At 33.0% G+C, this 72,089-nt stretch overlaps 1 protein-coding gene across 1 annotated transcript; it reads left to right on the forward strand.

Moving 5' to 3' along the window:
- Nucleotides 1-17,583: 17,583 nt before the first annotated feature.
- On the forward strand, nucleotides 17,584-38,770 carry LOC125825513 (uncharacterized). The gene is made up of 9 exons (XM_049504837.1): nucleotides 17,584-17,652; nucleotides 17,916-21,211; nucleotides 21,313-21,392; nucleotides 23,376-23,535; nucleotides 23,643-23,806; nucleotides 23,891-24,038; nucleotides 26,390-26,512; nucleotides 26,628-26,715; nucleotides 38,244-38,770. Exons 2-9 carry the CDS (start codon nucleotides 18,359-18,361, stop codon nucleotides 38,453-38,455), a joined length of 3,828 nt encoding a protein of 1,275 aa, XP_049360794.1. The 5' UTR covers nucleotides 17,584-17,652; nucleotides 17,916-18,358; the 3' UTR covers nucleotides 38,456-38,770.
- The last annotated feature ends 33,319 nt before the right edge of the window (nucleotides 38,771-72,089 follow it).

The raw sequence follows: 72,089 nt of genomic DNA on the forward strand, positions 1-72,089 counted from the left end.
TTGTCGGTTAGAGAAACTCCCACAGCAGTTATTGTATTTTTCATACACAGAGATTATTGTATTTTTTATATACATCAGTTCATTGTATTTTTATACACATTTCAGGCTTATTGTATCCTTGTATACACACAGAGTTCATAGCATGTTTTAAGCAATCTTTCTTTATATCGCACTTGTTTTAAATTGTCTTATATTGAAAGAAGTCAGTCAGGTTGAGTTAAGTTGAGCCAGGTAAGCTATTCAGTTTCTTCCAGTTTTCCTTCTAGCCTTTGTTGCTTAGTTTTCCAGCTTGCATACTCGTACATTCCATGTACTGATGCCAGTTGGCCTGCATCGTTTGATGATGCAGATTCAGGTACCCCGGATCAGCATCCTGCACGTCGTTGATCCAGCTGAGCACTCCAGAGTCAGTGGTGAGCCTCCTTGCATTCCGGAGGACTCAATTATTTTGTGTTCTTAGTTTTTGTTTTATTAGGATGTTGCGGGGTCTGTCCCAACATCCATCTCAGTATTTTAGAGGCTTCATAGACAGACAGTCAGTCAGTTAGTTTTGAGTCTCTCATCTATATATATATGTAAATATTCTATTTTGAGATTCGAGTTGCCTTTATGGCCATATTTTATAAGTTAAGTTGTTTTGTAATATTGCATTGCATTGAGTTATTCTGTTGAGGTTTCCGCTGAGTTAAGAAAGCCAGGCCAAGGGTTCGCTTGGGGCTAGAAATGGTCTCCGGGTGCCGGTCCCGCCCAGGGTGTAGGCTCGGGGCGTGACAAAGTTGTTGGAGAACTAAGTTTTAGAATAGAATATTTTTTACATTTTTGGAGACATTGTTCTGTAGCCTTGAAGATTCAAAGAGTTTCAACTCCAAGAAATTGGAAGTGGGTTTTCAATAATCTTCATCCTTGACGTGTTTAAAGACTTTATTTATCATACCTATTTGATGGTAACACCTTTTGGTATCGATTTTTATCCCTTTTTCATGTCTAGCTAAAACTCCAATTCTTGGGGTGTGATTTTGTGAATATGGGTTAAATTATCTATTGGGTCCTTCTTGTTGATGGTTTATTTGTTGTTTAAATGTGATTTCGTTTAGTAGTTGTGTATGAACTTAATGGAGTTGTAGTAGCAAATATGATTTCATTTTAGTGTTTTCGGCTTGCTCAAGAGAGAGGTCGTAAAACTAAGACTACTAAATTGATAGCCGATGGTATTGGGTCGACATGGGTTCAGCTCGAGAGAGTGAATCCTAGTCCTTCTCCCACACATTCAGCTCAAGAGAGTGAATCCTAGTCCTTATCCCACACATTCAGTTCAAGAGAGTGAATGGGCTAAGGAGGAGGTTGTGCTTAAAGCGACAACTCGGTGTTCGAGAGAAATCGAGTCGATTCGGGGTAAGTTCTTGAGAGAGAATTTACCCCCACTATAGTCTAGCTTAGTCACAAATACTCAACAATTTACTATCAAAAGCATGTACCCGACATTTTAGTTTATCCCATATTCCTATCACATCCCAAGAATCCCGTCTCTCTATCTAGTTTTCATATATTTTCGATGTTTGTAGTTGTTAATTAATACAAAATCCCCCATTGATAATTGACGCTTGTGTCACCCCCTTTAGATTTAATATGTTTATATTCGATAATGTTTATAGCTATGACTAATTAGAACTTACTTTTATTTTTTTATTAATTCTCAACACCACTCCCTTGGGACTCGACCCCAAGCCATTCAGTTGAGTTATATTACTATTGTACGATCATAGACACTCAAATTGAAAGTTGTGTCTTGATTACACAAACATCACAGGCTCATGTTTTCAAGTGTTCTTGACAAGTAATCCATCACTAAACCAAAGAGTAAATGAGTGAAGGTCTCCTTTCCTAATCCATCTCCTCCCAGCAAAGTACCCATGGTTTTCCCCATTCACTTTCATGAGAACATAGTTGTAGTTATACACAACATAATTCATCTAATGAACTTGCCAGGGAAACCAAATCCAGCTAGCACTTCTTCTTGAAAATCCCAGCTTACCATATCTTAAGCTTTCTTTAGAACATATTGATACGTTTTATATTTTCTTTTGATATAATTTGTAGCATGCAACCAAAGAAAATAATAAGGAAGCATCAAAATCTGAAATATTTATTGCAACTAGTACAAAGACGGGAAAGGAAATTCAGGCCGATTCTCAAGTTGCAATTGTAAGTTTTTTAAGTGGATTAGTAATGAATTTAATTCAGGTTTAAAAGTTATATATTGTTGGGAGGGTGATAATTTTATTTTAATATGCTTGAGTCACTGGACAATTTGCTTGGAAGGGATGTCAATTAAAGTTAACTTAATGAATCATAAACTCATTTAAGCTGGAAAGAAAGCAGTACTTACATTTAATATGGATGCCAATTTTATTCAATAGGCTGAACTTCAGAATCACCAAAATTCTGGGGAAACTTCAAATGATGCTTTTAGGACAATGTTTGGAAAGGAGCAATGTAATGACCCGGAAAATCATTTTTGGGAATTTTGAACTATTTGTTGACTTTAGTTAATTAGTTGAGGTGGAATTGTGGATAATTAACTTAAGTGATAGTTAATGGGCTAAAGTGATCATATATTTAAGACCCTATACCATTTATTCCATATAATTAGATTAAGTTAGTGTAATTTGCCACTTTGAATACCTAATTATTTTGTTTAGGATTTAGGAAAAGAAAAGAAAGGAAGGGAGAAACTACCTGTGCAGAGCGTCGTGGAACCTCGACAGTTCGCGTCAAGGTAAGAGGCTTAGCTCTATATCCATAAGAAATAAATTCTAGTGCATAATATATGTGAATATAGAATACTATTATAGTAATGGGAATTAGATGCACATGAATTGTGATAGGAGTGGCGACAATTATTTTGGGGTTGGAGGAGACAATTCTGACAACCATCATTAATTGAGTAAGAATGGATTACATGAAAATAGCGGCATGACATTATAAGAATTTGGCAAATTTGTTTGCTGCTGTGCAGCGTCACTTTTATCCATTGTTAGGAGTTAATTATTATTATTATTATTATTTGTTATTTTGGTGGCCAGTGAGGGTTTCTAATTTTTCAATGATGGGGAGTGATTATGTATATATATAAATTGAGTGATGTTATGAAAATTTTGATTGGAAAAATTTGGAACAAGCAATTATGACCAGTAACTATACGTTAAAGTTGGAATTGGGTCCTAGGTGTTCTAATTATTTGGAATATTTTAGGGTGCATGGAATCTGGGTATTATTGACTATAGTAAGTTGACGTGTTATTGTTTCATTAGTTCTTAATAATTTTCTTATGATATTTGGAGAAATTGGAATTTAACTCTACGCTTGAAATTTAGAAAATATGAGAGTTGACATGTTAATTGGCACCAAGATATAAGAACTTGATTTTAGGTTTGGGTGAGCTCTTGGGTCTAGTTGGACATAGAGTAATATGAATGTTGTTAGTTTCGAAATCTTATTGTGACTATGTACTTGAATAGATTACATTGATTTGGAAGCTCAACGAAAAGAGAAGACTCAAGTCCTGGAGTGAATTCTTGATTGATTGAGGCAAGTGGATTTCTAAACCCTTGTTAAGCGTATGAAATTCATGTATTTCCTTGTGGTATATGTTTGGGAGTAATGTGATCAATTGTTTGTGTGATGTGTTGAGAATTGTTTGAAAGACTTGTTGAATCATTGTTGAGGTTGTATCATGATTCTGTTAGGTCATGAATCAAAGATCTAAGTTGGAAATAACTTACCCAATGAATTCCTTGCGAAAACCCACTTGAAATCACCTATTTTCGAGCTTTCAAAGTCTAAAAATGTATCTGTTAACAAGTGTGTATCATTAGGTCAGACATGCATCACTATATATACTTGACATTGCATTTCATTGCATTGCACATTTTTATTATTGATGAACTTGATCTTGTGTGTTGCTGATCTTGTAAGTGCCTTTCTGTGAAACTTGTTATTGATGAATATTGAGAATATATGATCTGTTAGAGTGTTGTTGTTGAGCTGTATGCTTTGTAAACTGTGAATTGTTAGGTTAGGCTGGTTTTATGCAGGTTGTAGTTATGGAGGTTAGGATGGGGTGTAAGGAGTACCCGTATTCTGTACCTTAGCTTGTGTTTAGAGGTTTGCTTATTGAGTACCGTGTGGTTTGGTACTCACCCCTTGCTTCTACAATCTTTTGTAGGTTACGAGCCCGGATCTTCGTGATACCTTCCATTCTCTTCATTTCCGAGGTTTTCTGTGGAGATCTGAGAGGTAGTTGTTTGTCATCTCAGCGAACTTTCTTACTCTTGTTTATGAATTTGTTTTTACTTGAAAGACAACGTCATTTGAGACTTGCGTATTTTATTTAAATTCTAGTATTTACATTAGAGGCTTCTGCCCGTGACAACCAGGTTTTGGGGATTGAATTAAGTTGACTTGTTTTCGTAATAGTAATTGTTATTGAACTTTGCTTTATTTTCGCACTTTATAGAAATGATTGGGTTTTAGACTGACTTGTCTTGGTGGGATACGACGAGTGCTATTACATCCATTTTTGGGTCGTGACAAGCAACCTGGTCGACTTAGGTGCTATGGTAGATCAGTGACAACAAGTTCTTTGAAGAAAGATGAGGAAACTAACAAGCTAAAGCAAAATCATGCCAATGAAATCACTTCTCTAAAAGAAGAAATAAATGAAATAAGAGAAGAAATGCGACATTTCTTTAGTTAGTTGTTGTAAAACAACCCTGGATTGAATATTCAATATATACCAGGGTGTGTTGGATCTAACATTGCTTCACCTATTGATGCGAGTAGTGCACAAGTTGTAAAAGGCCAAAATCTTCCACATTTTTCCGGGTCAACTCATGATCCGGTTCTTCAAAAGGTATTTTGTATTTTTTTCAAATGTTCTTTTTTTAGAACAATAAGTTAGCAAATTAGTATCCTAAAGAATTATATCCTATGTGATTGTAAATTTGTGAAAGTTGACTAATTAGTCCTCGTAGTTTCTCTGAAAGTCTTCTTTGTGGTAGTTGGCTTATTGATGCAGTTAATTTGCAAGCTTTCTAACTTCATGTTTGAATCATTCAAAGTAGCTCTAGTTTTGGCATGACTGAACTGTAATTTATATTGAGAAACCTCTGAAGGTTTTCACTTGCCATGGGTTGTGGTGTTGTTGGTTCCTTAAGGTTTTTCTCTCTCTTTCTCTCTTCTGAACCTCTCAACTGTATTTTTCTCAACTTTTTCTAGTTGTTCTTCATTCAAATCATCTTTTGTTTTGTTTGTTGATGTATTTCCTTTATTGATGTATCAAATTATGAAGAAGGTTTTCTTGTTCTTCTTGTCTGTTGGTTTGTTCCTGCACAACAAGATCATTATAGTTATTATGAGTAGAAATAGTAGAGTTAAGTGTCTTACCTGACTGTGCCTTAAGCTGATATTGTTGGTCTTGCCTTGTCTTCTCTTGTGGTGAACCAGGTATTCCCATAGTGTGTTGGTTCTGCCTATAGTTCTTCGTCTTTTGAACCTGCCACTGCTCATCTGATATCTCATTTGCCTTCTCCTGATTTGGTTGCTGATTTGTGTGTGTAGTTGTGGCTCCAGTCGGCAGTCCTTGCTTGGTAGTGATAATAGGAGTTGCAAGGTCAATAGGAATATCATTTTTAGCCCGATTTTGTCTTAATCGAGCAACAAACGATTGGATAATAGTGTAGGGAGCTAGTTCAGAAAATATATATATCCTTATTAGCATTTTTCTGGGGATTTGGAGTAGTTCGATCAATGCGAGTAGGCACCTGATTTAGAGTGTCTTTGGATTTTTAGTCAATGATTGTTGTAGAATCACTTATTGATGTAGTTAACTCCATTGTTACAGAGATACACTGTCTGCTTATCACATTATGATGAGTTTCTTGCCCCAGAAATGCGATGATGAATATTTGCAGGTCTTAGACAATGTTTGGAAATTTCATAATGTGATGTAGCACATGACCAACTTGCATATAAGTATCGTTCAAGGATCTATAAGCTTCCTACTTCTACTTCTCTACACATTCAATTCCTTTTATCTCATGTGGCTAGTGTAAATTCATACTTCTTGGTTCTTTGTGTCTAGGGATGGCAAGCAGGGTGGGGTTTAACCTACAAAAATTTCCACCCTCTTTTGCCTGTGAGCATTTTTTAAAGTAATACAGCCTCATGGAGCCTAACCTCATACTAATTTAATACAACTTCTACTACAATATACTAACATAAAATTGGCAATCAAACACAATCCTACAACAAGGACAACACTAAGACATTTAGCTGAAGCAGGTGATGGCTAATCTTTGGAGTCTACGAGCAATTTGTACTTTTCACTTTGTTGTTGAGATCTGTCACTAACAACAACCTGTTTTCCTTTGTTACTATGATCATTTTTGTTAGCTGTAGCATTTTGAACCTGTTTCTGATTCTGTCTCAAAGGAATAACATTTTGGCTGACTTGCTCATTTACAACCTGAGTTTCAGAATTAGTGTTACCAACTTGACTAGAAGCATAGTTATGAGACTTACATGTCTGCAGTAGAGTGACTTGGTGTTGTTGGAGTTGAGTTTTCTCTTTTTGCATGCTTTGTTTGGTGCGACTGTTATCTTGATATACATGTCTGCATTAGAGTATCTTTGGATATTTCTCTTGCTGCCCTTATTCTTTGGCATAAAGTGGACTTGGAGTTAGATATAGCTACTGCAATCTGCTATAAATCTGCAATCTGTTGCAATATGGAAAGAGTTGAGCTCTTCTATAACTGCCTAAACTCGAAAAATTATGGCCAGTTAATTTGAGAATTGTTGCAGCAGAACTTCTTGCCTTTACACTCCAATAGAACTTCTTGCCTCTTCTATAACTGTTGCAATCTGATTTGTTGTACATAATTTGTTTTGATTTTTAATTTTATTTTAAATGTGTAGGGAAATGGAGGTGATCAAATTTAAAGGGTCGCCACAAGTCAATTTGATCTCATTGAAGTGGATGATGAAGAGTTTTTGAACTATTGTAAAAGTTTGAATACATTATATTTGATTTTGTGAAATATATTCATTGCTAGAATATATTGAACTATTGTAAGATTATTTTTTGAACTATTGTGTACACATATTTAGAATATTGCTTTATAAGTATGTGTATGTACAGAAGACATACTATTTTTTGAAGTTTATTGCAAATCTATATATTTGAATTACTTATTAGCTAATTTGATACTTGAGATTATTTATTGCAAAACAATATTGGTGTTTTTTAATTAGAAATTAATGTGGCATATAAATATTTTATAGCCAAAATAATATTACCACACTTAAAAGTGTAGCCATAGGACTGTAAATTGTGGTATGCACATGGGCAAGGACTACACTTCAAAGTGTTGTCATACATAAGATAGAAAAGGCAACACTTAAAATCGTGGGCAATATGGAAGAAAAGGCCACACTTGAAAGTGTAGCTAATAAGGCAACACTTTTAAGCGTAGTTGCAAAGCGTGGCCTCTTTGCCTTTTAGGCTACGCTTGAAAGTGTAGCTGATAAGGCAACACTTTTAAGCGTAGCTGCAAAACATGGCCTTTTTGCCTTTTAGGCTATGCTTTTAAGCGTAGCTGACAAGGCAACACTTGAAAAGTGTCGCCTAAACTCTAAGGTTACGCTTCTTTCGACCACCCCTAGAAAAGTGTGGCTTAAAGTCAAAAAGTGTGGCCTTTTATCAAAGGCCACACACTTTTTCATAGTTTAGGCCACATTTTTCTAGGGTGGCCGTAGGCCTAAAATGTTATAGTGAGTGTATATTATTTTGGCTATTATATCTTATTACTACGTTAATGACAACTTACTTGAAACTAATTTATAGGCACTTTTCATTTGTAGACTTCACAAAACTACCAATTGCATAGGAATAAGTAATAAGGGACATTTCCTTTTTGTCTTCATTAGTTGATCGACTTTTTCGTTAAGATTTCTATCAAAAAATTGATGCAAGAACTTATTTTTTTACCAAGTTTCTTCTATGTACATTAGTACTTTCATTGTATAGGGTTCAATTATGCTCAATGCCATGACATGATTGAGAACTACGATAAGTTCAGATTGACTAATAAATATTAAAGGAGCCTGAAAAAATGTAATAAGTTGTTACTCTAAAAATATATACATAAAATAAAATCAGGTGATAACAGTTATAGTATAGACGAAGTTCACATAGGTCTAATAATATTAATTCACAACTTTTATTAAAACTAGAAGGTTAGTATAGTGTAGCACTAATGAATTGTTTGGTAGCTAATTAGGAAATAAGTTATTAATGTTAAATTTTACATAAATAATATGTATCATATTTGATAGTTAATTAGGACTATCTACAAAATTAATACAGTGTTGATTTGCAATTTAAAAATCCACATAAGTTGTATATGTATAAGTTATGAGGAAATATATGTAAGCTAGAAGATGAAATAACTAAGGAGTCGTTTGGTGTGATGTATAAGAGAAAGTTATCCTGGGATAAAAATTTAGTGTCTCTTAATCTGTTGTTTGGTTGGACAGGATGGATAACTTATCCCAGGATTAACAAATAGTACTAAGATAAGTTATCCCTCCCTGAGGGTGGAATAGTAATCCCAGGATAACCTATCCTGGGATAAAGTATGTAAATTAACAAAATTACCCCTTAAACTCTCTTTTATACACCACTTATACATAGTAATATTAATATAATTTTAAACAACTATAATAACATTCACAACCTTACTTAATCGTTGTTTTTATCATAATATATTTTTCTATTAAAAAAGTTACATTTTATAAATACAATTTTTATTTATGAATATATTATAAGTTGATTTTTTTGCCTAATTTTATATTTATTTATACTTTGATTTCACTTAAAATATTCACTCCACTACTAAATTACATATTTTGAATTACATATTTTATTACTCACTTAAAAATTATATTCTATGTATCCATTAAAATGTAGATAACTTTAATAACAAAATTTCTTTTACTTTGATAAACTTAAAATGAAAGTTTTATTTTTATGCTAAATAAGATCAAAAGTTTTATTTTTAAGCTAAATAAGATGAAAGTTTAATTTTTAAGCTAAATAAGATGAAACTTTAATTTTAAGCTAAATAAGATGAAAATTTATTTTTAAGCTAAATAAGATGAAAATTTTATTTTTAAGTTAAATAAGATGGAAGTTTTATTTTAAAGTTAAATAAGATGAAAGTTTAATTTTAAAAACACACGGCACAATCATGGAAATGCACATATAAAAATATTTAAGCTAAATAACATGAAAGTTTGATTTTTGAGAATGAATAACTAGAGTTTGCAAAGAAAATGTAAAAAAAAAATACAAAATAAGGTGGATGGTATTTTTGTAAACAAACAACTTATTATTAAAAATTATGCAATGGATATAAGTTTGAATATGATAAACCAAACAAGCAATAAAAACTACTCTCAGCATAACTAATCCCAGTATAACTTATCTCATCATAACTTATCCCAAAATAACTAATCCAGGGGCGGCTCTGCCTTGTAAAAACTAAGGCATATGCCTTAGGCCCCCAATTTTGGAAGGCCTTAAATTTTTACCAAGAACAAATTATGTGTTATTTTTTTATTTAAAAAAAATATTATTTATAATAAAAAGTATATAGTATATATTTTTTATTACATTTCTTTGTTAATATTCACATTATTTATTTTTTAAAACTCATTTTTGCTTAAAGTTTATCAACTTATTACTTATAGAATTGTGTTAACAATTCATATAATGATTGCTTCAATAAGATAATATTTTTCAACGTTGAATTGATAAAATCTTACCTAAAACTAATAATTATAAATAAAAAGAAATACTCGAAAAAATCATCTATAAAAAAATTAAGTAATAATTTGCATCTAAATAGTTAGAAAAATAAAATCTAAAATAATTATGTACGAAATTTGTTAAGCGTCAATTGAAATTTCGCTTTAGGCCCTCAATTACGTTGAGCCGCACCTGAACTAATCTCAGGATAACTTGTATTCAAACCAAACGATCCCTAATAGTAATACATAAATAAGTAAATTCTACATTAAAATATATTTATTTATCTTTTCCCTCAACGAATTTTTATATTATTACTACCTACATAACACAATCCCATAAAAATTATGACTTCCGACTTAAAAAGGATGTTTGCCTCCTAGTTATTGGTGCTGGTAATAATAATTTCAAAAAACCCAGTTGGGGCAATGAACCTGCCCATCACGATTCACGCTAATAAAGGCAATGGGGCCTGCTTTCCAACACCAATATTGCAAGTTATTTTACTATATACTCCCTTTGGTTCTAATTATCTATTCACTTTTTGAATTGACACACTTATTAAGAAAATAATTATTGACATAGTAAATTTATTATTTTACCCCTTTTAATTATGAAGTGGATGAATTAAAAATTTATGATTTTCAAGAAGTTTTATTTTTTTCAAAGTTATTAATTGAGGTATAATGGGTAAAAAAATTGTTCTTTCTTGATTTGTCAAAATGAACAAGTAATTAGAGACAACCAACAAAGAAAAATTGAAGCAGTAATTAGGGACATAGAAAGTATATGTAAGACCAACAAACGTTTAAATATAATATTTTACTTTAGTATCTTTGTACATTATTTTTACATAATGTAAACTTATTATTAAGATATATATTACATTACAGTAATTAAAATATTATTCACATTCCGTACGTGCTTATGCCAAACTTTTAAGTAAAACTACAAAACATATCTTACATAGAAGTTTTAATGTGATCAAGTGATCGATACAAGATGTTTACCCTAATCATTAATGAGCTAATCAATACAATATAAATGTGATTTACTGATGTATGCTATTTACTGAGGATTTCAATTAAAAGGTTAAACTATAGAGAAACACTATAGTGAGTAAGAATTTCAAGATAAGTAGAAGTCAGATTGTACATATGTATTTTATGTTTAATCAACATGAGAAGAGAACGGTTGAGCTGAGACTAGATAGGATGCGTCACAGTGGTGCCTAAATGCAAACAACACAGATATATCTTGATTCGCCTATTTTAAGAAAATCAAATAATAGATAAAAATGTCAAATATATGATTGAAACCTGGTGTTGAAATAGAGAAGTTCTACTAAGGTGTTGTGTGGTAATTAGAAGTATGTTTATCAAAGTGAAAGGTATGTTTTATATAGCTACTATAAGACTCGATTGTATTGATATATGAATGAATATTGGATTGCTAAAGTCCAATATATCCATAAAATGAGTGTTGCATATACTTGGATACAAAAGTGGATGAACAATCAAACCAGATTAGATAAAATTAATTATACATATTCGTCAGAAGGTGCAAATAACACATATTTTGTTGGAAAATTGGAATGTATTTCAAAAGAATTTAAAGCATTTACTAAATCAAATTTTTCCTCTCTTGTCAGCACACATGTCATGTGTCCTTTTGCATGTGAAAGCTTGGACAAGTGGCAATATTCCATTCACCTTATAAATTCTACTCCTCACCATTGGAAATTTACAGAAGAAAAATAACATTTTGTCCTCTTTCTCAAGCTCCTGTCTCCGTCTTCTTTGATTAATATTTATATACTCCATTCCTCCACTTTTATTTATAATATTACGTTTTTCGAAAGTCAATTTAGCTAATTTATAAAGTTAAATTAAATTTCATTAATTTGATATTTTAAACAAAAAATTTAGATATTCAAAAACTATGCGAGAAATACTATCAATTACAATTTTTTACATATCAATATGGTGAAAAAATATATTGTAAAATGTTAGTCAAAGTTCTCATCATTTGACTCTAAAAATGAAAATCATGACAATTAAAAGTGAACGAGGGAGTATTAACTTTCATTCTCTTGATTTAACTTGCTGGTACTAATATTAATTTGTTGATTCCAGTAAACTCTATTTAATAAGAAAAGACTTGTTTAATTCTAGGGAAATATTTCATACTGCATAAATAGTTTTTTAAGACAGTGTTCAACACATTCACGTTTTAGTTGTGCCTATTTAAAATATTATAGTAGTAATATCTATATAACTTTTAGTAATATTATTTTGCTAAATAATAAGTTGTTATTATTATTATTGTAATATTTAAATTATTACCCAACAATATTTGAAGATAAAATGCGAGAAAGTTGTTTGAGATAGATTGGGCATGTTCAGTGTTTACCAATAGATGCAACTCGTTCATAGGTGTAATACTATGAAAAGTATAAAACTAAAATTACATGGAAGAAGTAGGGTGTGTTTGGTACGAAGGAAAATGTTTTTCTAGAAAATCTTTTCTTGGAAAACAAGTGAATTTCTAACTTATTTTATCATGTTTGGTTGGTGATTGAAAAATATTTTCTAGAAAATATCTTTTATTTTTGGCTTGAAACTAGAAAATACTCTTTAGAAAAATAAGTTCTAATCTGAAAATCAACCCCGATAATCGATCTAGGACCCGACCCTGACACCCAAACTAGGACACAACACTGACTTCCATACCAAAATCCTACCCTGAGATCTAACCCAGGACCTGACCCATCACTTCCGATCCTGAAATATTTTTTTAAAAAAAAATTGACGGGGTGGAGGGGGGCAGAGGGGGTGGCTGGGGTAGGAGTGACGTAAAAAATGAAACTTTAAAAATTTGAAATATTTTTCAAAAATAACTTTTTTTTAAAATAAAAAACTTTTGATGGGGTGAGATTTTTTTTAAATTTGAAATATTTCTCCAAAACATTTTTTTGTGGGGGTAGGGGTGGTAGGGGTTGGGTGAGGTAAAAATAATCTTTTTTTTTTGTTTGGGGGAGGGGGCGCTGGTTTGGAGTAGGGGGTTGGGGCTAGGGGTAAACAAATATTTGTAATTTAAAAAATAAGAAAATTTAATAAATTTAATTTTTTTTTGAATGGGAAGAGTTAGGTATAGGGTACGAGGTAGAGTAAGAAAAAAAATTATAATTTAAGGATGAAATAGAGTTTTGGAAAATGTTTTCCTTAATTTTTTAAGGGAAGTCATTTTTTTTAAATTTGAGAAAAACAAGTTGATTTAGAAAACATTTTCCAAAACATTTAAGCCAACCAAACATGAAAAATTTGAAAAACATTTTTCTCATACCAAACACACCTTAGTCTCAAAAGACCTTTGATATCAATACAAATTTAACTAAACATAGGACACGATAAAAGAAAAAGATCCATAAAAATGACAGCTATGCGACATGATTGGTCAGTCTCAAAATCTATAGCCCAAAGGCATGCCACGATCCTCCAAGTAGATGGTATGAGTTGGCCTAGACATAGCTTGAAGGTCTGGTAGACAAAATGATCATCATCTATTGTGGGATGGTTGAATTTGGGGGTGAACGGGTAAGTGCATATAAACAAGTAATTGGATTTCGAGAAATTGATACCTTAGAAATTTCTAGGGCATTCACTCAAACTTATTTACAAAATCGAGAAGTTGCCCAAATATGATGAAGAATGGGTAAGTGTATATAATCGCTAGACGCTTTATCACAGTCTCTAACATGACATCATAATCAGACTTTAAAACCGTCCTTGAAACAAAGGCTCTAGGGACAATGATATTGACACTGGGTTCAGAAGATTTGTCATTTCTCTTTTTACCTTTCTTTGGGCAACCATGAGAGGGGGATATCTGACAAAACATGGAAGAAGGTGAAGACATGATGAATCAAGTTTGGAGGAAGAAAATATAATAATGTATGAAGTTCAAGAGATGTAGAGATTAAAGGTTCTAGAATGAATGAAGAAAGAATTCAAGAGAAATGAAGAGAGTTTGGAGAAATTGTGAACGGATGAATCGTGAAACATTGGAATGAAACGAAAGTCGCAATTTATATGCAAAAAGAGATAAGTCATGATTGCCTTGAATAATGAGCCATTTTTTATCCAATAATAATTCCATATGTGGATGGTACATTTAATGTGGAGGGGTCAGACCATCTCCAACTCATCTCTATTTTACTCTCCATTCTCTATATTTGGAGAGTAAAATAGAGAATGGGTTCTCCAACCACTCTCTATTTCACTCTCTATTCTTCAATTATAGAGAGGTGAATAGTAGTTCTCCAAATTTGGAGAACTACTATTCACCTCTCTATTTTACTTTTTGATTATTATAATATTATTTATATTATATTACTATCATTTGTAATTATTTTCTAATGTAACATAACATTTAAAAATATATTATCAACAAGTTATTACTTCTGCCCAAATTAATAATTTTTCTATTTTATTTTTTAAAAGAAATGGTCACTTTAAATATGTAATTTAAAGTTATTTTAATATTATTTATATTAATTATGTCTCTAATATTTGTAATTATTTTCTAAGTAATATAACATCTAAAACATTATTGATAAGTATACTACTTCCATCCCGAATTAACAATTTTTCTAATTTAATTTTTAATATTTTTTTTTGTCATTTAAATATGTAATTTAGATTATAATTATTTTTCATTATGAAGTATGCACAAAAATTACATGATAATTCAAACAATCTACTTTTATGTTATAATGATAAATTATTAAACTACACTTTTTAAAGAGCATACAAATATTTGATGCAATAGTCCAAAATGGAATAGGGGAAGTAAATTAATACACGAAATAATTGGACACAAGATGAAATTGTTAATTTAAATAATTTTTAGCTACACATAAAAAATAAGGACAAAAAATGCTTATTTTGAACTCCGTAATACATTAATAGAACATTCATGAGTAGGGGTGTGCAAAAATCGAACCAATCGATAAAAGTGTTATTGGTTTATTGTTATTGGGTTATTGGGTTAACGGTTTTTTAATGGTTTTATAAAAAAATTTATTGGGCTATCGGTTCGGTATTGATTTTTAATATTGAGTTATTGGGTAAATCGATAACCCATTAAGACTAGTAATTTACTACTTTTACTTGTACATAAATATTATATATTAATCTTAATACCTTATTAGTTACTATCTTTGTCCTTTAGCCTTCAATTCACACTTTACAATGACTTTGAGTTCACAATTTCACATTATAAAAAACGTTAAAATCTAAAGTAAGAACCATATGCCTCTTAATTTCTCTTTGTGTTACGCTTGTATAGTTCTTTTCATCTTTGTTATTATTGTTTCTATTTTATGAGTATTTGTAAAGTTACATTATTGTGTTTTCGCATCAAATTTATTAGAAAAGTCATATATTTGTTTTATAAATATTTTCTTATTGGTTAAACCAAAAACCGAACCGTTAAGGACCAAAACCGATTAAAAAATATATTATGATTTGGTTATTGGTTTAACATATTTAAAAACCAAAAACCGATAAACCGAACTGATAATACATAAAACTGAACCGAACCGAACCAACCGATGCACACCCCTATTCATGAGAGTAACCTAATAGTCTTAAAAGTTGAGTATTTATGTAAAATTTAAAATAAATTTTATGATAATACAATATTTATGATGCAATTATATTTCATCAATGAATTCATTTTTATTTGAATTGTTCGTTAATATGTATTATATATAATATTTATTGCAATTTATGTTATTTAGAAATTTAGAATAAAATATAATTTTATATTAATGAAGAATTTGAAAATAAAATAAAATTTTGTATTACGTAAAGATTACAGAGTGATTATTTGCAAAAAGAAGAAATGATTTATATTATGAAATAAGAAAATAAGAATGAAATATAAATAATAATATAATATTGAAGAGAGAGAAAAAGATTCCTTTTTAGAAGAGAATTGAGTTGGAGTTGATTGTCTGAAAAAATAGAGAACTCTATATTTGGAGAGTAAAATAGAGGATTGGGTTGGAGATGCCCTCAACGTCTTTTGCATTATTGAAGGTATTCTTAGGATGGACTTCTCATTCCGCTTTTCAAACATGCACGACATCATGTTCGAGAACGATGAACTATGTATTGGGAAAAAAATAACTTGTACCCGTGGAAGAATAAATACAAATATGAACACACAGGATTAACATAGGATGCTCAAGAATATTAGTTCGGTAAAGTGACCTAGTCTCAAAGATGAGTTCAGAAAAGATTAGTCTCTGAAATCACTATATAATCATCATCATAAAAAAAGGCGAAAACTCGTATCCCGATGATAAGAAATGACTCGTGTCCCAATGACATGACAAAAAAGGATAAAAATGACGTATATGTTAGATATGATTGTACAATATTGTGACCACAACAGAGAAATATTAGCTGACACTACTAACGACATTTCAACATGGACAACAATCATTGGTTGTAGTACTTTAGGGCTCGAGTGGAGTTTTTCTATTTGTAGACGAATTACATTTATAACATATAGATAGTAGTTTTAATATGATTGTAAGGGTATGAGATTCTAAACATCACAATTACAAGATACTATTATTCTTGTGCTATAAGTTTTTCATATTTCATTAAGTCTTTGCTTCATAATATTTATTTACATAAATTGATCTCAGATCTATGACCAATATCACTCTATCATAACTGGATTAAGTACAAACACTTGTGTCTCCAAAGCTCTATCACTTCATACGACTTTATTTACTTACTTATTTTCATTTATTTCTTTAACAAACATATATTTAATCACTAATAACCAAATCTAACGAGTTAAATCAATCCACGTGTTCTTGACCTCACTACAAATTTAATTGTATTGTTTTCTAGTAAACATGAATACGTTGTTGTATAGACATATATTATCAAATATTAACATTTATTTTGATAATTTAAAAGATCTAATAGTGTATTTACACTTTATCAATCAAATTAAATTTGTAATTTTGTTATAATTATATTGTGACAAACAAAAATATAATATAAATATCATCCAAATAATTACGCCAAATTCAATTTAGAGGTGACTTTCCTACCGAACTTATATATAAAAAATGAATATCTTCGATCATAGTAGATAGTTTATTTTGAGCGATCATCGTTGATTCACTTGTAAAGAACATGGGGTCCACAATGTAGCTGATTGGCCCTTATGGCTGTCAACTTGTGACCTCAAACCATACAAGTCCACGTAATAACACAAGAGACGCGCCAAAAGAAATACTCCATCCGTTCACTTTTACTTATTGCAGTTTGACTTGATACGTCATTAAAAAAAGAATTATTGTATGTGTATTTTATTAAATTATTCCCTATTAAATGATGTCTTAGAAAATGAATTGAAAAATAAATTTTAATTATCAGGTAAAACATGAAAAAATATTATTGTCTATTTTTTTTGATAGGTCTAAAATGACAAGTAAAAATAAAAATTTATTTTAAGAACAAGTGATAAGTAAAAATGAACAGAAAGGAAATAATGTTAATTTATTCCATTTTTAACCTTAATTAATGGACCAGTAAAAGCACTTTTCAGGTTAATCAACAATGGTTAATGAATAATCCCTTCATTAGCCATATGTGTACATACAAACAAATAAGTAGAGTTCCCTTCATTGATGCCGCTTATTTCTTTACAAAAATGTCTCTCTCCGTCGCCGCAGATTTAGAACTTCCGGCGTACGCCACTCTCTCTCTCACTTCCCTGAATTTTCTCATTGATCTGTTAAATTCATGTATTTGTAGTTGATTATTAAAACTCTGGTTCATTTCTCCGGCTTGTATGTGACTTTTTCCATTTATTGGTTATAATAATTTGATTGTTGAATTTCGATCGCATAGTTAAATTATACTTCTTTGATGCTTTCATTTTTCTTATCGGTCTGTTAGTTTAGGTTTTATCTTTAAATTTTTTGATATGTTGCTGGAACTTTAATTTTCAGATCGATTGATTGATGATCGGGAGAAGAATTGATGAAGGGCAAGACAAATTTGTCAGATTGTTTTACTGTTAATATATATATTTTTTCATTTTTCAAGCGTTTTTTGTGTGCATATACTGTAGAGGGATTGTGTAGTTGAGAAGTATGTATATTATTTTTTTGTCTATATTAGTGTGAAATACATCATAAATCAGTAGAAAAAAAAAAGGAGATAGAAGGATCTCAGTGGAAGTAGGGTAGTAGGAAGGCCAATTTTGCTATTTTGTTTGATAAGGTGGTAGTTGTTGTTGGTGTGAAAAATCTGTAGTTGGTATTTCAGTTTAGTCCAGTGAACAAGTTAATGGAATCTTGTTAGTTTGCCGTAGGGACTGTAGGGGAGTTATTGCATGTTCATGTACTGGTGACGTCTGAATGGTTTATTGAACTGCCAAGATACGGGGTATATGCAGCTAGATTCATCCAAAGGTTTAGCTCAAACTATGATCACTGGGGTGCCTGACCCTTCTGGTCAATGGATCCAGCAAGAATCATCTCAGCCAGTTATCTTGAGTGATGGCATATCTTTACACAATAATGTAAATAACCGTGTACCTGTTCAGACTGGTGAGGTCTTTTCTATGGAATTTCTTCAGGATCCTTCTTCAAGAATAATTCCTACTCTGTCTGGGTTTACTGAAAAGCATGATAAGAGAGCTTTACCTCAAAGTAAGCAAAGTCAATATCCGGGTTATGAAGATCTCACAAGACTTCTTGGGTTGACTAGAATGGATTCTGAATGTGCTTCTGACATAACTGAATATGCTTCTGCAAGAGGGTCTAGTACCGAAATTGAAAATGGTATTTATGTAGAGAATGAGCTTACATTTAATCAGAAAGTTGGATCTTGTGGGCATGTCCATGGGGGAGCTACTACAGATTTATTCTATAATCAAGCTACTTCAGGGTCAAGTGCTCCGCTTTTAACTAAATCTGAATCTTCACTGTCATTAAAATCTTCTGGATTAGGAACTTCAGACTGTTCTCAGACAGGAAAAATAAAATTCCTGTGCAGTTTTGGTGGTAGAATACTGCCTCGACCTAGTGATGGAAAACTCAGATATGTTGGTGGAGATACACGTATCATTTCCATAGAGAAGAGTATTTCATGGGATGAACTTATGAAGAAAACATTAGCCATCTGTAACCAGCCTCACACTTTCAAATACCAGCTTCCAGGAGAGGATCTTGACGCTCTTATATCCGTCTCTTCTGATGAAGATCTTCAGAATATGATAGAGGAATATTATGGACTCGAGAAGCTTGGGGGTTCCCAAAGGCTCCGAATATTTTTGGTTCCCTTGACTGAATCTGAAAACTCATACCCTGAAGATGCTTCTACTGTTCAACCGAGTGACCCTGATTATCAATATGTTGTTGCTGTTAATGGCATTGTTCAAGTGGATTCTTCTGCTAAGGAGAATTATTATGAGCAGTGTGTGCGAGATGAAGCCAGCAAGGTGATACCTAAAGTGGACTGCAGTAATGGTATTTATGTCCCACCTCCTTCTCAATTGGTTGGTGAATCTCAGAGTCAGGTTAAGTCTCCCAATCAATCTACTTCTCTTTCTCCTGTGTTTATTCAACAGGGAGATTGCAAGAACGACTCAAGGAATGCATACACAAACAAGTTGCCACATGGTAATGACGCATGTCCAGTGTCGGTTAGCAGCACCCAATCATTACCTGAAAACCCGAATGGATGTACTAATATTGGTTATTATGCCCCGCAAATGAACCTGATAAATTTGCAGAGTCCAAACAAAAAAGATGATATCCCTCAGCCAAGCCAATCGAGTGAATTGCTTTCACATCACTATGGTCTCAGCAGAGACTTTGTTGCTCCAACATCAGAACAATCTGATGGAAGCTGTCAACAGTACTCCTTTGAAAGAACAGAACCCAAGGAAAGGACTGTTCACTCTGAAAAGCGGAATGATGAAATGGATGTATTACTGGGATACACTTCCACTGTTACTCTAAATGGAATTCCCCATGCCTTTTCGGATTCAAAACTTCAGGAACATGGAAAAAGATCAGCTTACTGCTCACAAGAGGGAATAAGCTCATTTTCCTCTTTGAACTTTTTACCAGCTCAGTTATCTTCACACGGTGTGTCTGCTGCTCTGCAAGAAAACCTAGGGTCTCTGCATCAGAATACATACCCAGTCAGTTCTCAGCATCATATTAGGGTACTTAATGGGGAATCAACTGTGGCCACTGACTTGATGGATTTTCCAAAGTTGCCTTTTGACTCAAATTCAGTGAGTAAATGTGGGCCCGTGCAAATAAATATTAATGGAACAGACACTAGATGCAACGGAGCTAAAGCAAAGTTGGAAAATTACCATCCTGGTTCGAAAAACTTTATGGAGAAAAATTTAAATTGTGAGATGGTGAATGCATGTGATACCAATAATGCACTTCTCTATCATGAGGGTAAATTTCCTGATAACAAGTCATCCAAAACAGCTGTGGGTTCAGAGAAAAAACTACCTGATGTTAACTCTGCTATGATGTCTAATAATGGAGGTGATATACCTGGTGAAGAAACACAATTTTTTGACATGAACATCCTTGCATCAACACCTTTAATTAATACAGTAAATGAGCGGTCCCAAAGAAATCAATTTGAGTATGCCTCAGGGGGGATAAAAAAGGCTGAACCTGAGAACAATACATCCTGGGTGAAGAGTTCTGAAGTTGCTGGGAGGATTTCTAATTCTGAAACACAGTCTCATGGTGCAGAAACTCTGAGTGATCTACTCCCTGAGTTGTCTGATGGCCTGATTTCCCACCATTCCCCCATGCCAGCAGTTGCTGCATGTCCTCAAGATACTTTTGCCAAAGAACCCTTGCTAATATTCTCTGAGGAATTGTCACCATCATCAGTTGTTGATGATGGAGGCCAGTTGGTGTCCTTGCATTACTCAGCTTTCAGGCAAAACCCAACCAAGGATGCTGTTTTTAGGAGAGAAGTTTCTCTAATTGATGAAGAATTTACTAGTTACAGTGACCAGAAAGTTGTGACTTCTGGTGTTGGTGAATTTTCTAGTGAAAAGCAAAAGATAGAAGATGCTCCAGTTAGTAGGAGTATCAAGGAAAGTCAGCAGGTTCTGAAAGCAAATGGAAGAGATGTTAGATCACCCAGTGGTGACTTATATGCTGCAAGTCTCCTAGATTTGGATACCATCGGTGGTGAAGTCATATCTCCTAGTGCAGCAGAAGGGGCGGCATTTGCTCCTGACTTGGGGTTGGAGGTGAATTTCTATTTCACTTTGATGGGTTGGTGTATGATTTAGGTTACTAAAAGCTCTCTTATGCTCATATAGTTTTTCGTTGTTTATCTGGCTTGGCGCAGGATGCCAACCCCCCCGACGGAGATAAGGATAATTTAATTTCTGATGCTATGATAGCTGAACTGGAAGCTGATTTGTATGGCTTGCAGGTAAAGGATCATTTCCTTTTGTATTCTAAACCTTGTTGGAAGTGCTCATCATAATATTTCATTTCTCCCCTTTTCAACTATAACGTCTTACACTCTAATCTTGGGTATGAGTCTGAAAGACTTAAAAGGTCATTGCCTTCTTACAAGTACTGTACCAGCAGAACGCTTCTAATATATCCTAAGGAGAACTCAAATGTACAAGGCTTTGTCCTTCACTATATACCCCCCTCCTCCTGCAATACCTTGATCCTCTTATCATAGGGTGTGTTACATGACAAATATCTTTGATTTATTTTCATCGTTAAAGATTGTGGTTCAGTTCTTGGAAATAATAATGGTCTGCTATTTCTAGTCCTGGAATGTGCCTCAAAGGTTATGTAATGGTTTTATTGCTTATCAACTATGTTTCTCTACTGGTTGACAACAACATACCTAGTGTAATCCCACAAATGGGCCTTGGGGAGGGTGGCGTGTACGCAAACCTTATCCTTACCTTGTGAAGGTAGAGAGGTTGTTTCCTATAGACCCTCGACTTGAGTAAAGCATTTCAAAATAGGTTTGAAAAGGAAATACAATAGTAATGAAGCCATGTCGAAAAAAATGGAGAAAAAAACAGTAGCAACAACAAATAATATGAAAATCATAGCAAAAGATATAACATATAATAATAAAAATCGAAGAATAAGATAATAGAAGAGCTATAATAATAATACTGATAAGGAGAACTAGACAACACTGGACTACCTACTAACCTTCTACCCTAATCTACGGCCTCCATATCCTTCTATCTAGGGTCATGCCTTCGGTAAGCTGCAGGTGTGTCATGTCTTGTTTAATCATCTCTCGTCAATACTTCTTCGGCCTCTACTTCTCCCTAGACCCACCATAATCACCCTCTCACATCTACTTAATTGGACATCTGTTCATCTCCACTTCACATGACCAAACCATCCCAACCTCACCTCCTCATTTTGTCCACCACGAAGGCCTCTCCCACATTGTCTCAAATATCTTTTTTCCTAATCGTTCCCTCCTAATATGCCCACACATCCATCTCAGCATCCTCATTTCCTCTACTTTCAAGTTTCATCTTCTGGATGTGTGAGTTTTTAACCGGACAATCCTCTTTCCCGTACAACATAGCTAGTCTAACAACCACTCTATAATACTTACCTTTAAGTTTTGGTGACACATTCTTTTCAACAAGACACCAAATGCGATCCTCCATTTCATCCACCCGTTTCAATACAATGTGTAACATCATGAGTGGACAGTGTTCTGAGTCTCCATCCACTGTCCTCACCCGAGTCTTGGCTGCATCATACATATACCTTAATCGCCTTAATATATGCTACAGGTACTCCTTTAGCTTTCAAACATCTCCATAGAATTCCTTCCCCCCCCTCTTGTGGAAAGTTAATTTTGTAACTTATCTTGTTTTACCCTTCTTTCTTCATTTTAAGAGAAGATGCTAACTTATATCTTTTTTCTTAGAGTTTAAAGATGCTTGCTTTCTTTAACAACAACAACAAAATTTACCTCAATCCCGGACAAGTTTGCTTTTTTTTTTTTTTGATTAACAACCAACTTTATTAATCAAAAGTAATCGTTACAAAATCAAGTAGATGCAGACCAACTACCTCTAAAATAACAAACTCTGAAATAAAATCCTCCTACAAACTATTGCAGGAAGCAGCCTATACATTCCTAAGGAAAACAATTTAACTGAGCTAATGAATCACGCCATCCAATATTGTTCCTCCCTTGAATGTGTATATGCATTACTATCTCCCGGCATGTTTGTGTTATATGCACCCGCACCCTTCCATTTTGAAATCTCCTGATGTTCCTATCCCTCCAAATGCAGTAAACTACCATTGCAAAAGTGCAGCAAATGATCTCAGCCATTCCATTTCTCTGCTTTATTTTAAGAGTTCCTTAATTCATTCTTAAGCAGTAGCTACAACTGATGTTACATTGCAGATCATAAAAAATGCTGACCTTGAAGAATTGAGGGAGTTGGGCTCTGGGACGTATGGTACTGTTTATCATGGAAAATGGAGAGGAACAGATGTTGCTATAAAGAGAATTAAGCGGGCATGTTTTTCTGGGAGATCATCACAGGAAGAAAGGCTGGTGTGTTTCCTTTAACATATTTCCCAAGCATATCATTTCTTCCTGGATTATCAGCAGTGTTTATGATCCTTATTGTGAAATTCATAATAAAACTGTCCTTTTTCCAGATCAAGGACTTCTGGAGAGAGGCACAGATCCTTTCAAACCTTCATCATCCTAACGTGCTTGCATTTTATGGAGTGGTACCTGATGGGGCTGGGGGAACTTTGGCAACTGTGACTGAATTCATGACTAATGGATCACTTCGAAACGTTCTTATTAAAAAGGACAGGTGACATTGCTTTTGCTATGTTAATTAGTTCTACATGCTTCTCTCATTCATAACTTAATGGGATTTGCTAAATTCCTTGTGCAGGTCACTTGATAGTTATAAGAAACTTCTTATTGCCATGGATGCAGCTTTTGGGATGGAGTATTTGCACTCGAAAAACATTGTCCACTTTGATCTGAAATGTGACAATTTGTTAGTCAGTCTGAGGGATCCACAACGGCCCATATGCAAGGTATCTTTTTTCCAATTACGGCAAGGATATATGCACTCTTGAGTGTACAAGAATAAATCTGTTAGGAACCCAGACTCTCCTAACAACAAATCTGTAAACTTTCAAATGCAATACAGATATAGGAACAACACTTCAACTGTAATTTACTAACACCAACAAATAGAATAAGTCTTACAAATAGCAAATAGAGAATACTTCTAACAACCAAGGTATTTCGAGGAACCTTAACCTCCAAATCTGCCAGAGAAAATCCTACCCAAAAGACTGACTGTCTTTTCTTCTTCCTAGTACTATTTATTACAAAATAACTACCTAAACTGCTCGGTAATTGCTAGGTAACTACCAGAAATACATACACATAATAATTAATAAATAAAACAGATACATTTAGGCCTTATTTTCACCCTTCTTCCTGCGGCTATAGACCCTATTAAATTAACACCTCTTGGGAGCCATTCAAGAGTGTACGACAGTCTACTACACTTTCAGGTTGCACTTGCATTTCAAGCTCTTCAGATAAGAATAGAGGGATCTGCTGAATTGGAGTAGAATCCTTTACTGCACGCTCTGATACCAAAATTGTTAGGAACCCAGACTCTCCTAACAACAAATCTGTAAACTTTCAAATGCAATACAGAAATATGAACAACACTTCAACTGTAATTTACTAACACCAACAAATAGATTAAGTCTTACAAATAGCAAATAGAGAATACTTCTAACAACCAAGGTATTTCGAGGAATCTTAACCTCCAAATCTGCCAGAGAAAATCCTACCCAAAAGACTGACTGTCTTTTCTTCTTCCTAGTACTATTTATTATAAAATAACTACCAAACTGCTCGGTAACTGCTAGGTAACTACTAGAAATACATACACATAATAATTAATAAATAAAACAGATACATTTAGGCCTTATTTTCACCCTTCTTCCCTGCAGCTATAGACCCTATTAATAGCAGATCTAACAAAATCCAGAATGAATCATGAGAGAGCATATCTCGACTTCAGGGGCTCAATAACATGGTGACCCAAAGAAAAACTTCAACGAGAGGCCTTAAACTTCTTGTTAAAACAAACAAAAACATTTTATTTGAAGTCTATTTTTCTAGATTTTGACGTGCAAAGTTATTAAAATAATTATGATCGATCTCTAGTAATTCCTTTCAATTTCTAATATATCTAATCCATTATTTAGGGATTTTGGTAAATTTTTTACCTAGGGCTCCTTTTTGAGATTGTGTCAAAGTTTCAATCCTTCTCTTTTATTTTTTGAGTTTGGAATAACTGAATTCCTGTATCCTAATTGACATATTTAAATTCTAATAAATATCTAAAAAAGACATTATAAACCTAAGAAGCAAAGATATCAAAATTAACAAATTTCAGAAGTAAAATAATAGAAAGAATAATGGAACCAGATTCAACCAAGTTGATAACTTGATTTCACTTTTCACTGCTTCAATATGCTTGACGCAATGCTTGAAAATTTGAGAAAGAAACAAAAAAAGAGTTGGCAATCTGCTTTGGGCTCTCTTATTTTTACATATTTGTTTCTGAGAGTTGGAGAATGGCCAAGGGAATATATTAAAAGATTAATGCATGCTATTTGAAGAGAACGGTAAGAAGCAATAAAACTATGTGGGCCAATTGATGATGTTGAATGTATCAACAAATGAGGCAAGAAAATATTACCTACACGTATAGTCTATGGAGGGATTCCTTAAAAGACTATTTTGTTTCCTAATTTATTGTCTATGGTTTCATCTTTCCATTTTTATTATGAAAACATGCATTATCTACTTTAAACACAATAATTCTTTTTTAAAAAAAAATTATACACTTATTAGGGAAATTTTGGGCCCCAAAATTATGGGGCCAAAAGAAGCTGCCTTAGCAGCTACACCCTTCGCCTAGCCCTATCTGACTTATAAGCACAAGTTCCTATGATTCAGCTGTTATTGATATTGGAATTGTATTGGACTGACTTCTGGTCAGATAGCCTTTCTGTTTCCAGAAGCACATTACTTGCATCTACAAAGCCAAAAGCTTTTAGCCAAGTTTGAATAAATGATGAATAATATAGGAGCAAAGTGTACTTTCACACCAAATAAGATTTCTTCAGCACAGTTAAGACCAATGAAGACTCTTTATGATGAAACAAAGATTACCACACCACTGTATAGGAGACCTACTATAAGGAAACAACACATTCTTGTATGCTTATTTTGTAGGGTGAATCCAGCTAGATCTACTGATACATTTTCATAGGATAATTTAATCCCATTTGTATTTTAGTAAAAAACTTACCTTGCCATAGTAATTGAGTTATTTGTAAGATATGTAATGCAGGTTGGAGATTTTGGACTGTCTAGGATTAAACGCAATACTCTCGTATCTGGAGGTGTAAGAGGTACTCTTCCCTGGATGGCACCTGAACTGTTAAATGGTAGCAGTAACCGAGTATCTGAGAAGGTTAGGTTGATTACTGTAATTTACTATAATCAGATATGTCATAACGCAATAACATCTGATATTAGTTGTTAAGTATGTCATTAAGCAATAAACTGGATGGTTTGGTTTCTGACAGGTTGATGTTTTTTCATTTGGCATAACAATGTGGGAGATTTTGACTGGGGAAGAACCCTATGCAAACATGCATTGTGGGGCAATCATTGGTAAGGCTCTGATTACCTGTTAGACCAAGTGAATAGTTTCTGCTTCATAACAGTAATGGGAGGTAGAGGGAATAGTATGTTGCTTAGGGAATGGATTCCACTCGATTATAAGGGTTTGCAAAGGAACTTTTGAAAATGCTCCCAAGCACTTTTCCCAATGTATTCACCTGAAGACTTCTCTGGGTCTTTAGGATCCCTTTTTCCGGTGGTAATCGACCATCGGAATCCTGCACTACTTTCTCTTTCTTCACATCTCTTTCCTCTTTCTCCTTTTCTCCATGGAGAATCATATTATTTTAGGCAAGGGGGTAAATATTACTCCCTCCGTCCCATTTTATGTGGCACCATTTGACTTGACACGGTGTTTTATGAAAAAAAAAAAAAAGAAGACTTTTGAAACTTGTGGTCTAAAACAACCCTTAGACATTTGTGTGGTTGTAAATCATTTCATTAAGGGTAAAAGAGGAATTTTAAAGTTAAATTGTTCCTAATTAAGTAAGGTGACACCCTTTTTAAGGCGGATTAAAAAACAAAGGGTGCCATCTAAGTTACTCGGACTCTCCAAAAATGTTGCCGCACCCGTGTCGGATCCTTCAAATATACACTATTTTTGGAGGATCCGACACACACCCGTCGATATTTTTGAAGAGTCCGAGCAACATAGGGTGCCACATAAAATGGGACGGAGAGAGTATGATATAACAGTCAAAGTCTCCCTCTGAGTCATATGGGACACTTTTCTGGCTCTGCAGAAGGCTAAGGGAGGCTACAAAGCTAATGAGGAAAAAACTTTAAATCATGGAAGAGCAGAGATTTCTCGACTTATACTTATTGTGCATTAAAGTACAATAAATATGGGAGATTCATATCAGTAATCAGTTATCACAGTTAATGGCCAAGCCAGAGCAGTGATTACTATACCAGAGAACAAGTTTAATGAAGGATGGGAAACACTTGTTGCCAAAATAGAACATTTTCATTCTCAGAGAACCAGGGGTACAAGGGGAAGCTGGTTCCACTGGACAAGACAAGTTTCAGTACATCAAGGAGGAAGGGAGCTTCAAGGATTCTAGAACCAAAAAGCACATGAATACATCTGTGCCTTCAGGGGAAAATGACCTCCTTGATATGTTTGGTGGGCAGTTTCCCTGAAACTGATGATATCCCTACATACAACGATGTAAGAAGATGGGCTCAGCAGATGTGGAAAGGAGTCCAGAATCTTCAGGTGTATGATATGAATGGGATCCAGTTTCTGTTTGAGTTCCAAATTAAGAAAGTTGCAGAACGTATTTTTATGGGAGATCGGATTAGACAAGGGAAGTGGCTGATGTTTGAATGGTGGTCTCCAAAATCTGGAGTTGCCCCAAAACACAAAGAATTCAATTGGTTCTGGATTTGAGTTCTTGGATTACCTCTCCATCTCTGGTCTTCTAAGGTGATGAAGGATATCGGCAACAAATGCGGCAGCTGGCTAGAGAATGAGTTGGAAACAAAGTTAAAAAACCACCTTAGAGGGGCTCACATTCGAGTCAAAGGGCCAAGGGAACAAATTCCATCGTCTGTGGAGGTTGCAGATAGAGAATGCATTTTTTCACTACCGGTCTGGTGTGAATCACTACAAGATATAGAAGTAGGGGGATGAGTGATTACGACAGTCGAGGAAACAACTATGAGCCCGAGATAGACCCTGACAACTTATGAAGAAAAGGAAAGGAGATAGAGACATGGTATGCAATGGACCAAAGATACAAAGAATGCTTTGCTGAGAATAACACTAGTTTTGTATTGTCTGGGGTGTGAAGTACTCGAGGGATGAGGTGGCAAGTGGAAGTGGGCACTTTTTCTTTTTAAAGAAAAGTTTTCCTAATAATTATAGGAGACTACATAGAAGGCAAACATGTGCTATGTATTTACGATACACATCTATAGTTTAAAAGTATTATATTACATAGCTATACTTAGGGTTTTATAGAAAATCTCTCCTCTCTCTCAAACTCTCGCTCGCCTCTCTCCTCTCTCCTCTCTCCTCCCTCGCTCGCCTCACTCCTCCCTTGATCGCCTCTCTCCCTTTATCTTCCCCTCCTCTGTCTCTCGCCTGATACAAATGGGGGATACTACTGATACAAATCACTTGAGAGATTTGTATTAGGCGATAGATGGTGTAGACCTCTCTTCTTCTTGTTCTCCTCTTTGATTTCATACTCAGACTCTCAGTATACTTGAACAAGGGAGAGATACAATATTGTATTAGTCGAATTCTGAAAGAGTACAACACATGATACAAATGTATAACAAGGACAGTTGACTACATTGATACAAATCTATAGCTAGTTGTAGATACACTCAAATACATTGATACAAAGTGAATACACAAGGAATCGATACAGGTGATACAATTGATATAATTGTATTCGTTGATACACCTGATATAAAGTGAATACGCAAGGAACATATACATTTGATACAATTATATTCGATGATACAACCTGATACAACTTGATACAATTTTATTCGTTGATACAAATCAATTGTATTTGTGATACAGCCTGATACAACGAATACAACATGTATTCATCCTCTCTCTCCCAAATCCCGCTCGCCTCTCCTCCCTCAACCATTCTCTCTCGCCTCTCTCCTCCCTCCTCCTGACATGTAGTTATGAATCGTAATTAAGTAAACTATAGCTATTTATCTCTAATTAAGCCCAAACTATAGTCATTTTTGAAGGTTCCTCATAATTATAACAGCCCGGGCCCTTTCCTGATTTTTTGAAATGGGCCCTTACAAGTTGGGCCTTTGTTTTCTTCTAAAGATACAACAACTAAGAAAAAGGTCCAGTCGCTGAATTTTTTCACAAAAGGAGTCGATCTATTTGACAAAGTCGATGACCCTCCCCCAAGTTCTCCACAGATCAAGAGCGAATTAGAAGAACTCATGCGACTGGAGCAACCTAAGGAAAATGATGATTCCAACAGACAACAATCACCCATCCGTGAAGATGGTCAGAACTGTCACATGCAAGCAAATAGTTACAGCAATGAAGGGAGGAGGTACAAAGTTTTTGCTCTAAAGTGGGGTGGAGTTTAAGGGGATTCTGAAGGAAATCAGTTGGTAATATATGGAAACCCACTTCCTCTACAAATTAATGAAGCATGTGGATATGATGAATTAGACATGACAACTCTATCGGTCCATTCCAATGTTTTCAAATTGAGCAAACATTTTGGGGCATGCTTCACAGGCTGTGAAAGGTTGGCATTGGATATGTTCATGAAGATAGATCAGAAGAGGTTCTTGTTGAATCAAATTTATAAGAGGGGAAAACCAAATGATGATGGAGGAGAGAATTCCAATGAGGCTAGAAACATGATCCTCCAGATGAACATAGAAGAAGGGGATGCAAGGATCAGGGGGAGCAACAACCTTTTATGTCATCAATGAAAGTTAAAATACTATCATGGAGTGTGAGAGGGCTAAATAGGGAGAACAAGAGAAGTCTTGTAAGAAATCTAATACAACAGTGGGGGTTGATATTCATGTTCTTGTGGAAACAAAACTCAAGGAGTTAGAGACAGATGCATTCAGACAACTTTGGAATAACAGATGGTCAGGAGAGGTGCACCTGGAGGCTATAGGAAGGAGTTGGGGTATAGTAGTGTTATGTGATAGAAGATATTGAAAGGGAGAACTGGTGGAAAGTGGAGACCAGATGATCACTTGCAAGTTTACAGGTAGCACTCAAAACGTAACTTGGTGTCTGAGTGTTGTATATGCTAATTGCGAGAGGAAGGAATTATGGCGGGAACTAGCTGCTGTTAGGAGCCTGTGTGAGGGCCCCTGGGTTGTGTGTGGTGACTTTAATGTCATTAGGTACCCCATAGAGAGGACAAAATGCTAAATAATTTCAGGAGCCATGGCTGATTTTTCAGAATGGATTGAGGACATGGAGCTTCTCAATCCTCCTCTATTTGGAGGGCCATATACATGGTGGAGGGGACACAATTATAGAACTGCCTCTAGGATTGACAGATTTTTATATTCTTTCCAATGTGAGGAGCAATTCCTCCAAATTAGAAAGAACTTACTCTCCATGGTGGGTTCAGACCACAACGCAATTATGTTAATGTGTAGGAATTTGGACTTCCAAAAATCTCTTCAAGTTTGAACAGTGGTGGATGGGAGTAGCAGGGTTTCAGAGGGAAAATTCAAAGCTGGTGGACTTCTTTTCAGGACATTGGGACTTCTGCTTACCTATTAGCCACCAAACTGAAAATGCTGAAAGAAGAACTGAAGGTATAGAAATCTCACATTCAAGATTTCTACCTCAAGCTGTACAAAGTGCCTGAAGCTTGGAGGCCTGATTTCACTATGCAGGAGGCTCCAACCATCAGCAATGAGGATCAACAGTGGCTACAAAGGGAATTTGAGGAAGAGGAAGTCCTTAACGCAGTCAAATTATGTGCAAGTGATAAGGCTCCTGGGCTAGTGGGCCTAATGGCTTTTCTTACTAGCTTTTACCAATCTTGTTGGGAGTTTCTGAAAGATGACATTGTTAGCACAATGCATCACTTCCATTCTCATCAAGTATTTGAGAAAAGCTTTAATGCTACTTATGTTGCACTCATACCTAAGAATGGAGCAGTGGAACTCAGAGATTACAGACCAATTAGGCTAATTAGTGGGGTATATAAAACTATAGCCAAAACTTTAACAGAGAGAGTGAAGAGGGTTGTTGATTCTCTAGTTAACAATCATCAAATGACTTTCATATAAGGAAGACAAATCATGGATGCACTCTCATTGCCAGTGTGTGTGGACACCAGGTTGACAGGGGATGATCCAGGTATCATGTGCAAACTAGACATATAGAAGGCATATGATCATGTCAACTGGGATTATCTACTGGCCATTTTCAGACAGATGGGGTTTGGTGAAACGTGACTGAAATGGATTTGTTTTTGTATTGAAACTATTAGGTTCTCCATATTTGTTCATGGAGAACATGTGTTTTTTTTCCCATCAGAAAGAGGTCTTAGACAAGGGGACCCCCTCTCCCTTTCCCTTTCCATCCTAGCCATGGAATTCTTTAACAGCATGATGAGAAAGGCCATCAGCAACAACTGGATTAAGGAATTCAAAATCAGCAACGGAATAGGAGAAGACACTGTAGTCTGTCACCTGCTCTATGCAGATGACGCACTGATCTTTTGTGAAGCAAAGGCAGAGAAAAATAGGTATATTATCTGGAGAAAGAGTAGTCTTTTCCCTGTCACAGAAGTGGAGCAGATTCAGACTTTGGCCTATATCCAATGATACAGGGTAGAAAGCCTACCAACTAAATACCTGAGTATGCCACTAGGAAATGGGCACAAGGATTTGGAGATATGGGATGTAATTGTGGAGAAAATGGAGAAGAATTTAGCAAATTTAAAGGTATAGTATCTATCACTTGGTGTCAGGGTCATCCTATGCGAGACTCCTTACCTATCTATGTTATGTTTCTCTTTCCTATTCCAACCAAAGTGGTTAACAAATTGGATAAATATCGGAGAGATTTATGTGGTTAGTAAACAAGGAGGGTAAGGGCTTTTACCTAGTGGGCTGAGAAACTGTTCAGCTAAGCAAGTGCTCTGGAGGACTGGGAATCAGGGATCTAAGGAGAAAAAACAACTCACTACTTAGAAAATGGTTGTGGAGATTTAATGGGGAACAACAGGCTTTGTGGAAAGATGTGGTCATAACGTGGTGCACAAATATAGTTACTACTTACTAGTACGTATAACATCAGTGTGGAGAATCATTAGGAATCTATGGCCCAAATTAGCAGAAAACATATTGTACAAAGTGGGAGATGGGAGCAAAATCTTGTTCTAGAAAGACCTCTAGATTGGTCAAGCAACTCTGATGCAGACCTTCCCAGATTTATTCAACATTTCATCTACAAATGTTACAGTAGCTGATAGCTGGTCTCAACAGGGATGGGACATCACTCTTAGAGACACCTTAATAATTGGAGAGTAGACAGATTTGTGGACCTGATGGCTGTTCTTGAAGGGTTCAGTGGCACTAATACAGAGTCTGATACAATCAAATGGAAACACAACAATGATGGGATCTTATCAGTAAGCAGAAGCTATAAAAAGGAAGCAGAGACACAGCCTCAGATCAAACCAGGCCTTTGAAGCCGGTATGGAAAAGTAAGGCACCAAAAAATGTTAAGTGCTTTACTTGGTTGGTTGTTTGAAAAGCTTGCCTCTCTAATGGGAGACTACAAAGGTGGAAGTTCCATATTGCATCTAGGTGTTCCCTGTGCCGTGAGAAGGGAGAGACAAACAACTATCTCTACCTTCACTGCAACTTCACCTACCAGCTATGGTCTCTATTCTTTAGTCTAACAGAGACCAAATGGACTATGCCTGAGCATACAACAGACATTCTAAGTTGCTGGATTAGGAGAGGGGGCAACAAATCTCAAAAGAAATGGTAGAGACTAATCTCAGAATGTATTTGATGGACAAACGGAGGTAAGAGGAATGGAAGATGGTTTGACAACAAAGCCAACAACATTCTGGAAGTTAAAGGAAGATGCATTGTAACATTTCACTTTTGGTGTAAAGAAAATTATATAGAAGAGGTTAAACAGTTCGTAGATCTTTTAGGTTCATTGTAATTACTTTAAGATGGTTCCTAACAACTTTTTGGAGGTGTCCAGCATGCCCTTAATGCTGAGGAATACAACTTTACCAATTAAAAAATAAAACAATAATGGGAGTTATACTTGCATGATCAAGTCTGTGCTTACATCCATTTGAGGTTCATAAACAATTCAAAGGATATGATATCATTTAAGAAATCAGACCATATGGCATTAACATTTTCTGTGCTATAAATCAATGAGTTGACAACATGTCAGCTTAATTATATTTTAAATCATATTTTTTCTGAAAAATATCATATGATTTATACATATTTCCCCTTCAGCCTTGTTTCTAATACATTTTCTCTAGTCTTGTTAATTGTTGATAATCAAACTGTTATAATACCAAAAGTGACACATTACAAAACTAAACAGGGCTGACCACCTGTTTCTCAAATTTAAAGAAAAAATAATAGAAGAGGAAAACAGAAGTAGACCATCTGTACGTAACGCCTGACTACAAATCACTCTCATCAGTCTCAGCTATTACCAATACTTCTATCTATTTATTATCGTGAAACAATTTCTAGTGCAACCAAGTCCATCAGGGGAAGGAGGTGAGACTATCTAGGGTAGCCTGCCAGATTTTGATGTTGGTACCTCTGATATGGATGTAGATGGCCATCTCTTTGCATATTCTGTCTGCTTGGTATCTACTAGCCTAGAATCTAATCTGATTGTGTTCCCTCCAAATAGGGCAAACTAACATTGCATGTAAGCTGCTTATTATAGCACCTCTACCAGACTTCTTCTTTGCACAAGAACTTATCCACCGAGTCTCCACCTGCCAATTCCAATGGTTCTTTGTATGTTCAGCCAACTCAGGATCCTCTGCCATAAGGCCCTTGTGATAGGGCATGTGAAAAGTAAGTGATCCATTGTTTCATCAGCATTACCACAGAATGCATACAGCGGGGGTACCTGCACCCCAAATTTTAGCAGTCTCTCAACTGTGGGCAAACTTTTTATAAGTTGCTCGGACTCTTCACTTTTGGTGCTGCACCCGTGTCGACACGACATGGGTGTGGGTGTGGGAGTGGGATCCGTGTCCAATTTGTTCAACCAATGTTGGGTACTTTGACCAAAATCGATGGGGAAAGTCTGGACAGTTTTAATGATTTCTATAATCAATACAAAAGCTAAGATGAAATTGAAGAAATTTCTATGTCACTCCTTTTCCTTTAGGGCCTGTTTGGAAGGACACCCTGGTAATTGGATTTGGTGTAATTGGTGTAATTACACTATCTTGACCTGTTTGGAAGGACAGGTAATTACTTGGTCAGCAGGTAATTGGTGTAATTGGCAGGGGGGTAATTACACTCTACAATTCACAGGCAGAGGCTGTGAATTGCTGGTCACCTGATTACTTTTTAATTTCTTTTTTTTTATTTCTATTTTTATTTTCTTGTTTTAATTTTTTTTTACTTCTATTATTTAAGTTCTTTTTTTATTTTTATTATTCTAAAAATTTGTAAAAGTTTATTTTTTCTTTTATATTATTATATTTCATTTTCTTCTTGTTCTCAACCTTACTTTACGTGATTCTATGTAATTTTCTCGTATTATCTATTTCTTTATGCCATGCTTATTTTCTCATTAGCATAGTTTTATTAGTATTCTAATTTTTAAATTAAAATAGAATTTATTGTTAAGTAAGGTTATAGACTTACGTTTTCTTTATTAAGAAAAAATAAAAATAAATCATATTTATTGCTATGTTGAAATTTGTTAGAAGAGTATTATGTTAAATTTTTTGTTTTGAATTTATAACCTATGTTATATTTTTAGTTTCATTTGTTTTAGTAATATTGAATTTACATTGCACGTCATTTTTTAATTAGACTTGATAGATTATATTTTTTGCAAACATTTAATAATTTATGACATTTTATTTATATATTATTCTTTTTTATCAAACATGCATTTCACGATGTTCGTAGAAACTTCATACTTTTAGTTGTTACGATCAATTCAATTGAAATATATTAATTTGAAAAAATATAAATCAATTATTTTTTCATAATATTAGTTACATAAAATATGTTTATTAATTAATATATTTTCAAAAAAGAATATATATCTTAAATATTTAATTTAATGTCATTTATAAAGTTTCTTATTTGTCTAGTATAAATTTTAAATAATTAATTTTTTTGTTTTTAAAATTTATTATAATTTTATGATTGCAATTCTGCATCCAAACAGAACATGTGTAATTACACTGTAGCATCCAAACGGGACATGTGTAATTACAGTGTAATTACACTGTGGCAACCAAACATGTCAGTGTAATTACTAGACAGTGTGATTACTAGGCTGGTAATTACTGCCCTAGTAATTACATCAATTCCAATTACCAAGTGGCTTTCCAAACAGACCCTTAATCTCCTTTCAAGATTCTCGTCAAGTTCTCCACAAAATATCTCGTAATTTAGGTTTTATAACCCTAACTTTAGATATTTTAATTAATTTTAGGCGAATCCCCGCACCCGTATCCATACATGGATCCATATACTCGAATCTTAAAAATTAGATCATGAAGGATCCGACCTACAAATCCGCACCCGTATCGGACACCTGCACCCGAGTCCGAACAACTTAGGCTCAGACTCTTCAAAAATGTCAAGGGGTGCGTGTCAGATTCGCCAAAAGTAGTGTATTTTTGGAGAATCCAACACGAGTGCAACATTGAAAGTGAAGAGTCCCCGCAACTTAGATTTTTTTTTGCACTGCTAGCCAGAGGATAAACTTGTGCCTTGGGTGAATGTTTTTTTGCATGGACAGACTTTTCCATGGAACCATGGGGTGAATAGGGAACAAGCATGTATATGTCCTCCTGCTCGAGAACGTCTGCTTTACCACGAGAAAACGACCAAAATGGTCCTTGATATATAAGGGTTGGAGATTTTTAGTCCTCTATATATATCATGTTATTGAAATAGTCCTTAATGTATAGAAAAAGATGACTATTTTGATCCTTAACCTAAAACTAACCATAGAAGTAAAAATTTCTGTTAAACTTAACAGATGACTATTTTGGTCTTCTTTCTTTCACCACCATTAGACGCCATGCTCCATTTTCAGTTCACCCACTTGTCATATTCTTGTAAAAAATATATATATACACACTACACTCATTTGTTAGTTCCCCTCTGTAATAATAATCCCCAGCAACTCCCATTTTTAGACCAAAAAAAAAAACGATCCATTAAAATAAATATGAACTAAGTAAATTAGATAAAACACTCCATTTCTCTTTTACGAGATCTCCATAAGTAAACTATTTTCAAGTTTAAAACAAGTATTCTTTCTTGTTGAAGGGATCTATGAGAAGAATGTAACTTTTTTCTTATTTTGTCATTTTTAAGATGTATTAATTTTTTATTCCGTTGTTGACATTAAAGGGTGAAAACGTAATGGATAAAAGGTGGAAAATAGAATCTTAAAATATTCTTTGAAATTTGAAGAGATTTTTGTGTGTTAGTTTTTTTTTTCTGGTAAAATTTGGTTTAGAAAAGGAGGTAATGGAGAGAAGAATAAATCAATTGAAAGTTGCAGCAGAAGAGAGATGATTGAGAGAGAAGGGGTTTGCCATGTGGCAATTTTGTGGGACGCACAGTTAAGTTTAACAAAAAATATCACTCGTAGAGTTAGTTTTAGGGTTAAAGACCAAAATGATCATATTTTTATATACATTAAGGACTATTTTAGTAAGGTAATATATATAAAGGACCAAGAATGTTCAAGCCCCATACATCAAGGACCATTTTGGTCATTTTCTCGCTTTACCACCATAGCCATGAGCCTAGTTTTCAAGTCCCCCTGTAGTCCAGCTGCCTGCATCATTAATTTCCTTGCCTCCAAATTTTTCCTCACAACCCATCTAGCATTTCCAGGAGTAGTGCATTTGTCCAGGATTTCATTTGTCACATAGTAGATATGGATCCACTTGATCCAGAGATGGTTATTCTCCTCAGCTATAGCCCATAAATGCTTTAATATTGCTGCTCTGTTCCAAGTGACAAGATTCAAGATTCACATGCCACTAGAGCCCTTTTAGTAACGTAGGCATCCCCTCTCGGTAGGAAAGATATGCAGATACAGCTTTTATGAGCTGCAAGCTGCCAGCATATGAAAGTAACTTTGCAGACCAGCATCTCACTCTTGTTAATTGTTGCTACTGCTAATGTGCTTGAGAATTCTCCATTCTCTTAATACATGTGAAACTTGGAACATGAGGCAAAAGCCAAAATGTCTGGCCATGACCAAGCTTAGTCTTTTGAAATTTTAACAAATTGACTCTGTCCTTGTTATTGGAAGTGTCAGTGCTAATAAATGATCCCTATATTGGTCGTCCAAAAAATATACCCATGCATCGAAACTGAGCTATTTTTAATCAGTATCCCGATATGCTCTGCAAGTTCAAGGGTCTAGCCTCAAAGCATAATTCCAGATAAAAGCATTACTCTTGCTCTCTGTGAGTTCAAGAAGTATAACCACTTGACTGTGCAACATTTGTAGGTGATCATGTCATTTCTGAGATTGTCATGTATTCGTAGTCTGAGGTAGATAAGACTGCTAGTACATGTATTTCGTTTGGTTTGATCATATCAATGCTCAACAATGCTGAATGTGTAGGCCAATTCACACCTAATTGGGCCAGAAAGATATAAGAACGGCCAGCTTACTTGCTATTTCTGATAAGTTTTCTTTATTGATGAAGAGCAACTTAAAACTAATGGTCGTTTGAGGCAATGAAAAGAAAAGAATTGTGTCTTAATGATTTCCCAACCCTTTCCAATTTGACCTTGTTTGATAATTGTTGTAGGGGGGATTTTGAAGAATACTCTTCGGCCTCCAATGCCAGAAAGGTGTGATCCCGAGTGGAGGAAGCTGATGGAACAATGCTGGTCTGCTGATCCTGAAGCTCGGCCATCATTCACGGAGATTAGAAACAGGTTGAGGTCTATGTCTGATGTACTCGAGGCAAAAGGTAATATCAGTTCAGCAGGACGTGCCAATGCAAACATCCCCGTGTAAGTCATCAGGAGATGCTTTTAGCATTTGGAAATAGTTGTTTTCTTTATTTGCTAATAGAGAGAGCACTCTGGTTCTCTCTGTCATATTATGTGATTATAAGTTTTGTATCATTTTATTAATTCTTTATAATGGAACCCTTAGAAATTAGAATTAGGTGTAAACTGTGATGAGGTTACTGAGTTTGAATTTTCTTGGAAAACAGGTGTATATATAGACGTATACACAAGGAAAATATTGTTTCTTTTTGTTCATGTCCCAGACTGGGAATCTATATATATATGTCAATATTCAAAGAAAAAATGATAAATAATAAAAGGACATGTAACCTACACATTGACAATTTATTTCATTTATATTTTCTTCATAAAAAAATCATCACAAAATTTTATGGGACTATTGAAAATATATCTCAAACTTAATTACATAAATTTTAAATATAAAATAAGTACTAGCAAATTTCTTCTATAAGTTAACTTAATTCTTTGGTTAAAATAAAAGTAAAATTTAAACTACGGTGATAATGTATTTTTTAAAGATAAAAATCTTACACTCTCATTGTTAATGCGTATAACTTCAAATTAAAGAATAAATTGTACTAATATGACGTGATTAACATATAATTTCATCTTATTTCCTGTGATTCTTCACATTCAAATTGGCAGAGATTAGGAGTCATCACAATGATGTAGTTACAAATTTCGATAAGTATATTTAAATTTTGAAGTTGTAAATAATTAGAAAAAAATGATGAGAGAACACACGATTTTTAAAAAATTAACTAGGTAATAATTAGTAAGTCTAAAATAACCTGTAATGGAAAGAGAAATGATTTCAATCAACTAAGATAAATAAGTAAAAAAAAAAATCATCTACTTAATGGTGTTTCCTAATTTAAGTGCTATAGATAAAACTTAGAGAGGCAGCCGAATTTTTATTTTTTTTTAAAAATATTTGAATTGTTAATTATTGTCACTTATAGTATCGTTTTAATTTTAAATAATATATTATTTCCCTATATCTCAATTTATGTGACACAAATAAAATTTGAAGAGTCGATCAAAGTTTTTATATGATTTTCAAATATTCTAAATTGTGATTTATAATATTTTATATTTATTATTCTATCATTTTAAGGTCTTTTTAGAATTCCTAATGAAATAATGCACAATAATTCCTCTCATTTTTAAAGATCATGATCAATTAAAAACCATCACATAAATATGAATAAGTAGAATAATATTTATGGTGTTCATTTACAAGTTGATTACCACAAGATACTATTTTACTCGCTTCGTTTATTTTTATTTGTCTACCAAATTAATAATTATTTATTCAATTTAAATATCAAAAGATAATTTATTATTTATTTTTAATCTATTCTTATTATTAACTATAATTATTTTAAATTAATTTTTCAAAAGACTTAATTTATTATAGTTAAGAAAGTAAGTTGTATGATAATGTAACTCATCTTTGTAAAACGATTGCAAAGGCAGCGCGTGCGGAAACATATTCAAAGTAGGGTCCATATCTTTTACCTATTTTGTGAAGAGAAATAATTAAAAAGACTCCAGTATGTGCGTGAAATCAAAATACAAATGGGGTCCACCATTCTTCACAAACTTTAAGTTAATTGAAGATACAAAAAGAAATAATAAGAGATAGCTTGGTTTTTTTGTCCAAAGAAGAACAAGTACAAGCCTTCAAACACTTAAGTATCATTGCTAGAAATAACATAATTTGAAAATTCTGAAATTGCACCCTGGCTGGCAAGAAGCAGGCATGTCGTCCATTAGCTACCTGCTTCTAGCCACTTATATATAGTAGATAGAAATAAAATAAAATGTGTTGCCATTTGGGATATAAATGTGTTGGCTTTAGGGTAGAAGCCAACTAATGGTAATGGCAAGCAAATTCTGACACGTCAAATACAGAAGCTTAAGGCAATAATGTGCATCTTAAATAGAAGTTGCAAATGACTGAATCACCCTTAAATTTTATTGGCATATAGCATACATGTTGATACCTCCTACTCTACTCACACTTCTATAATAGTAGAATATTTTTATATAGACTTTTATATATATGAATACTATGAAATTGCTTAAAATTTCATTATCCAAGTCAGTCTTGAATAACTTTATCAACTAATTTAATCCAAATAGATACCCCTTTCTGACATCATAAACTCATCTTCTCCATTATTAGTGGTAGGAAATAAACCAAGGATATGATTTCTTATTAGTTTAGGATTTGTTATTTGTAGTAATTCAATTATAAGATTTCTAAGTAGTTTAAGATTTGTTATTAATGGTATTTACTGAATTATGTTTAAATAAGATTTGTTAGTTAAGAAGGTTTCTAGTCCTAGTTTAATTTGATTTGTTAGTCTTATAAATAGCAGTGTCTTATTATATATTTTCAATGTAGAGAGATACAATATGTAATATGATATAAGGGATAAGAGTCTGAAAAATACTCCAACTTTGGTCGAATTTGCTATTACGATACTAAACTTTCATAAGGACATATTACCTCCATAGACTATTTAATATCGTATTTTAAACATATATATTTGCCGACGTGGACATAAAAAATAATGCAAAATTATAAATAGTAATGTGTCCACGTGGACACATATATACCTTTAAAATACACTATTAAATAGTTCAGGGGGTAAAAAATACGGTATTAAATAGTCTAGGGAGGTAATAGGTCTTCATGAAAGTTTAGTATCGTAACATCAAATTCGACCAAAGTTGAGATATTTTTCAGACCATTATCCGTTGACTTATTGAATAAAGTCTCCTATCTCTTCTAAGTAGATTACTAAATTTTTTATATATAACCATCATTGGATCTTTTACTTGTGCATATATTATTAATTTGAGTAATTTATTTCTTTGAATTGGTATTAGAATAAGGTTTGTTTGTTCCTCCATCACTTGTATCTCCAAACAAATACTGTCGAGCCATTCCAATCTTCACAGATTGTGACTTTTTCAGTATTTCTTTCATATCCTTTTCCTTAATTAACTGACGTAGATTTCTTCTTACCAATCGTCTGAATCAACAACACTACTTCCACCTAAAATCAAATCAATAGTCTTAGTCTTCACTTGTGATCCCCAAATTCTCTTTGATAATTTAAATAACTTCTCTTCATGAGGTTTGAAAAAACTCGTTTTGTCAACGTTTTTCTTATATTTCTTTTCAACCTTTTCAGTTTAACTTATAATTGAGTTTTGATCGTCTCTACCTTCAATGTATCCTTCACAGAAGTAAGGAATGCATCATAAACTTATTAATAATTGAGTTGAGCTTCAAAGATACTTATCTCATCCTCTACGTTCTATACTCACTAAAACTCTACATCTGAAGGGTTCTGAAGGGTAATTAGGGCATCATGCGGAAACTTACAATTTGCAAATCATATAGTTGATAAATCAGATAACAAAAAACTTATACTAAAAATCAAAATATCATTATATCAAAACTAATATAAAGAAAAACATTGAAACTTTAGAGAGAATAAATCTCCCCATAAACAAGACTCTTAAACGACTACATTGTGGATGTTATTGTGTTAGAAGAAACAAACCTATATTTATAGAGTCCTAAAACCTTTCCTACTAGAAAGAACTAGCTACTCCAAAACTTTTTCCTAAAAGGAAAAAATAAACCAAATATGAAAGAATATTATATTTTCCTTTCAGGAAACTAAAAACATTTATGGTAATGTTTTGTCTTTTCTTTAAGGAAAAATAAATCTTAAATTATGGTAAGAAAATCAGGGCAAAACCCTAACAAATCTCCCCTTTTGGCTGGATTTTCTTGACAAAGCTTGATCTGTCTTCTTCATTGCATGATAATCTTGTTCGTCACAAAATCTTCATCACTGTTGCTTGCCATGGTTAAAAATAAAGTTTAAAATATATGGGTTAAAAATATTTTGTTTTTATTCTTAAAAATTGCAGCAACAAGAATGTTGAAAATATGGTTGAAACTTCTTCTCCACATGTAGCTTGACAAAAAATCTTCATTATCATCAACACAAATTGATTTGAAACCGCCTTGAACATGTCTTCAATTTTGTTCCATTGGATCGTTGAACCATGTGCTTTGATACCACTTGTAGGGAAATAAAGGTGAATAGGGCGTCATGCGGAAGTTTACAAGTGCAAATCATATGGTTGACAAATCAGATGACAAAATATTATACTAAAAATCAAAATATTATTATTTGGAATTTGGCCAATTGGCCTACATATTGAAAACTAATAAAAAAACATTAAAATTGTAGAGAGAAAATCTCCCCGTAAACAAAACTCTTAAATGTCTATATTGTGGATGTTCTTGTGTTCAGCTTTGAGAATAGAGATCTTCAATTTATAGATCTCCAAATTTTTCCTCTAAGGAAAGAATAAACCAAATATGGAAGAAAATTATATTTTCCTTTCAGAAAAAAGTAAAAACACTTATGGTAATGTTTTGTCTTTTCTTTTAGGAAAAAATAAACTTCAAATAAGGTAAGAAAATCATAGCAAAACCCAAACACTTCAAAGATACTTATCTCATCCTCTACGTTCTATACTCACAAAAACTCTACATCTGAATTTTTTTCCATCTTCACTTTTTTTTGATAACTTGTTATTACAATCATTACACCCACTTGAAGACCTCCACTTTCATCATGATTGTAGACACATAATTTTTGACCGAACTTAAGTGTTACGCCCTTTTTAGAGCTTAAATATTTTACAAAAATATAAATTAAATATTTGACTTTTACCTTATTTTACTAACTTTATTTTAAAAGATTTGAAAACAACAAAAATAGAATCGCGATTTTAGATAAAATTTTATTTTTCCAGTGGTTTAAAAAGAAATGAAAATTTACAAAAAATTATGTGTTCTTTTAATTTAGATTAATAAATAAACTAGTATTATCTCTTTCAAATTGGTTATTTAACTTTTTAGTTCAAACTAATTAATTTGAATTTTATATATATTTAATTTATAAAATAAAATTAAAAATAACCTAAACTACCCATATCCCACCCCTTAAACCTCTCTTCCGCTCTCCACTCCTCCATATCCCACACCTCTCGACACTACCCCACTACCCCATTTCATCCCATTTCCCCCTAATCTGCACCTACAACTACAGACACTACTCACAAACATCAACACTACATATATACCTACACACAGACCCAAGAAAAACATACACAAAACGTACAAAGGAGAAAAAAATAAGAAAAATACATAAAACAAACGCACAACAACGAAAAAGGACAGTCCCATTTTATCTTTTTTTTCTTTAAAAAATTCACCATCACATTCACATCTTTTCTTCCTTTCTCATATTATCATATCAACACAAATACATACAACATACAAAAGATTTGTGGGCGTTCTAATCGAGGTTCGATCCAGACTTTGCGGTATTCAACTTTACCTTACTCTTAATTTATTTATGGAATTTGATATAACTATTTGATATGTTTTCATATAGTTTTGTTTCCTTCATAATATGATTGAAATGAGTATTGACATCATTAGTTTATTTTGAGAGTTAAAATAAATTGTTCGCAATCCTGAGTTATATATTTATGTTATTACTTAGTTGAAATCTTTAAAGATGAATACAATCTCATCATTATGTAAGAGTTTATTTTGTTGTTATTCAATTATGTTGTGCCTAAGCTATTGTTTTTATGACATTGTGGTAATTTAATGTTGATGTGAGTTGCCTATTACTATTCACATAGTTTTAAATAAATGTGTCATTATCCAATAAACAAACAAATATGTTGTGTTGTTAAACTGGAATTTACTCTATTTCAGATTTGTTGAATTTTTTGTTATGAAGACTATTTAATTAAATATATCATCGATTAATAAAATAATGAAATAAAAGATTAGTTGTCTAGAATTCACAAAAAATAAGAGTAAGCATCTTTAATACTAGATGAACTTTAGGCATGTTAAAAATATTTGTTTCAATTAAGAATGTGGTTACACATCTTTTTTGAGACATTAAAAAATAAACTCAAGGATACGGTGACGTACCTTGTCCAATAATATAACTAACTTCATTAATTTAAAGTAGAGACTCAGAGACAACATTATTAAGTGTGATGGGAAGAAGACAGTTATGCCTCTAAATGTCAAGACCAAGAATGCGGTTAGCATCTAGGTTGAAACCAAGTAAAAGTTTCACAAATAAAAATGCGAGCAAATCATGGCCTATAAAAATATATCCAAAAGATAGTTAAAATAAGTATAAGTCAATAAAAGCGACCGTGTTAGAATCACGACACTCGAGGGATGCCTAATACCTTCCCCTCGGTCAACAGACCCGAATTTCTGGTTCGCAGACCAAAACTAAAGAGTCATTTCTTATTGATTAAGGATACAAAAAAGTGACTTGGAACACCATAACTCAATTCCAAGTGGCGACTCTGAAAATTAAAAATAATCCCTAAATCAATACCGTCACTTAAATTGGAAAAACTCTTCCGCCGCCGTGCGCAAAAAGGGGTGTGACAGTGATCTTCTTTATCTTCATGGGACATTTCAAGTATTTTTGATTTTTGGATAAGTTTACACCAGCTATTTCACCAATATTTTTATTTTCAATTGGAATACCTTTAATATAAGAGTTATTGGTAATAAGACATAATCATATAAAAAATTACAATATGCTTGACTAAATCACACAAACTTAATATAAACAATTTAATTCAAAATATAAAAGAATATGATTCATTATTTTAGGATTACATTGCAAAATGTAAAAAAAAAAAAACCTAAAGAGATGATGACAAACAATAATGGAAGCAATGCTAGTTGTATTCACAAATCCGCATAGAAAAAAAAAAGTCTTTCTTTTCTATTTTAAAGTATTTTTTATCTCTTTTTTTTTTGTTAGAAGACTTTTGTACTCTCTATTCTTGTAATTTTTTCATTCTTTCTAATTTCTCTTATTGTTGTTTTTTTTGTCATCCTTTTCAAATTAAAGAAGAATGAGGTTTTAAATAGATAGAGAATATGAAGCACCCTACTCTTCTTGGCAAACTAAGAGTCAAATGAATGCAATAAATTATTTACCTTCCGAATGTGCCACACAACGTAATCAATGAAATTTCTTTCTTTTTTTCTTTTTTCAAGAGAAGATTAATTAGAAAAAGACTGCATTTCCCTTATAGAGGGTCAAATTCTTTTATTCATTAATTGAATAATAGATAAATGAATCATTTGAAAATTTAAAATAGGCCCAATATGTAGATTCATTTGATTAAGATCCAAAATTTAAAAAATGAACAAGCCCACTAACACAAAATTTCAACCATATAACCTATCTTGAAGATTAGATACAATAAATAAAGATAAAAAAACTAAAAATAAAAATTCAAGCAAACCTCAACATGGTAAATCTTAAGGAGCACTAATAAAAATATATATAACCCGACACCAATGACCTATGTGATTAAAAAATTTTTGATAGTGACAAATTCAGATGGAGGGTGAGAGGGAAAAATATTGATATATGTTTTAAGGTAATGGGGGTCGACGAAAAAAATAATCGAAAATTTTTTCGATAAATTTTTGACACAAAATTTATATCAAAAGATAGCTCTTGAAGAGCTCTATACATTAATGTAAAGGGTATATGATGAGGATAACTGAAACTTCATAAGTCTAACAAAAAAGTGATGATTCTTTTTGGTTATTTTAGATCTATGAAGTTTGGCTACGGTTAAAGATAAATAGTTTGTAAATTTGTGTAGAGGAAGGTGGAAGGAAGAAGTGATAAATTTTTTGAGTGATTTTTCCGATGGAGTGGTGGTCTGCGGCGGTAGTGATGGTGGTTAGCCGGCGGCAATGGTGATTGGTGGAAAGAAAGGGGAGAAGAAAATATAAATAAAAAATAAGGCTAAAATTCTTATTTTCTGAAGTTTTTTTGTATATTTGATAGGGTCACATAAGAACCCTTAGATCAAATGGTCAATGATGACTGAGATTAAATCTTGACAATTGTCATTAGATCAAGTTTAAAATTGATTGGGCTATCAGGATTGTATTTAAATCTATGGAATTTAATCAAAATTGAGTCCTTTGAAAAATGTAAAAGATAATCAAAATAAATAATGACAAACAAAAAATACAAAATTAAATTATGAGTAAAGACTATACAATATATATTATAGGAGTAATTTTAATATGCCAAAAAATAGGTGTTCACATAACCATTGTTGGAACTTTTACTTTTACATGTATTATTAGTTTGAGTAATTTTAGTTCATTCAAATTGGTATCAGAGCCAGGCAGTGGCAAATCCAAAGCTTTTGTTGAGAAATTTCGAAGTATAAAGAAGCATGTAAAAATTACAAGATGAAAAATCGAGTGAGATGGGAGAAAAATATTAATTTTAATCCGTTAATTTTAACTTATATTGCCATGTTCTGTTTAGGTTCTTCCTACTCTTACTCTGCTCCATCGAGCTTTTAAAATTTCTAGTGTATTTTTCCTTTTATTTTGCAGTATATCTACTTTTTTGAATCTTTTTCAAATTTTCAATTAGTGCACATTCAATCATATATTACTTTAAAAACCATTAAGATTTTTTAGAAAAGTGTAGAGATCGAGTTACTAATATTATAGTGTATATTCAGAAGATAAATAAATGACATCATCAATTTTTTTAGTTCATTTAATTTAATTTAGTAGGTTAATCATTTGTAACATTAAATAAATTATGAACCAATCAGATAAGTTTAGTTTTAATCTCTTTAGAATCGACTTGAAAATAGTAAGAAGGAGATACAATGAAATTAAGAGAAAAAAATTCAATTAAATAGATTTTATTAAAAGAATATTCACAATTTTTAAATTTTTCCTTTTGATTAATCTTAAATTACTTTATTTTATATAATAGTTTTCTAATTCAATTTTAAATTTAATAACAATTCATCATTTTCTCAAAGAGCTTCTTTGAGTTAGTACATGAAAAGAGAGTTACGTAGAAATAAAATGAACAATATAAATAAGAAGAATAAAAGACAAAAATATAAAAATTATGACTAATAAATTTTAAAAAATAAATAACATAAAAAGAAAAATAAAAAAAACAAAAAAATTACAATTTTAGATGGGAAAAAGGACGAATTTACCCCCAAACTTTAATAAATGTTACCGTTATGCTTTGCGTCCATCTCAGCCCCTACCGTCCAATTATCAGTACACAAATGCCCTCTCATTAACGACCCCCTCAATCTGTACACGTGTCTAAATCCTAAGCAACTACTCGTTTGACCATTGTTTTTAACCCATAAACTAACAACCCGCCCCATAAACCCAATACCCACCCGATTCTCTCTAAAATATCCTAAGTCAATTAAAAGACCCAAATATTCCAAGTCTCGTTCGTATCTCACAAACCCTAGCTTTCATCAGTGTAAAGTTCGTTGATTTCATAGTTTTTCTTGGTCGATTCCACCGCATGTTCGTCAAATCATCGTGTGTTGTCATATCACTGAGATCCGGTCAAAGGTACTCAAATATCCTAATTCACTTTCGTATCTCACATATATTGTTTTCTGTTTTCGATTTGCATTAAAAGGTAGTAAAGAAATGTGTTGTTGCGTTTTGCTTTTCAGTTGTTTCTTAAATTATTGTGTAGAATATGCTTTTTATAGTGAAAATGAAGTTCACTTTCTAGGGTTTAACTTATTCGAAAAATGAAGTTCATTTTCTAGGGTTTCACTTTTGAGTATTTTTATGCTGTTTGTTAGGCTTGCGTGCAACTTTTTATTAAATAAATATTTTTTTTGTTTGTATTTAGATTTGTTGGTTTGGTAATGTCATTTTCTGTTTCTTTAGTTTCACATTCCCCTGACTTTATTTCATTACTTTGTCTTCATGTCTACTTTATTTCATTACTTTGTCTTCAGGCCTTTTATAGGTTATTTTAAGCCCAAAACCTGAGCCCATCTCAGCCTTTTCAAAGCAAAAAAAAGGGTTAAAAATATTGCACTTACCGAAAGTCAAACTCAGGACATTCAAGTTAACAATGAACCCCCTAGCCATTGGGCCACGCTCATCTTTAGTTGTTTAGGGGGTTCATTTTACTTTGTATACGCTTAAAATCAAAAGTATACCTAATATATACCATGTAATTTTTCGACTAGGGGATCCCCTAAGCTCCACGTAGGTCCACCCCTCCATCACTTGTATCTCTAACAAATACTGTTGAGTCTTAATCTTCATAGATTGCGACTTTTTCAACATTTCTTCCTTATCATTTTCCTTAATTAACTAATGTGAATTTCATGTAACCAATCATCCAAGTTAGCAGCACTACCTTCACCTAAAACAAATAAATAGTCTTAGTCTTCAATTATAACCCCCAAATTCTCTTTGACATTAACTTCTCTTCATGGAGTTTAGAAAAACTTATTTTGTCTACGTTTTTCTTATATTTCTTTTTCAACCTTTGCAATTTAGCTTATAATTGAGTTTTGGATGTCTCTGCATCCAATATATTATTAACAAAAGTAAATAATGCATAAACTGATTAACAATTGAGATAAGCTTCAAACATACCTATCTGACCCTCTTAGTTCTATATTCTCTAAATCGCTACATCTGATTCTTTTTCTATCTTCACTTTTTTTGGTAACTTGCTATCAGAATCATCACTTCCATTTGAATACCTACAATCTTCATCATAATCCTCTTTATCTTTATGGTGTTGTTTCAAGTACTTTTGGTTTTTTGAATAAGTTTACATCAGTAATTTCATTAATATTTTCATTTTCAATTGCATTGTCTTTAATACAGGAGTTAATGATTTATTTAATAAAGTCTCCTATCTTTTCTTAATAACTTAATAATTTTTTTATATAACCGTTGTTGAATTTTTCATTTGTGCATATATTATTACTTTGGATAGTTTTATTTTTTTTTCTTAAGCCAAGTTTATTTATTTCTCTATCACTTGTATTTCCAACAAATACTCTAGAGTTTATCAATTTTCACAGATTGCGACTTCTCCAACATTTCTTTCCTATCATTTTCCATAATTAACTAACATGGATTATTTCTAGAGCTGTAAATATGTGCTGACCCACTCCATCTGGGCAAACCCATACATGCTTTGAAATTTGACGGGTCAGATCGGGCTAGACCATTTTTTGTGTGGGCCAGAAAATGGTCGGCCCAGCCCACAAGTATGTGGGCTACGGGCTTGCCGTGCCAACCCTTTTTTTGTAAAAGTATATATTTTTTAATTTTTTAAATTAAATTATAATTTAAAAATATTATCATAAATATCGACAAAATAATATTAGATGGTGTTAGTGTTACTACTTGTTAATCAAATCCACAAATAAAATTATCTTTATAATATTTATTAAGTTTGATTTCAAGTAAAAACATAAATAGCTAAATAAAAATATTAACCAAATTGTTTTCTAATGATCATAATAAAACACGAAAACTATGACAATATTACATAGGCTACAACCTATGTAGTGATTCCTAGGAATTTTAGGGAATTTTTATTTTATGTAATACATATTTTATAAACATAATTTTATTTAAATTGTAAAATTTCAAACTTTAAAATGATTTTGAGTTTAGACTCTTGCTATTTTTAATACTCTATTTTATTTCGGGTCGGTCCTACCCATATTTCTCAAGCCTCACGAATCAGCAGACTTATTAAGACTGGGCTAAAAAGCCCTTTTCTTAAAGACAGAATGACCTATGAGACCCTTATACTTGGCTCCATTTGTCACCTGGACCCTTCTACTCGCGACTTTGTCAATTGAACACTTAAAGTTATTAAAACACATTATTTTAAACTCCTCTGATCATGTGTCTCTCAATCGCGCTGATGTGGATAACACCTCACTATCCACATCAGATATATACGTCATTTTTTTTATTACAAATAATATTTTTAAAAATAAATCTCAAACTAATCTCCAAAATCATTTCTTTCTTGATTTCTTTTCATTTTTTCTTTTCTTGTCACATTTTTCATCTATTTTGCTACTTAGATTTTATGTTATCGTTGTTTTTTTTCTCCTAGTGAATTTTTTACGTTGAAGAGGAATTAGAGATAAGAAAAGCTTTGTTATGTTTTTTTTATTATAAATTTGTTGTTTTAATGGTGGTGAGAAATAAAATGACTAAAATGACGGATGAGAGAAAGAAGAGTAGGAGACAAAAAGTGGGTCATTTTAAAAAAACTCTTCCAAAATGCTCTCAATAAAATTGTGTTACATTTAGAAAGAATCAAACATATGTTTTTCAAAAATCCATCTTAAATCCACATTTATTTCACAATTTAGAACCTCTTTTTTTTCTTCTCTTTTACCCAAATCTAAATAAGTATATTGTTTTCCAATCATTGTAGAACTCTCAAATGATAGGAAGCATATGAGAAGAGAAAGAGGAAGAATTATGTGTAATAGCATTGGAAAAAATCGAAGATGTGTTTGTGGTGATGGTAGGTGTTGGATGAAATTACGAGGAAGAAGAAGAAGAAATGTACATCATTGAGAATGAAGTTTTTTTTTTTTTTTTTGATTTTTTTAAAATTGTTATATTTTTCTTTTAATTTAAATATTTTTTAAAATTTAAATAATTGTCTTCGCTTGCTTTTAAATGTGTGTAACCACGCTTTTGATCCAATTCAGCAAAAAAGGCCACATGAGCTTAGTCAACGGTCAAAGGGGTTTAAAATAGTGTGTTTTAATAACTTCAAGTGTTTAGTTGACAAATTCGTGAGTAGAAGGGTCTAGGTGACAAACAGAGTCAAGAACAAGGGTCCCTCAGCTCATTCCGCCTTTCTTAAATGGGCTTAAAAAATCGTAGCCCAACCCTATCAAATGATGGGTTAGGCCAGGCCGGCGCAACGGGATAGCCTATATTGACAACTCTAATTATTTCTAACCAATCCTCCAAATCAACATCACTACCTCCACCTAAAACCAAATCAACTGTCTTAGTCTTCACTTGTGAACTTTAAATTTTCTTTGACAATTTAAATAACTTCTTGTTATGGGGTTTTGAAAACCTTTTTTTGTCAATATTTTTCTTATATTTCTTTTCAACCTTTTTAGTTTAGCTTATAATTGAGTTGTGGTCATTTTTACCTCTAATATGTCCTTATCAAAAGTAAAGAATACATCATAAACTGATTTAAACCTGAGATGGGCTTTAAGAATACTTATCTCATCATTTTCGTTCCATACTCTCTAAAATCTTAAATCTGAATTCTTTTCCAGCTTCAGTTTTTTGATAGTTGTCTATCACAATCATCTCTCCTGCTCAAAAGTCTTCACTCTTAATCAAAATCTTCTTTATCTTTAGGGAGACATTTTAAGTACTTTTGATTTTTGGATAAGTTAACCTTAGTCATTTAACAAATGTTTTCATTTTCAATTGCAACACATTTAATATAAGAGTTATTGATTTATTTAATAAAACTTTCTACCTCTTCTTTGTAGATTAATAAATTTCTTACAAATAATCATTGTTGGATCTTTCACTTATGCATATATTATCTACTTTGAGTAATTTTATTTTTTTCAAATTGGTATCAGAGTCAGGTTTATCTGTTCCTTTATCACTTGTATCTCCAACAAGTATTTCGACTCTTACCAATCTTCACATATTGCGACTTCTCCAGCATTTCTTTCCTATCATTTTCCTAAATTTAACTGACGAAGACTATTTCTAACCAATTCGTCCACCTAAAACCAAATCAATAGTTTTAGTCTTTCCTTGTGATACCCAAATTCTCTTTGACAGTTTAAATAACTTCTTTCATGGGGTTTGAAAAAACTCATTTTGTCAACATTTTTCATATATTTCTTTTTCAACCTTTTCAGTTTAGTTTATAATTGAGTTTTGATCGTCTCTACCACTAATGTGTCCCTCAAAAAAAGTAAGGAATACATTATAATCTGATAAATAATTGAGATGAGCTTCAAGGAATACATTATAAATATTTTTCATCGTCACTTTTTTTTGTAACTTGCTATCACAATCATCCACATAAAGGTCTGCACTCTATATCAAAATCCTCTTTATCTTTATGGGAATGTTTCAAATACTTTTGAATTTTGGATAAGCTTACACTATTTATTTCACCAATATTTTCATTTTCAATTGCAACACCTTTATTACAAAAGTTGTTGAGTTATACGATAAGCATCCTACCTCCTCTTTGTTGTTTCTAATTAGTCTTTTTTCAAAAAATATTTGAAAAATAGTCAATTTTATCTAATAGTTTAATTACTCATCAAAATATAGCCGAATTTGTATTTTTTTATTTGATTAACCATTTTCATATATTTATTTATGAGAAAAAAAACTATTTACAATATGACTAGATTTATCTTTTTTTCAAAAATGGATATTTTTTGTAAAAAATACTAGTTTCTGTTTTTTAAAATGACCAGAAACTAATATACAAAAACGGACCTTGAATTTTTTTCCCTTCTTTATCAAAGTATATCTACATATTAACTCCATAATAAGATAAAATTAAACTAACAACTAATTAATAATAAATACATATGTACATGATAATAAGACATAATCATATCAAGTATTACAATACTCTTGACTAAATCATGTAAACTTGATATAAACAACTTAATCCAAAATATAAAAGAACATGATTCGTTATTTTAGGATTACATTGCAAATTGTTAAAAAAAAAATACTAAAAGAGATGATGACAATAAATTGTGGTAGCAATGCTTGTTGAATTCACATATCCACGTAAAGATGAAATTTTTTTATGTATTTTTTTTAAAGAAGTGTTTCTTTTTTATTCTAAAATATTTTTTCTCTTTTTTTAGTTAGAAGACTTTTGTATTCTCTATTCTTATGATTTTTTTTCCTTCTTTCTAATTACTCTTTTTGTTGTTATTTGTCCTCCTTTTCAAATGAAAGAAGAATGAGGTTTAACTAGATGAAGCATATGAAGCACCCTATATTTCTTTAAAATCTAAGAGTTAATGCATGCAACAGACTCTTTACCTTCTCAATGTGCTACCCAAGATGACTAATGGAATTTCTTTCTTTTGTTTTTCTTTTTCCAAGAGAAAAGTAATTAGAAAAGACTGCATTGTCCCTTAGAGGATCATTTTTTTTACTCATTAATTGAATAATTGCTAAATGGACTATCTAAAAATTTAAAATAAGCTCAATACGTAAATCCATTTGATTAAGACCCAAAATTTAAAAAGTGAACTAGCCCACTTACACAAATATTCAACCATCTAACCTATCTTGAAGATCAAACACAATAAATAAAGATTAAAATATATTAACAATAAAATTTAAAATAAAAATACAAGCAAAACTCAACATGATAAATCTTAAGGAACATTGAAAAAATATAATCCGACACCAAAATAACTTATATGATTAAAACAGTTGTTATAGTGGCAAATTCAGATAGAGGGTGAGAAGGAAAAAAGATTGATATAGATTTTGAGTGAATGAGGGTCGTCGAAAATCTTTTTGACAGAATTTTGACCCAAAATTTATAGCAAAATATAGTTCTTGAAGAGATCCATACATTAATGTAAATGACATAGGATGTGGATGACCGAAACTTCATAAATCTAAAAAAAAGTGATGATTTGTGTTTTTTTCCTTAGATCTATGAATTTGACTACGGATAAAAATAAATAATTTGGAGATTTGTGTAGAAGAGGGTGGAAGAAAGAAGTAGTAAAATTTTGTAGTGATTTTTTGGTTGGGATGGTGGCCTGCAACGGTAGTGGCGGCGTCGATGTAGGTGGAAAGTAAGAAGAGGAGAAGAAATAAACCAAAAATAAGGCCAAAATTCATATTTTTGAAGTCTTTTTGTATATTTGATAAGTTCACATAAGAGCCTTTGGATAAAAAAGTTATGAATAGTTGAGATTAAACCTTGACCATTGTCCTTGGATCGAATTTAAAATTGATTGGACTATCAGAATTGAGTTTAACAAATTCAATCAAATTTGAGTCATTTGGGAAATGTAAAAAATAATCAAAATAAACAATGAAAAACAAAAAATACAAAAACAAAATTAAATTATGAGAAAAGACCTTGCTATATATATTGGACGAGTACTTTTAATACGTCAAAAATTATGTGTTCACATAACCATTGTTAAATCTTTCACTTGTGCATGTATTGTTAGTTTGAGTAATTTATATCATTCAAATTGATATCAGAACGAGATTGCCTATTTTTTCATCACTTTTATCTCAAACAAATACTGTCGAGCCTTATCAATCTTCGCATATTGTCACTTTTTCAACATTTTTTTCCTATTATTTTTCTTAATTAACTAATATAATTTCTTCTGACCAGTTCTCCAAGTCAACAACACTACCTCCGCCTAAAATCAAATCAGTAATTTTAGTTTTCACTTGTGATCCCCAAATTCTCTTTGACAGTTTAAATAATTTCTCTTCACGGGATTTGGAAAAACTCATTTTGTCTACGCTTTTCTTATATTTCTATTTCAACCTTTTCAATTGAGAGAAAGCGAAAGAGGAAAGGTGTTTTCCCATTCGATTGATCGATTCAGAGTCCCGAACCGAAGCCCAAGACCATACTCTGACTAAGAAAAGTGAAAGTTCCTACCCTGGGAACATTGACATACGATCTTTCCGGATTAAGGAGCTATTTCATATTCATATGCCCTCTAACTTGAACTTCCTTACTTCCCAGGGTTTCCACTGCCTAACTAGACTTCTCATTCATCGGAAGTAAGGGCTAAGAGTTATCATGAGTTAACTCCAGCTTATCTACTAAAGGCTGTAACTTTGAACTCAACTCTAAAGGAAGTGACTTCAGGGTTGGAACACTAGTGGATTATGTAGTGGTCGACATTCCTACGTGCTCCTCCTTGCCCCCCTACTTAAGAACCCAAAGGTCACCTTTGGATGTTGTCGTGACGCTTTGGTTACTAAGGTTACCGCGGTCTAGGTTTATGGATGGATTCAGTCAGCGAAAGTCCCTCCAACTCCTTTCAATTCTCTTTCGCAGAGCAGCTCTCTCCCCAGCCCATAGCATAGTGTGGAATCTGGATCCTTTCATCGAGCACCATTTCTTTTAGATAGAAGGGTGTTCTGACTCTATTGGATCAAGTGAAACGACTTTTATGAGCTGTCTCAGTAGTGATCGACTTTATTTTATTAGCTGTATGATTAGTGGCTTAGCTGTTAGCTGTCTATGCCAGGGCGGGGGGATGGAAAAAGAAACGGCTCCGAAGAAAAAAATTGGGGTTCCCAATGCTTCTCCACGCTCAACGAGATGCGCCAACCTCGGGATGCTTTACTCCTAACCCCAGTTGCTTTTGACTCCTCCGCCTTTGAAGGCTGGTTACATCCAATGTCTCCTACGAGGCTGCCTTAAAGTCCTCTTTGTCTAGGCAGAGGTATAGCCCTTTTTGAATACATTTGACTTGGTGCTCACTTGTAGGAAGATTCCCCGCTCTGAAGTCAAGTCTTTTTTGGAGCTCCTTCCAAAGAGGTTGGGATTAGACTTTCAATTGGATGTGTCCCGGTCAAATCGTTAACGACAGATCCCTGCAGACGTACTACTTTCAATCAAACCTTCTCTCCTTTACCTTCTTGATTGATAGATAGTGAGGTGAGCTGGGCAGAAGGAAAAAAGGCTCCTAGCTAAAGGTAGCTTGTCTCGCCCAAGAGGTGAGAAGAGTTGAGAACAAAGTGTGTAGATGGCACCGTTCAGGAAGGCTCCAAGGCTAGGACTTCTATTCCGATTGTTCAGCTATTCCGCGTTGAAAGAGGCGGTACCGTAGAGGGACTAATTGCTTGCCCGGGTTGAAGGGAGTCGAACCAATCTATCGTTCAAGGTAACAGGGTATTAAGAAAATCGACATGGGGTTCCGTACCTTATACTGTTAAAAGCGACTCTAAATTACATATAATAAGACCCGGCCAAGACTCACCAATAAGGTAACTCCGCCGAGACTTGAGAAGGAGGCTGTAGGAGAGAGTCCAGCATAACAGAAATCATCTAAGCTGACAAGGACCCAGAAAAGGAGGATGCTGAGGAAGAAGGTAATGGAATTGAAAATACAGACTGAAGCAGAGAAGAAACAAAATGTTGGTCTGATGGTAAAGTACCCAGCAGAAGGTAAGGCTGGGAAAGACCACAAGAAGCTGGAGAAGGGACAGGCCTCGTCAACGGAGTTTTCTGATGAGCTTTCTTTCAGAAGGCTTGGTTCCGGAAGATGACCTGATGGAGGAAGACTTGAAGGTTGTCGGCTCATCCTCGGAATCCGAAAAGAAAAGAGAGATAGAACGGGACCGACCCCTACACGGGAGCGATAGCGAAGCCAATTCGGGTAGGCGCACAGTCCTTATAGCATAGCAAACGTTCCACTACTCTGAAAGCCGAAGACGAAGCGAGGAAGGCAGCTACAGAGCAGCAGATAAGGAAGAGATTTAGGCAACTTAATTGACCTACCGAACTCTAAAGAAAGGGTACCACTTATTTGGAAACTCGAAACTTGCCGGTTTCCAAGCGAAACTCGATGCTACTTTAACACAAGGGCCGGTGTCCATCATTGAAAGTGGCATCTCTATTTGCGCACATTGGAGAAAGTGCTCTGCTAGTGAAATCGGTCCATTGACACCTATAATTGTGTAAATTTCAGGAATCTGATTCAAGATTACTTGGACAAAGATTTGTTCCGGATAGCAGACCGACCAATGGGAATCGAGACATCACCGTTTGCGGGAGCAGTAGAGAGATCAATATGATGTCTGCTGACTTAAGAAAGGATGGAAATGCTTAGCTTACTAAACCAGCAACAGCGGAGTAAGCTCCCATATCCGTGGAACTACGGACAAGGATATTTTACTCAATTCCCCTCTTACTATTTTGAAAAGCGGAATAAAATAGGAAGCGTGAAAGTAAGCAAGCAAAGTCTCAACCCGAAATCAATAGCCCGCAAGAAATAGAAAGGAGAAAGCCCATCTCTTTCCAGTAGTATGTAGCTTTACTTCCTTGAACTTCTATGGAGGGCTTAGTTAGCGCAGTTGAGTGGCGCTTGTTGAATACCTCTCTACGGCCTGTTCCAGGGAATGCTCTAGTCGCATTGGTTTAGTCAATCCGACCAGCGCACTTGCTTTTGTTTGAGTGTTTGTTGTCTCTACCTCCAATGTATCCTTAAAAAAAAGTAAGAAATGTATCATAAACTGATGAACAATTGAGATGAGTTTCAAGGATACTTATCTTATTCTCTTCGTTCCATACTCTCTAAAACCCTACATCTGAATTCTTTACTATCTTCACTTTTTTGGTAACTTGCTATCACAATCATTATTTTCACTTGAAGGTTTCCAGTCTTCATCAGAATCCTCTTTATCTTTATGCGGACGTTTCAAGTACTTTTAGTGTTTGAATAAATTAACACCAGTCATTTCACCAATGTTTTTATTTTCAAATGCAACATCTTGAATGTAAGAGTTATTTAATAAAAGAGAAAATGGTCTAAAATCCCTCCCCAATTTATATCCGAAATTCCAACTACATAATCTAACTTCACGGGTGTCCTATCACCCTCTTATACTATTTTAAAGTGAAATTATTTCTACCTGAATGCTGAAGTGACAAATGTGTAGTTCACCCTCTTTGAGATAGTGAAAAGCAAAAAAACTAATTAAAATTTTAGTATTTTCCTTATTTCATATTCATTTTTGTTTTTTTTAAACTTTTATGTTTTCTTTTATTTATTTGTTACTTTTTACATTTTTTTCGTTCTTCTTCTCTTTAACAGACCGACAACAACACTGGCGGTGATGACATCTTTGATCCACTAGGTAAGCTTGGTTCCTCCACTAGCAGGTTTCCGCCCTCATAGTTTTTCGGTCACTAAGCTTCCTCTCTTTTTTAAATCACACACTTCTCACAGTAGCTCGACTAAAAATCCACCGAAAATAAACTCTATTATTCCATCATGTGAGAACAAACTCATCAATAAGCAGTTTCGAAGTAAACCACCACATAAATCACCATCACAACATACGATGAACACAAAATTTAATAGTAACTTGCATTCTTTATCATCTTTTCAGATTTAAAAAGATTTTGGTTATCAAATCTACGATGAACATTATATTATACAAAAATAATACTAAATTTTCATTTTTCAAGAATCCTACTAAATTAACTATAACTAAAAAATATTAAACCCTCAAATTGATAAAAAATAATTTTTGGGCATTTAATTGTTAATGATTTTGGGTGAAAAATTTCATCAATCCAAAGAGAAAAAGAGGAGATTATGCAAAAATAGAAAATTTGAAGGTTGAATCAACGATTATTACAAGAATATTGATTTTTTTTTGAAGATTTAAGTGAGAGAAATTTAGAAGAAAACTGATGAATAATAATTTAGCACTAGATTGATAATGCTATGGTTGTTGAATATAGAAAATAATTATTTTTTTATATTTAAAATATGATGTGATGTGGCAGGAGTGTGCAAATCACTGCTAATACAAATTTGGTTATGACTTTTTAAAGGGGTATATACTTCACTTTTAAAATGTTCAGGGGGGTGATAGAACACTCGTAAAGTTAGAGTGTGTAGTTGAAATTTCGAATATAGATTAAAGGGTTTTAGACCATTTTCTCTTTAATAAAACTTCATATTTCTTCTTTGTAGATTAATCATTTTTTTATATAAACAATGTTGGATCTTTCACTTGTGCATATATTATTAGTTTGGATAATTTTTTTCTTCAAATTAGTATTAGAGCCTGGTTTGTCTGTTTCTCCATCTCCAATAAATACTCTCGAGCCTTACCAATCTTCACAATTTGCGACTTCTCCAACATTTCTTTCCTATCATTTTCCTTAATTGATTGACGTGGATTAATTCTAACCAATCCTCCAAATTAGCAACACCACCTCTGCCTCAAACCAAATCAATAGTCTTAGTATTAATTTGTGATTTTCAAATTCTCTTTGACAGTTTAGACAACTTCTTTTCATGAGGTTTGGAAAAGCTCCTTTTGTCAACGTTTTTCTTATATATCTTTTTTAATTTTTTCCAGCTTAAGATTATAATTGAGTTTTGGTTATTTCTACCTTCAATGTGTCCTTAACAAAATTAAGGACTGCATTATAAATTGATTAACAATTGAGATGCATTTCAATGATACTTATCTCATCCTACTTGTCTCATATTTTCTATAACTCTACATTTGCATTTTTTTTCATATTCACTTTTATGGTAACTTGTTATCACAATCATCACCCTCACTTGAAGGCCTCTACTCTTCATCAAAATCGTCTGAATCTTTAAAGAGACATTTCAAGTACTTTTAATTTTGGATAAGTTAACACCAACCATTTCACCATGTTTTCCTTTTTAATTACAACATTTTTAATATCACAGTTATTAAGTTATTTCATAAAGTCTCCTACTTCTTTTTATTTAGATTAATAAAATTTCTTATATATAACAATTGTTGAATATTTCACTTGTTCATATATTGTTAGTTTGGATAATTTTAATATTTTTCTTTAAATTAGTATCAGATTCAGGTTTGCCTACTCCTTATCACTTGTATTTTCAATAAATATTGTCGAGCCTTACCTAACTTCACATATTGCGACTTTTACAACTCCTCTTCCCTATCATTTTCCTTAATTAACTGATGTGAATATCTTCTAATCAATTCTCCAAGTCAGCAACGCCACCTCCACCCAAAATTGAATCAATTGTCTTAGTTTTCACTTGTGATTTCTAAATTCTCTTTGGCAGTTTAAATAACTTCTCTTCATGGGTTTGGAAAAACTCTTTTTTTGTCAACGATTTACTTATATTTGTTTTTCAACCTTTTAAATTTAGCTTATAATTATATTTTGATCTTCTCTACCTCCAATGTTGTCACTCTCCGAGCCTACACCCTGGACATGGCCGGCACTCGAGAACCATTGTTGGCCCAAAGCGAACCATTGGCCTGACTTACTTACCCAGCGGAATACTTAGACATAAGAAAGAGAATCCAAATACAAGATAACTCAACATGTCTCAAACTGAACTCATAATGTTTTAAAAATAAACATTTAACTTAACCAAAATGGCAACTCAAATCTGAACATAAGCCAATAACAAAATAATGACGAATGAACTAACATCTGACTAACTATCTATGAAGCCTCTAAAACAACTGGGATGAATGTCGGGGAAGGCCCACGACATCCTAATGAGCTAAAATGATAAAGTAATGAAAAAAAGGGATCCTTCATAATGCAAAGAGGCTCACCAACAACTCTGAAGCTTAACAGGATCAACGATGCGTTGTATATTGATCCTGGTTACGTGCGTTTGCATCATAATAAGATGCATGCCAACTGACATCAGTACATTGAATGTACGAGTATGCGAGTTCGAATGCTAAACATAACTAAAGCTTGAAAAGGATCTGAAAGTAACACTTACCTTGGCTTTACTCAACTCCTGAATAACTTAACTCAACTTACTGAACTCATTTCAATATAAAACAGTTTAAAAACAAGTGCAATATAAGGAAAATCTATTTAAAACATGATGTCAACTCTGTGTATTTAGAAATACAATAATAACTCTTTATGTTGGCAAAGATACAATATGAACTTTGTTTGTATATGAAAATACAAATATTTCTGATGTTTATAAAAATACAAAATACTGTTGTGGGAGTTTCTCTAACCGACAATCATCACTTAAGAGCTATAGTGATGATATAACGTTTCTTGGCCCCACGTTGTCAGGTCCATCCTATACCTTGTCGGGGGTATAGAACCTGAACTACTAAGTGGACCCACTAGTCTATGTTAAAAAGCATTAAGGGTTCATCTAAAGAAGTATGACCCTTTTCTACCCATGATGGCTACATAGTTTATGGGGGGTGTGGGTTCTCTCAACGCTCCCCCATAACGGTGCTCAATACTACTCCCAAAATATGATACTAGCTCTTTATGTTTAAAAACATACTTTTCCGTGATTTGAGATTAATGCTCAAAAACTTAGCTCAAAGGCTATCTTGGAAATCAAAGTTTCCCCTCTTGCTTCATTTAGAAAGCGATTACTCTTTTCTGAAAACTAGCCCGAAGGCCATTTGGAAATCGAGGTTTCCTTTCTTGTTTAAATGTGAAAACATTTTAAACCCTTTGGGAATACATAGTCCCCATATACTCTTTTGAAGAAATGCACTTCAAACTTTACTCTTTACTCAACTCAAAACTCAAGTTTTAAAACAAAGTAAGAACATTTGTAAAAGACTTTTGGAAAACTTTATGAACTTCTCTTAACATGATTCTTAACTTCTCTTGACTCGACTCTTAACTTTCTTGACTTGACTCTTAACTTTTCTTGAATTGAATTATGGATTCAAGGATCGTGATTTGTGATAGAAAATATCTCATGATGTTTAGGAATAATTTAGATAGCTAAAAATGAGAATATACCAAAATATCAATATTTGAGGGTGGGTCCGCGACGCGGAGAGACATTTAAAATTTAGTTTCGAAAATGACTTTTGAGGCAGAACGCTCTGTGGCAGCTCCGCGACGCGAAATGATTTTTCCCAGTTCTGGGGATCAGCTCCGCGACACGCCACCACTACCCATATTTGACCGACGAAATTTCTTCTTCGTTTTTCAGCCCCAACTCACCAAAATTTGGTTCTTTTTCCCAAATTTTTTTAGATACAAATACCCAGCAATTATACGTAGGAACCTAACCCGAACTCACTCAATAACTTGACGTAGTGATCTTAGAAACGTCTCAATTTCAGCCCAACTCAAGAACAATATCAATTTCAAGAATACACATCAAAACATCAACTTTCCAAACTCTTTTAGGACGAATTCACGCTGAACTAACATGTTTGGTGCGTGGGTGAACGAACCCAATTATGAGAGACTCACATACCTTGTAGGGATCAGCCCCGACGAAATCCACAAAGCTAAACTCGACGAACTTGATGATTTCCTTGCTTCTCCTTCTCTTTTCTCCTCTTCTTTCCTCTTCTGTAAGACCCTAACTGTTTTCCAAAAGCCTAAAATTGACCAAGTTCAGTTTAGATCCGTAATTAATTCACTAAAACGAATTTAATTAATTGGATAAGGAAAAGACTGAAATATCCTTCAAAAAATTGGATTGAACATTTCCTTATTTGAACAGTCCAACTTCCAAAGGGAATAACTCACTCGGAATCGCGCAAACTCGGCGGCGTTGGAAAGATTATTCCAAGGTCTTTCCTACCATATCTGGAAGTGCTCCTAAATAATCCTGATCTAGAAGTTATGGCCGTTTGAATTTGACCAAAAACTCACTTTTTCCTAAATTAAATTTCCAGATTTTTCTTCTTTCCAAAAATGACTATTTCCAATTATTGGCTTCTTCCTATTTATTTCAATTTGCGAGATGTTACAAATGTGTTTTTCACAAAATTAAGGAATGCATCATAATCTGATGAATAATTGAGATGGACTTAAAATAAATTTATCTGATCATTTTCGCCATATGCTCTATGAAACCCTAGATCTGAATACTTTCCGATCTTCAGTTTCTTTGTTAACTTATTGTCTCAATCATCATCCCCATTTGAAGGCATCCACTCTTCATTAGAATTCTCTTTATTTTTATGGGGACATTTTAAGTAATTTTGATTTTTGAATAATTTTACACCAGTCATTTTACCAATGTTTTCATTTTCAATTGTAACACCTTTAATACATGAGTTTATGAGTTATTTAATAAATCATCCGACCTCTTCTTTGTAGATTTCATATATATAACTATTGTTAGATCTTTTACTTGTGCATATATAAGATTGGGCACCAGGCCGAAATGTATCGGTATCGGTCCGGTACCATTCCGGTCCGGTAGTATACGAGATGGAACGGGACACCGTGAATCGATATTCGGGATGGGACGGAACTGAATATTCATCCCGGTAATCCCGGTCCGATTGATCCTGATAGATTTTAGTTCTGATCTGATAATTCGGCTAATTATTTTTTATTAATTAATTTATATTTTATAATTTATATTTTATATATATAAAAAATAAAAAAAATAAGGGCATAAGGCTGAAATTTTCAGCCTAAAAAGTTGACTCCTTTCTCCCTTTTTCTGAAAAGTTTTTGCCGCCTGTCCCCTCCCACTGCCCCAAGTCCCTCGTCTCAACTCCCAAGACTCCCCAACGACAATTTTCCAACGTCTCCAATCTCCATTTCAACGTCTCCAACTCTCTATTTCAACGATAATATTTTCCAACACATTATATATACTCCCTCCTTTTATATTTTTAATTACAATTTACATATTTACAGTCTACAGACCAGTAACAATTAATAATTATTAATTTCTCTCAATTCTCAATCTTTCTCAAAGTTTGGAGGAGGAATCATCTTCAAACTTCAAGTTTCGACATTAATTTTTTAAATTTCGGTTATAATCATTTGTTCTTTACACAAACGTTTGGTAACTTGGTTCCACTCTCTAATCTTATATTTATCTTTTGTATTTATTATTTGTAAGTTGTTCTTATTATATTTTATTTGTTCTTGTTAAATTTCGTATTTTATAATTTATAATTTTATATCATGGAGTCTTCTAAAAAAGTGGTAAAGGTAAAATAGGTATTGCAGAAGGAGTAAAAAATATGTATATAAGAACTAATAAAGGTTCTAGTTCTTCTAAATCTAAAGTTTCTCTTGTTAGAATAAATACAGATGAATTTACGCATGTGAATGAAACTAATTTTTCTCGTCCCAGTCCTATAGACTTTAATTTGGATAGTCCTATAATTTCCCATGAGCTTTATGAAAGACATTAGGGTAATTATCAAGAAAATGAAGAACTAGAAATTGATGAAGATGAAGAAGTAGATTTAGATGATACACCGACTAGTTCCGACCCCAATAGTACTGAAGTTCAACCTCAGGAGGACAATCATCAGGTTTAAACTAGTTGTCCTCCTATTATTCTAACTAAGGGTAAGACTAAGGTAGAACATATTAAAAAATCACATGTGTGGAAATTTTGTTATTTGAATGATGAAAAAACTTTTAGTATATGTAATATTTGTAGAAAACAATTTAAATATATATCTGGTGGGAGTGGAAGTTCAACCGGGGGATTAAAAAGACATTTGATTCAAAAACATAAGAAAGAGTGGTTTGCATATTTATCTTCTCTTGGTGTTAATGAAGGTTTTAGCGTTGGAGCATCGGTTAGAGGGTCAAATATGGTTCAGGGTGAATTAAATACTTCGAACCCAAGTGGTCCTCTTACACATCGAACCTATAATAAGGATCGTGATCCTGAAAATTTTGCTAAAATGATTGTTATTTGTGGTTTACCTTTTAGTTTTTGAGAACATCCGGATTTTATTGCATATATTCGTGATACATATAATCATAGTTTTATTGGTTTATCAAGAGGCATGGTAAAAAGAGATATTTTTGAATTTCAAGAAAAACATTGTCAATTTTTGCGTGCCTATTTTGAAATAGTGGATTGTAAAGTTGTTGTTACCACTGATATGGGTCGTAGTCCTAATGGTTTTGATTATTTAACGATTATTGCGCATTGGATTGCTTATAATTGAAATTTACAAAAAAAATTATCGGATATAAAATTTGTCAACAGAAAAAAACTGAGATGTATATTGCTACTACTGTGTTGAATATTTTATATTTTTTTGGTCTTTGTGATAAAGTCATTAGTGTTACTTTAGATAATGCTTCTGCTAATTTAAATTAAATGCTATTAATATGCTAGAACCTAGATTTTTTTCTATTAGTAAATATGTTTTTCATGTTAGACGTGTTGCGCATATATTAAATTTGGTTGTTAGTGATGGTGTGAAATTATTTAAAAATAGTTGTGAAAAAATTGATAATGCTTTTTTTTATTTTTAAATATGCATAGTTGTAGTAGAATTAATCGATTTAAAGAGCTTTGTAATGTATCAACTTCCATTTAGAAAAGTTTCAAAGCATGAAAAACTAGATGTAATTCCTTTTATGATATGCTTGAAGTTGCTTATGCATATAGAGAACCTATTACTATGCAATTTAATTCTCATAATGCTTATTCTGATTCAAAACTTAATGATAGTGATTGGGAAGAAGTAAATGAACTTAGAATATTTTTGAAATCATTTTATGATGCTACTAAAAAAATTTCTGGAATGGATTATCCTACTATTTCTGAAATTTGAATACATGTATGTGAGATTTCATCTCTCTTTGCTGAATATGAAACAAATGAATTATATTCAAATGCTATTGAAGATATGATTTCAAAATTTAAGAAATATTTTTTTCCTATCCCTCAAATTTATTTAATTGCAATTCTTTTTAACCCTGAATATAAAGAATATGGTGCAAAAGATTTAGTTAAATGCATTTATAAAAAATTAGATATTCAACCAGATGAAGAACCTGATTTGGAAACATGTCAAAATAGTATAAAATTACTTGCTAAAGAAATGTATGATAAATATTGTTCCTTAGACAATGTTGAAAATCCTCAAATGTGTATGCCTCAAGTAGATGCCCATGGTAGAATGAAACATAAACTTGATCTTGATTCTTCTAATAAATGAGAATTTATTAAATATCTTGAACAAAGTTCATATAATATTACAAACGAAGAAGGTATACCACAACTTCTGAACTGGTGGAGGGCTCGTGAAACTCAATTTCCAAAACTTAGTAGGATGGTGAAGGACGTGCTATTGCAATTCAAGGATCATCAGTAGCTTCGGAGGCAGCTTTCTGCGCGACAAGATTTCAAATTGGAGACCACAAATATTCGTTAGCAGAAGACAATTTGGAGATATCGGTGTTGTTTAGAGATTGGATAAATGCTGAGCGGAGAAATGTAGGACTTCCAAAGTTAAGTAGTCAATATGAACTTTTCGTAGATTCAGCCATTGGATATGGTAGTAACGACGACATGAAACTTCAAGATCATCAACGAACTTTATCAAGACCAGTGGTTGGTAACGGTCAATCTATAGCTGAGTTAGAGAAAGACTTTGTAGGACTATACCACTATTAGTAATACATTCGAGGTTTAGTTAAAACAGAACCCTTCCTAGAAGGTCGCTGCGTAAATTAATTAGGCATTCTACTAATAGTTGTAAATTGTAATACAAATTTGAATAAATTGGATTGATATCTTTTTTAATTCGTGTCATTGTTATATATATATTTTTTGTTTAATTTTTTAAAATTACAAACTTAAGTTATTTAAATTACAAGTTATAAGTATAACTTATAACATATTAATATGTAATAACTTATAAACTTCAAAAAATTCAAATTCAAATCTTGAAAACTTAAGCTCAAATTTTTTTTTCTCTAAAAAAACTTTATTAAACTTAACTTACAAACTTAATAAGTAAAAGTTAAAAAAAAATTTCTTTAAAATAAACTTTAAAATTACATTATAAATTTCAAAACTATTATAATTTAAACTTAGAAAACTAAAAAAGCATTCATATTTTCGTGATTCAAAATAACTAAAAAAAATCATTATTTTTTGAAATATGTGTCGTCCCGTCTCGTTTCGATCCGGTCCGATACCAATCCGGTATATAGTGGGACGAGTCGAGACCGAATATTCATCCCAGTAATCTCGATCCGGTTCTTCCCGGTACCGGTCAACAAACCGGTCAACCGTTCCCGTTCCGGTCCGATACCGGTTCGATGGTTTCAGTCTGGTCCGATGCCCAGCCTTATGCATATATTGTTACTTTGCATAATTTTATATTTTCTTCAAATTGGTATCAGAGTAAGGTTTGCATGTTCTTCCATCACTTGTATCTCCAATCACTTATCTATCTTCACATAGTGTAACTTCTCTAACATTTCTTCCCTATCCTTTTTCTTAATTAACAAACGTGAATTTATTCTAGCCAATCTTCTAAGTCAGCAACACTACCTCCATAAAAAATCAAATCAATATTCTTAGTCTTCACTTGTGATCTTCAAATTCTCTTTGGCAGTCTAAATAACTTTTCTTTATTGGTTTTGAAAAAGCTGTTTTGTCAATGTTTTTCTTATATATATCTTTTTCAAAATTTCTAGCTTGGCTTATAATTGAATTATTGGTTGTCTCTACCACCAATGTGCCTTTCACAAAGTAAGGAATGCATCATAATTTGATGAATAATTAAGAGGGACTTCAAAGATACTAATCTCATCCTCTTCGCTCCATGCTCTCTGAAATCTTACATCTGAAATTCTTTTCCATCTTCATTTTTTTGGTAAGTTGCTATCACAATCATCACTCCCACTTGAAGTCCTCCATTTTTCATCAGAACCTTAATATTTGTGGGGGACATTTCATATATTTTTGGTTTTTGGATAAGTTTACACCAACCATTTCACTAATGTTTTCATTTTCAATTGTGACACCTTTAATACAAGAGTTATCGAGTTATTTAATAAAATCTTCTACCTCTTCTTTGTAGATTAATAAATTTCTTATATATAACCATTGTTGAATCTTTCATTTATGCATATATTATTACTTAGGGTTATTTTGTCTCCTCCAAATTTATATCCGAGCTTGTGTAAGATCCTTATAAAAGTTTTGTATGAGATTCAACATATTTTAAAAAAAATATGAGTACTCCATATTTACCCACTTATCCCTTTTTGTGTTTGATGGAAAAAATAATTTTGAAATTTGGCATCAATATATAAATTTTTTTTTAAATGTTGTTAACTATGTTCCATTGTTGATATTGTATTTGTGGATTCCCCAAAGGATACAACATTTACTAGTGAAGCTGTAAAACGGTTGGAGAAAAATAGACAATTGAATTATAGGACACGATTTACCTTGATAGCAAGGTCAAATTGCATATACATAATAATATTTTACATGCTAAGTCAACAAAGGAGGCTTGGACAGTTTTGCTGAATTCACATCGAGGTTATGCAGACGTAAAAAAAGTCAAATTGCAAGAGCTTAGAAGACAATATGGGTTAACTCAAATGAAACCAATTGAGTCCGTTAAGGAATTTTTGACAAGAATTACTAATTTATCAATGATATGAGAACTAATGGAGAAAACTTAGATCAAGTTGAAATTGTTGAAAAAGTATTGCGATCATTAAGTACAAATCAATGACGGTCCTTGAGGTCACCAAAGATCTTAGCACTTTGATATTTGATGATTTAGAAGATGAATTGATGACATATAAGATTTCCTTGAATCAACAGACGACATACATATTTTATGAAGTATTGCAAGCAAAAGTGAATCAATCTAATCCAAAAAAAGAGATATCAAACTTGGCTGAGATAAATCAAAGAGGTCAAAATTTTAGAGGTAGAGGACAAGGACATATATATAATTTTCGAGGTCGTGGTAGAGCTAATTTTTCTTACCAACAGAGAAATAATAATAATTTTGAGAAGGAATAACATAATAATCAAAATTTTCAAAAACGTGACAAATTAATAGTCCAATTTCATAATTGTGGAAAATATAGACACTATCACAGTGTTGGACTAGTTCGGCTTCACGCCCTACATCTAATTTCTACCAATAAAGAGTAATCTAGGAGTATAACCTTAGTTTTTGTAATTTTTTAGATGAGTTTTGTTGATGAGTTCTGAATTTTATTTCCTGATTATTGAGTTTGCTATTGTGAATTGAGATTGTTGAGTTGGTTGTTAATGTCTACTTTTCAGCACAAATCCTATCCCTGAGTATCCATTGAGTTCTTATTGAGGATCTTTCAAACAAACATAATAGTTTTAAATAGATTTTCTGAGAAAGCAAAGATAAATTTTGAGACAAGAGTTTTAAACACGATTTGAGTAAGAGCATAAGGGAACTAAGTATTTCCAAATGTATCACCTTTTACATTGAGAAAAGAGAAAACCTTAATTTCTAACTGAGTAATGAGTTCAGAGATACTTCAGAGCATTATCTCTTTTAAGAGGATGTTTTTAGCAATTACCTCAAAATCGGAGAAAAAATATGTTTATATATTTGAGCATGAGTATATATTTAGGGAGTAGTATTGAGCACCGATATGAGGATGAGTTCAGACAACTCAAAATCCTCATAAACCATATCTGCCAACATGGGTAAAGGACCATACTTTTTAGATTAATCTTTATTGCTTAGTGGTTCTACTTAGTTGAGAGGTTTTATATTCTGACACGGTATAGGACAGTTCTGACAGTGTGAGTGAGACGTTGTATCATCACATAACTCATAGTGATGGTTGTTTGTTAGAAAATCCTTCAAATAGAGTAAAAGTGTATTTTAATATATCACTTATTATGTTGAGTTCGAAGATGGGTAAGTATTTTTTAAAGATTTGTATGATTTAACTCCTTTATTTCTTTACATTCAGTTTGAGTATATTTTATTTATTGCAGTCCTTTCATTCAATTATTTTACTTCGGCTATATTATATACTCATACATTCAATGTACATATGTCATTTGACCTGCATCTTTTTATGATGCAGATAAGGTGTTCAGGATCATCAACATGCGCTTTGTTGTGATTACTCTACACTTCAACTAACTTTTGGTGATCCTTCTACTTCACTTTTACTTTCTAGTTAGTAGTTTTGAGATGTCAGTTTTGTTCCGACATCCTTTTTTGAGTAAGTCTTTCGCTAAGTAGTCATCCAGGCCAAGGGTTTCGCTTGGGGACCAACAATGATTCTCGAGCATCGGTCACATCCAGGGTGTAGGCTCGGGGCGTGACAAATTCTTTGATCCTGAATTCTTAAAAATATATTTCTCTAGAGACGTAAAATATTTGTAAAATATTTTTCCTTATGAACATATGTTTTTCCAAATATGAGGGAGTCTCTCAGAATTATGGTAGAATTTCACATATGATTTGGATATATCTTTCTCTACTCAATCTTGACCAGATCATACATTATCTTTTCCTATTATACTCTAAGAAGTCCACTTCCAATCAAAGATCCATACTTGGCTCTTCATACAAATGACTCTGCTGCACCAATAATCCGGAAAAAAATAAGGTAACTTCCTCCCATCTATATATTCCTTTTCTACTATTAAATCATGAACGATTCCTCCTTTTAATTCCCTTTTCCCATAGCACTACTCAACACAAATTAATCTCCATTCTCAGACCAATCAGCCTTCACCACCACGATGTCCCATCACTCAGTCTCAACATCAAATCACTAAGCTCAATTCAAAGTGCGCATTTATAGATACCCTTACATTCCAAATACCAATTGTCACAGTTAAACAAGCTTGCAAAGATACACAATGGAGACGAGCTATGCAAAATGAATTTGACACTCTCATGAGCAACAAAACATGGAACCTTATTCCTCTATCTGATTATAAAAATATTGTGGAATTATTCAGATCAAGCACAAACCGGATGGATCGATTGAACGACACATGGCTTGCCTTGTTGCCAATTTTTTTATTTAATGATCTGTTTTTATTGTCAAATCAATAACCATTCAAGCAGTACTTGTCATCTTCACACAATATAAGGGATTGTTTCATCAACTAGACATAAACAATGTTTTTCTACGAGGTATACTAACTTCTTTATGAAACAAATGAAAGGTTTTGAGAATCTTGATTTCCCAAACTATGTATGCAAACTAAGTGTCACGATCCAGGGGTCCCCTAGATGTAACATGATGTATAGAACCCTGAAGGACTCCATACAAGTCACTTAGTCATCATAACATAAGAAGTAGAACAATAAGAGTAAAACACATTTCAAGTCTAAAATGTTTTTCATAAAAGAAAGCGGAAGTCTAGACACTTTGTCTCATCATAGCCATTTATTACAATATTGAATGAAATTGGGCCTAGCCCATACATCATGTTCAAAAGTGAAATACAAGAAAAAAACTAAACATAGAAAATCCGTCCTCGAACCATGAAGACTCACCAAGCTCGAAAAACAATCAAATCCAAGCTCTAGCCACAAAACTGTCGATCCTAACTGTCGGACCTTACACTTGGGAAAAATGTAGGCAAGAATATGCGTTAGGACAAAAATTCACTAAGTATGATAGCCATGCATCAAAACATTTAAAACATGCTAAAAGAGATATTTCATTTCATGACATGCAATTTAACAAGCTAAAGCATCATATGAGAGAGAGTTGGAAATCATATGTCATAACATCATAGTCAACATAAGCTAGCATCATCTTTAAAAAAAACTTACGGGATACTTCCTTAAGCATGCCTTAGTTCATTATTAACCTTGTCATTGTGGGAATTAGCTGAGACCGTGTGAGCTATAACATGATTATCCGGTGTTACCCACACCGAAAATGGTTGTCCTACTTGCCTAAGGTAGAACTATGGTTTGTTAGCTTAGGTGGATACACTAGCTAAATATCCTATAGGGCACATAGTTTATGGGATAAGGAGATTGTTACTAGAAACCCAACCTTTCTACTGGGGGAGCTTCCATCTCAAGAGATTGCTTTTAGAAACCCGATCTTTCTATTGAGGGAGCTTCCATCTCACTACAATATTCACTCGATGCTAAGCATAAATCC

This window comes from Solanum verrucosum, unplaced genomic scaffold, assembly GCF_900185275.1.
Source record: "Solanum verrucosum unplaced genomic scaffold, falcon-dt-bn FXZP01000101.1, whole genome shotgun sequence".
In the NCBI taxonomy this organism is placed as follows: Eukaryota; Viridiplantae; Streptophyta; class Magnoliopsida; order Solanales; family Solanaceae; genus Solanum; species Solanum verrucosum.

Excerpts from the sequence above, each read along its gene's own strand:
- LOC125825513 (XM_049504837.1), top strand. The coding sequence starts at position 18,359 with ATGCAGCTAGATTCATCCAAAGGTTTAGCTCAAACTATGATCACTGGG. Across the intron at positions 23,536-23,642 it reads CATCACAGGAAGAAAGGCTG|ATCAAGGACTTCTGGAGAGA; the intron begins GTGTGTTTCCTT and ends TCCTTTTTCCAG. Across the intron at positions 26,716-38,243 it reads GCATTGTGGGGCAATCATTG|GGGGGATTTTGAAGAATACT; the intron begins GTAAGGCTCTGA and ends TAATTGTTGTAG.